At 47.3% G+C, this 62,163-nt stretch overlaps 1 protein-coding gene, 1 long non-coding RNA gene, 2 other non-coding genes and 1 pseudogene across 4 annotated transcripts; 3 read left to right on the top strand and 2 right to left on the bottom strand.

The window, feature by feature from the left end:
- Positions 1-7,893: 7,893 nt before the first annotated feature.
- Positions 7,894-52,392, bottom strand: FA2H (fatty acid 2-hydroxylase). The gene is given in 8 exon segments (XM_039881074.1): positions 7,894-9,216; positions 10,469-10,721; positions 12,249-12,421; positions 18,938-19,044; positions 19,651-19,793; positions 27,935-28,027; positions 51,525-51,695; positions 51,698-52,392. Coding segments are annotated over 8 exon segments (1,503 nt in total). The 5' UTR covers positions 52,181-52,392; the 3' UTR covers positions 7,894-9,136.
- Positions 23,395-29,050, top strand: LOC120617376 (uncharacterized). The gene is made up of 3 exons (XR_005656901.1): positions 23,395-23,746; positions 27,003-27,109; positions 27,282-29,050. It is a non-coding gene; the product is annotated as an uncharacterized LOC120617376 (long non-coding RNA).
- On the bottom strand, positions 41,199-41,317 carry LOC120617441 (5S ribosomal RNA). Its single transcript, XR_005656922.1, has one exon. It is a non-coding gene; the product is annotated as a 5S ribosomal RNA (ribosomal RNA).
- A 2,629-nt stretch (positions 52,393-55,021) lies between the features above and the next one.
- On the top strand, positions 55,022-55,140 carry LOC120617473 (5S ribosomal RNA). Its single transcript, XR_005656925.1, has one exon. It is a non-coding gene; the product is annotated as a 5S ribosomal RNA (ribosomal RNA).
- Positions 55,141-58,547: 3,407 nt separating this feature from the next.
- Positions 58,548-58,666, top strand: LOC120617470 (uncharacterized; annotated as a pseudogene).
- Positions 58,667-62,163: the final 3,497 nt, after the last annotated feature.

The raw sequence follows: 62,163 nt of genomic DNA, 5'->3' as shown, positions 1-62,163 counted from the left end.
AAGGAAGAAGGAAGAAGGAAGGAAGAAGGAAGAAGGAAGAAGGAAGAAGGAAGAAGGAAGAAGGAAGAAAGAAGAAGGAGAAGAAGAAGAAAAATATATATATATTAGAGCAGAAATAAATGAAATAAAAAAGAGAACAATAATAGAAAAAAATCAGTGAAACTAAGAGTTGTTTTTTGTTTTAAGCAAAGATAAATGAAATTGATACTCTTAGACTAAGGGAAAAATAAAGAAAATTCAAATAAATAAAATTATAAATGAAAGACAGTGTAATTGATATCACAGAAATAAGAATGATCATAAGAGACTATGATGAATAATTATATGCCAATGAACTGGATTATCTAGAGGAAATGGATAAATTCCTAGAATCATATCAATCATATCAAGAAATAGAAAGTTGAACAGACCTATAATTAGTATGGAGATTGAATCAGAAATCAAAAACCTCCCAACAAAGCAGAACCCAGGACTAGATGGCTTCACTGGCAAATTCTACCAAACAGTTAAAGAATTAACACCAATCCTTCTCAAAGTCTTGCAAAAATTTGAAGAGAGAACACTTCCAAATTCATTTTATGAGGCCAGAATGACCCTGATACCAAAGCCAAATAAAGATACTGTAAGAAAAGAAATTTATAAGTCAATATCCCTGATGAATATAAATGCAAAAAATCCTCAACAAAATACTAGCAAATCAAATTCAATTGCATGTTAAAGAATCATACACCATGACCAAGTGGGATTCGTTCCTGAGATGTAAGAATGGTTCAACATATGAAAATCAATTAATGTAAAATACCATATTAACAAAATAAAGGATAAATAATAGATGTAGGAGAAGCATTTCACAAAATTCAATACTCTTTTCATGATAAAACTCTCAACGAAGCAGAAATAGGATGAAATTATCTCAACATAATAAAGACCATTCGTCATGCACCCTGAACAAGCCCTATCCCATCTGATCTCAGAAGCTGAGCAGGGTCGGGCCTCGTTAGTACTTTCTAGATGGGAGACCACCTAGGAAGACCAGTGCTGTAGGTATAAAAAAAATAATAATAAAATAAAATAAAATACTTAAAAAAAAAAATAAAGACCATTAATCACAACCATAGCTAACATTATACTCAATGGTGAAAACTGAAAGCTTTTCTTCCAAGATCAAGAATAAGGCAAGGATGTCCATTCTCTTCTATTCAACTTAGGAGTGGAGGTCCCAGCCCAAGCAATTGGGCAAGGAAAAGAAATAAAATGCATGCAAATGGGAAAGGAAGAAGTAAAATTGTCTGTTTGCAGACAACATGATCTTCTATATAGAAAACCCCAAAGACTCTATTTAAAAAACTATTAGAACTAATAAACAAATTTAGTGTAGTTGCAGGATACAAAATAAACATACTAAAATCAGTTATGTTCCTATTCTAACAACAAACTATCTGAAAAGGAAATTAGGAAAACAATCCCATTTATAATAGCACCAAAAAGAATAAAATACTTAAGAATAAATTAATTAAGGAGGTGAAAGAATGGTACACTGAAAACTACAAAACCTTGTGAAGGAAATTAAACAAGACACATGAATGGAAAGGCATCCCATGTGCATAGATTGGAAGACTTAATGTTGTAAAAATGTCCATACTATCCCAAACAATGTACAGATTCAATGTAATCCCTATCAAAATCCCAAAGTCATTTTTTACAGAAACAGAAGAACAATTCTAAAATTAATACGGAACCACAAAAGATCATGAATAGACAAATTACTCTTGAAAAAGAAGGATGAAACTGGAAGAATCACACTTTCTGATTTCAAAATATATTACATAGCTACGATAATCAAAACAGTGTGGTACTGGCAAAAAGGCCAACAAATAGATCAGTGGAACAGAAGAGAGAGCCCAGAAAGAAATCCATACAAACTCTATATCCACATGCAAAAGAATTAAATTGGACTTTTATCTTACACCACATACAAAAAAATCAACCCAAAATGGGTTGAAGAATTGAACACGAGAACTGAAAGTATCAAAATTCTAGAAGAAGACATAAGGGAAAAACTTTGTGACATTGTGCTGGCATTGATTTAATATCAATGAATATGGCGCCAAGACCACAGGTAACAAAAACAAACAAGTAGGATTATATCAGACTAAAACATTTCAGGACAACAAAACAAACAATCAATAGAGTGAAAAGACAACCTATGGAATGGGAGAAAATATTTTCAAACCATATATTTGATAAGGTGTTAATCTCCAAAATATATAAGGAACTCCTACAACTCAACAGTAAAAAAACAAAACTAATAATCTGATGGAAAAAAATGGGCTAAGGATTGAATAGATACTTCTCCAAAGAAGACATATAAATGACCAACAGGTACATGAAAAATGCTCCCCATTATTAGTTATTAGGGAGATGCAAATCAAAACCACAATGAGATATCATCTCATACCTGTCAGGATAGCCATTATTAAAAAAAAAAAAAATCCAAAAGACGAGTATTGGTGAAGATGTGAAAAAATTGGAATCCTTGCATACTATTGGTGGAAATGCAAAATGTGCAGTCACTATGGAAAACAATACCGAGGGTTCTCAAAAAATTAAAAGTAGAACTACTGTATCATGTAGTAATCCCACTTCTGGGTATTTATCCAAAAGAATTGAAATCAGGATCTCAAAGAGGTAACACTTTTATGTTCATTGCCATACTATTCAAAATAGCTAAGATATGAAAACAACCTAAATGTCCATCAACAGATGAATGGATAAAGAAAATGTGGTATACATATAATAGCATACTATCCAGCTTTTAAAAAGAAGGAAACTCTGCAATACGCAACAACATGGATGAAATTTGAGGACGTTATGCTAAATGAAATAAGACAAATACTACGTGACTCTACTTATATGAGATATCTAGTCAAATTCATAGAATCAAAAACTGGAATGGTGATTGCCAGGGGCTGGGAAGAGAGGGAAACAAGAAGTTACTAATCAATGGGCATAAAGTCAAGAACGATGAATAAACTCTAGAGATCTATAACATTGTACTTATAGTCAACAATGATATATTGTACACTTAAAAACTTGTCAAGAGGGTAGATCTCATGTTAACTGTCCTTTTCACAATAAAAAAGAAATAAATAGGACTATAAGAGAATACTATGAACAATCTTATGCAAACCAATTAGATAACACAAACAAGATAGACAAAGTCCTAGACACACAAATTACAAAACTGACTCAAGAAGAAATAGAAAATCTAAAGAGACCTATAACAAGTAAGGAAATTGAGTCAGTAATCAAAACCCTCCCAACAGAGAGAAGTCCAGGCCGGATGGCTTCACTGGTGAATTTTACCAATCATCTCAAAATGATTTAATGCCAATCTTTTTCAAACTCTTCCAAAAGTAGAAAAGGAGAGAAAACTTCCTAACCCATTTTATGAGGCCAGCATTACCCTGATACCAAAGCCAAACAAGGACATCACAAAAAAGAAAAATACAAACCGTTATCAGTGACAAATATAGATGCAAAAATCCTCAACAAAATACTAGAAAACTGAATCCTAAAATATATTAAAGGATTACACACCATGACCGAAGAAGATTTATTCCAGGAATGCAAGGGTGGCTCAACATGTGAAATCAATACAATATACCACATTAATAAAACAAAAGGAAAAACCCACATGATCATCTCGATTGATGCAGAAAAAAAAAACATTTGACAAAATGTAACACCCTTTCATGATGAAAACACTCAGCAAACCAGGGACAGAAGGGAAAGTCTGCACACGATAAAGGACATGTATGAAAAACCCACAGCTAACATCATACCTAATGGTGAAAGACTGAAAGCTTCCTCCCAAGATCAGGAACAAGATAAAGATACTTCTTCATTTTCACCACTATTATTCACTATTTTACTGGAAGGTCTAGTCAGAGCAATCAATTAGTCAAGAAAAAAAAAAAAGCATCCAAACTAGATAAGAAGTTAAAACTATGTTCACAGATGACATAACCTTGTATGTAGAAAACTCAAAGAATCCGTAAAAAATTGTTATAGTTAATAAATGAATTCAGCAGCGTTTCATGATACAAGATTAACGCATAAAAATCAGTTGTTTTATACACCAGCAATGAAAAATACAAAAAGAAATTAAGAAAACAATTCCATTTACAATAGCAGCCAAAAGAATAAAATATTTAGGAATAAATGTAACCAAGTAGGCAAAGAAACCTGCACACAGAAAACCACAGAACATTGCTGAAATGAAGAACTAACAAACGGACCTCACTCTCCTCTATCCCTCCAATCTGTTGTCAGTGCCTGTATTTGCAGAACTGGCAGCCAATGAGCAAAAGAATACACTGTTACAGTTTACACAGAACAGCCTCACGGAGTTCTGGGTGGGATGGGCAGAGATGGAGAGTGAATCTGGAGAGCAAATGGAAGATATTTAGCATATGTAATAATTCTAGTGTCTGATGTCTTTGTGGGTGCATATCCATTGCATGTTTGTTTGTTTTTATCAGCTTGTACTCATGATGCCTTCTTTCCTTGTGTGTTTTGTTTTGATTTGTTTTGTTTTTATCATGAGCTTATAGTCCTTGAAATTTTATCTGTAGGAATTTTTTGAAGCCTGGATTGAAGTTATATTTCTCCATAGAAATTTGTGTTTCTTCTGAGAGCCTTGTGGCTTTACCAGCCAGGGATATTTTATGCCAAATTTTTGACTTGAGCTGTTTCAGACTACCCAGTTTGCATGAATTCAGGCTTTAGACCTCCATGAGGGCCATGGTTTTGGTTCTATATTCTCAAAAGAGCCTTTCTCTGCTCCATGAAGGCAATTTTACTCGCAATGCCCTAGAAGGTGGGTTTATTTCTGGTTCAGTCCTACATTGAAGACAGGACTGTGGGGTCTGGAGCAGACATATCTGATGATCTTTGCTATATCCCTTCTGGTCATATCCATCTCTGGTGTTAACCTCAGTTGTGGTGGAAGCTTCTGCGTCTCAGCTCTGATTTTAGCCGCAGTTCTGGTGGATAGTTCCTAGCGAACTCACACACAACTGTACGGACTGTATCCCATTTCAAATGCACACATCCACCTTCCTGCATCTGCTCCAGGACCTTTGCCGAAGGTAAGGAATCTGGTTGGCTTACATGGCAGGACAGCCCACAAGTGAGGAGGGAGTTGACACCCTGGAAGACAATCCTTAACCAATAGAAGAAACTGGTGGATACATGTTTCAGACTCTTGTCCTTCAGGTGACCCGTGCTGGCAGGTATTCTGTCTGCTTCTCAAGATGCCCCTGCAGAATCTGTACACTTAACCTCACATTCTCTCCTCATATGGCTCCCCGACTTTCCTTTTTAGTCCTTCTCAATCTCTCCTAATTTCTGCAGTCACCTCCCGAATGAACTGCCTGCATCCATGTTCTCATTGTAGGTTTTGTTTTTTTAGGGAACCTAGATGAAGACAGGATCTCCCCACTTTATGCTTTTGCCAAAACAAGATTTTTTTCTTCGTTTTCTTACCGCTTCTTCTTTTTTCCTGCTACAAGCTTGTAAGGTGTCTCAGATGGAGTGAAGATGACAGTTCTGGCATTTTCCAAATTTCACATTCATCCTGTAGCATCCTTAATAGATAACATTTATTCATTGGGCTGTTAACACCTAACTAGTCCAATTTTTGCAGCCATCATATCTTTAAGGAAAGTTAGAACTGAAAAGTTCATGAACATAGTTATAGTTTCTTCTCAGAAATGGTAGATGAGACAAAACAGTAAGTCAAGAGAACAGGTAAGGTGGAAAAGTGCTGGAATTTTACAATCACAGACACCTTGATTCCAAGAGCCACTGTGAGGGCAGTCATAGCGGGCAGAGCCTGATACTGTCACCAGAGGGCAGCAGAGGCAAGGGACCAGGTGGAGAAGGCAAGACCAAATCATGTAACCAGCCAGAGATCTGATAGAGGCAAGACTAACATTTACTGGGGCCTGTTACAAGTTGGGCATTGTACTGGCACAATAAGAAGTAGTACAAAGTTCAAAGGCAGAGATAGGAGGCCAGAGCCAATGGAAAAGTGGAATAAAGTCCAGTTAAGAGGGCAGTTCTTCAGGTCAACCAGGAAATGCCCAAAGACAGCATGTGTGGAAGTACAATGCCAGAAATAAATAGAATGGCTAAGGACCCATCTTCTGCCAGGGCAGCTGGACTGTTGCTACAGAACCAGGTAAGGTAAATTGTTAGGACCATTGAGAGTCACTCAACCTGCATATTTACTTTACACCGATCAGAATTTAAATGGCTTTTACCTGAGCAAACATGAAATACACATAATCGCATGCCATAAGTTCCAGGCTTTCCCCTATGCTAGATGTGTTGGTATTTTGATAATGTCCCATGTTTGCTTTAGACTCTTACTTGTGTCTCTTGCACTGGATAAAATTCTCTGACTCTACCAGATGGTCACCAAGTACGGACTGCACCATGAGCACCAACTGGCTTGAGGTTAAGGGCTATGGCACTTCCTACATTCTTCTCTTCTGTAAGGTGGGGTTCACTCCCTCTTCCAAAGGCCTTGTGGAAATCCCTAACCCCCTGGGAAGTTACAGCAGGCACAGCAGGAAGCTCTGGGGGAACCTGTCCAGGGTTCACTCAGTGGACCTTTTCATTAATAAGTCGGTTTAGTTTTGTGGGTCTTTTCCTCCTAAATCTTCTCATTACCATGCTACAAACTTACTTAGATTTTGGCATTTCATATTAGTTCTTTTTCATTCCTTTTCAATGGTTTTTTTTTTTTCTCCAATTAATTTTTTTCTCAAACTTGCTCAATTTAAGACATTTCTCTGGTGGACCTGCATATTCACACCTGGTTGATCTCTTCCTTTGCTTCTTTTTGTTTCTTCCTTCTCCTTGGGTGCGATGCTCCGTGATCAGATTTCCAGTGCCAGCTAGGAAGTGGAGGTAGTGATCTCTGCCGTGTGAATGGCCCAATTCCAGTGATAGATTCCAGAAGCTTCAGGGATGGGCCGTTCAGACAGGTGGCACTTATCTTCAGGCTAGGAGCTGCAGGGATAAAGCCACCACGTGGCTGCCAGAGCAAGGAGAGGCAGCAGGGGTGGGGACTACCCCACGTGGGCCAGAAGCTCTCCAATGTTAGTTCACTTCTGCTGCTGCTTCTGAGTCTGCCCCTGTGTCTGTATCCTTGGGCGGGCAAATCCAGAGCCCACCTCTGCCAGGCTGACTGAATTAAACCCTGAACGTCGAAGACTTGAATCTGTATTTTGACGGGTTCTTCGGGTGGTTCCTCTGGTGTAGTAGTGGCTGAGGAGACATCCTGAGAAACTGATTCACCAAGACTGAGCTGGCCTGAAGTTCTAGTTCCCACTATGGGTATTTGTTGCTAGAACCTTCCTTCTTTGTTTTAGGAAAGGCAACGGGAATCTCAGGTGGGGTCTGATCGATTTCCCAGTGGTGTACCAAGGCAGTTGATGGAAGTGACACTCTCTACCCTCCACGTGCAGGCAGTGAGGGGAGATGCTATCTGCAGGGAATTTTAAAACAGTGATAAAACCAAGTAAGAAAATGAGAGTTGGTCAGCTTTTTATCATCGCCATGCCCCAGCAAGTCTATGCAACCTGGTCAGTGATAAATCCTTCTCCCTGCCGGACCGACCACCCCCATCTCCTCCCCTACGATGAAATCCGGTGAGTCAAATCAATGAGTAGCAATTAATCTTTGTTGGTTTCTTTTTCAATGTTTTTATTTTTCAAAATATACAATTTATTTACACCTTTATTTCACAACTGTAGTTTGTATATTTATTCCAAAATCTTTAAATAACTCCACAGTAAACAGTACAAATCACAGGATCGGTCAAACTGCTTCTCTTTAGCCTTTATGCTCATCGAGTTTTTTTTTTTTTTCTTTTAAGTTTCAAGTAGTAACGGTTTGTGGGTAAGAAGGGAACAAAAATAGGACAGAATTTTTACATAAGTTCGACATGTAGGATTAGAAAGGGCGATCTGAGCAGCTACTTGGTCTGGGGCCAGACCAAGAGCGTTTATATAGTTTATAAATAAGACCCTCTTACAAGCAGCGAGGGTTTTGGTTATAAGGAAAAAGGGGCTGGAACCTCATCTGCTGAGGGGTGCACAGAAGCAAAGGCGGAGGGAGGTAAGGCACCACATAAAGGCTCCTTCTTGGCTTGAGGAGGCACTGGCTGGAAGGATCCTGAGTGAGGGGGCCCACCTGTGCCAGGTGGAGGTCAAGAATGGCTGGGGATAGGGTAGGGCCTCCACCCTTGGAGAGGCCTCTTTAGCCTTTGTTGGAGAAAAGCTTTGAGATCCTGGAGGCAGGGAAGAGATGGCTAGAGCAGCTGGTGGTTCCTAAAAGGGCCTGGGCTCCCACCAGCCTCGAGGCCGCTGCCAGCTCCCCGTGGCCCACCTGCACAGGCAGGTGAGGGCCAGGCTTGTGGGGGCTGGATGTGTCTCAGCTGGAGGCATCTGGCGGCAGAGCTGGCATTTGTGATTGGCAGTGGACAAAGGCACTGCCCTGGGATCTCGGGTGGCCTGTGGGAGGCATCATGCTGTCTCTTCTTGTGAGAGCCCTTCATTCACCTCAGTGTTCTCCACTCATCAGGAGAAGAGCCAGGGCCATCGAATTGACCCCAGGAAGGGAAGGTGGGGAAGACTAGGGCCAGAGGCCCCACAGACCCTCCTCCTGCTGTGAACAATGGCAGCTCTATAGTAGGGGGCGGCCCCCAGGGAGCCCAAGATGCTAAGACACAGGTGGGACACGGGCCTGTCAGGGAGTCACAGGGGTCCGCTTCCTTCATTCCCCTTGGGGTTGATATCGTTGGCCAGGTCCTAAAGCAGTCCTGTGGGCTAAGGCTCTGGGCAGGGATGCTGCAGGAAAGAGCTAGTCCCTGAGGACCATTTGGCCACCAAGGGGACGTGACCCCCCTGGAGTGAATCAGGAGGCCAGTCTCAGTTTTCAGGGTCCCCCCAGCACCTTCGCCAAGGCCAAGGGCCGGACAAAGCCCATCCTGCCTGGCCAAGCAAACCTTCTTCGCAGGGTCTGGATGGAGTGAGGGGGACAGCGGCAGGGCTGGGAGTTGTCACTGCATCTTCGGGTGGGGTTCTTCCGGCATAAGGGTGTGGAAAAAGTAATCCCAAAATTTAGTGCTGATGCCAAATCCTAGAGAGGGAGACGAATGGGGAGAAGATGAGGCACTGTGGAAGTTGGTGGGAAAATCTTCTAAGGAGGGGGGCCAGGGTAGGGCCGGCGCTCAGGAAGATTTTAACATGTCCCCGTTGGCCTTCCCAATTCTCGGGGCCATCCTGACAGAAGTCAGGAGCAGAGCACCTGTGCTTCTAGTCTCCCAAGGATGCCATTGGAATAAGGCCAAATTCCTTACGTGGCCTGACTTGCTGGGAGAGCCGGGCCCCAGCCTGCCTCTGCCTCCCCGTCTCTCATACTTCAGCTCCTTCTTTCTCCTTCGTGACGCCAAGTTTGTTCCTGCTTCAAAGTTTTGCACCTGTTGCTCCTGAGGTGCTCTTCCCCCAAACATCAGATGCTGGCTTCTCTTAAGTTAGGTCTCAGCTCTATTGACATCTCGCTGGACCACTCTGTCTAGCGCTCTGCTTTCCAACATGATCACCACTAGCCCGCGTGACTGCTGAGCACTGGAAATGTGGCTAGACCTACAGAGGGACTAAATTCTTAATTTCATTTAGTTTTAATGAACCTAAATTTCAATTTAAAAACTTACACTCGATTTGGTTACTGGAAAGCTTTTCAGCACATTCAGATCAACGCAGGTATGTGAATCTACATTTTTTACTATAAATTTTATAAACTCTAAATACAGATCAAATATTTCCTGTGAAAATTTAGCACCTGAATTGATATGTGCTGTAAGTGCAAAATGCACACTGGACATCAAAGAATTAATACAAGAAAAAGAATGTAAAATATCTCACTGACGATATTTTATATTAATTGTATGTTGAAATGATAATATTTTGGTTATACTGTCTTAACAGAATATACTATTCAAATTAATTTCTCCCTTTTATTTTTACTTGCTAATGTGGCTAAAAGAAAATTTAAAAATCACATCTGTGACTTGCATATTTTATTAGACAGAGCTGGACTTCCCCCCTAACTTATATAGTTCCTCTAACATCATCTTGCTTTATTTTCTTTGTGGCGCTTATCACTGTCTCAAATTCTTTGCTATTAATTGATTTCCTTGTTTGTCTTTCTCTGCATAGCCCTCCACCCCCTACACACACCACAGAGTAGGATGGGGGCCCCAGGTTTGCCTTGCTGCCTCTGTATCCCCCGTACCGAGAACAATGCCTGGCCCTTGGTAGGGGCTTAATGGTAGCTGTCCAATAAATAAACGAACGAACGAGAGAGGCTGGACGTGTTGGCCGGTCCTCACCTGACTTCTGATGTGCAAAGTGATGCTTGACGTGATGGGCCTTCATGTTGTACAGGTAGGAGCCTTTGTGAGGTGAGCCGAAGTGCAAGTAGTAATGGGTCATGTCGTAGAGGACGTAGCCCAGGAGGCCCCCAGAAAACACGGTGCCCCCCACTGCCTCGGGCAGGAGGAGCTGTAAGACTGCGTAGAAGAAGGCAATCACCAGAGAAGCTGGCGCCAGGGGGAAGACCAGGCGGGACTCATCGAAGGGTGCCTGTGGACGGAGAGGCTCAGTGTCAGAACGCAGCCTGGGGCCTGCCCGTGGTCACAGCAGAGGCCTCTCCTCGGAGGATGAGGTCAGAGCAGCCCAGACATCCCAGTGGTGGGGGGCAGCGCCTGTCACGGGTAGGCTTGGCACTTCCAGGGGCTGCGGGGAAAGCAGGCTACCACGCCAGAAAGCCCTAGAGAAACTGTCCCACTCCCAAGCCAGGCTGGGACCTGAAACGCTGTCCACCAACACTGAGGTGGATGTGATGTGGGCACGATGCTCACGGGTCACAGTCCTGCTTTATGTTCAAGAGGCCACTTTGGCTCTGGAATTTGTCAGATGCTAGAGAGGAGCCCCACCACCAAACGCTAGGTGGGGCACTTAGACTGAGCCCTGATGTTGTCTGGGAGGGTGACGCATGGGCGAGCTGAAGTTAATGAGGCTTCACGTGGAGGGATGATGCATGGTGTTAACATGTTTTCCCGACCCTAACGGGAGCCCTTCTTTGTTCCCAGGTGTGTGGGGTGAGGGGGGCGGGAGAGTGTGGTGTTATCACATAACCGCGAAAGACAGGCCTTAGGCTCTGGAGCTTCAAAAGCTAAAGGCCTGGCATAGAGGTAAGATTTTAGACTGCTTCGTGAGTATTCTAAGAGACAGACCCTCTCTGGGCTGGAAGAGAAGACAGAGAAAGAAGGCAGGCAATAGTCGTAGAGCGATATGCTGGCGAGGTCCTCCCTCCCGTCAGACCTGGAGCAACAGGAACGCGTGTGCCTGAAAACCAGCTCCTGGAAACAGAAGGAAGGAAGGATGGAGAGAGGGAGGGAAGGAGGGAGGGAGGGAGAGAGGTGAGAGGAATGCCTGGGACAGGCTGGGAACACCACAGGGTAAGGACAGGGAAACGCAGCTTCCTCGGGGCAGAGCCAGCTTCCAGTCCCAGGCACTGGGACCATCATGTTGCCCTCGAAGAGCCCCGGGGTGGAGGGTGGTTGAGAGCACCGACTCTGGAGTCCAAAGAATGGGGCGCAAGGTCCTGACTGTGCCGGGTGTGACCTTGGGCGAGTTCCTGAGTTTCCTAACTTCCCGAGCCTCAGTTTGCTGCTCTGGAATGGGGAGAACTGCAGCACCATCTTCAGAAGGAAGCTCCACAAGGACAGTGGCTTTTGACTCTTCTGTTCAGTGGTATCTAGAACAGTGCCTGACACAGAGTAAGCACCCGGGGAACATTTGTTGAATGAATGAATGAATGAATGAATGAACGAACGAACGAATGAACGAACGAACGAATGAGCGAGGTGTTGTAGGATTAACGATGATACATAAAATGTACCTGCAGAGTGCCTGGGGTTAATAAATGGCATATAGACACACGCGCTCACTCTGCCCACGCCAGGCCAGATCAGGATCCAGGCCTCCCTCTGAGCAACATCAAATGCACCGAGTTCCTCCTGTTGGTCACCTGACTCCCAGAAAGACTGGCAGCTCCTGTGAGCTGGTGACAGACGCAGGGCCCCGGGGGGAGCCTGCCCTGCTCACCTTGTGGTGCTGGCCGTGCAAGATGAAGTGCAGCGTGATGAGGTAATAGCTGTCGCTGGGGGGCTTCATGTGGAACAGGAAGCGGTGGATGAGGTACTCGATTAGGCTCCAGAGGAGCATCCCCAGCACGAAGAGGCCCGGGAACACAGACTCCGGTATGGCTACTGAGTACTCTGCGGGGTGGCAACAGAGAGAGGAGGTCAGGACAGACAGCCCCAGGGGGCGACAATGCCTGGTGGCTCCAGACATCCTATCCTGCCACCCCGTCACCTGGGGAGCTGCTGCCCTCTGTCCAGCAGCTATGGGACAAGGCCACACTACTGGGGCTCCTGGGTCAGAATGGGAAGGAGGCTGTACTGGGCTTGGAGGGGTCCTTTAAGGGAACGATGGGGCCACAGGCCAGAGATCTGAGATCTGAGATCTTCCTTAGAGGGACTAAGAGCAGCAGCTGTGGCCCGCACTGGACCTTTGCCTGGTGTCATGGTCTGAATGTGTCCCTTCGAAATTTATACGTTGAAAGCTAACCCCCAAGGTGATGGTATTAAGAGGTGGGGCCTTTGGGAGGTTAGTAGCGCATAAGGGTGGGGCCCTCATGAATAGGATTAGTACCCTTATGAAAGAGGGCCCACAGAGCTCTCTTCCCCTTTCGGCCATGTGAGGATACAACACAAAGTCTGTGACCTGGAAGAGGGCCCTCACCTGACCAGGCTGTTACCCTGACCTTGGACTTCTGGGTTCCAGAACTGGGAGCAATGCATTTCCGTTGTTTATAAGCCACCCAGTCTGTGAAGTTTTGTTAACAGCCGTCCGAATGTGGCTCAGACCCCTGAGAAGGATGACCTTGCCTCGGTGGCATGACGGGGAGGGAGGGATGATCCCAATAAAGTCAGTAGAGCTAGGGGGTCATCGATGAAAAATGTTAATGACCAGGGACACAGGGGGTTAGAAGGGACAGGAAAACCCAAGAAGAGAAATCTCAATGGTTGAGACCTGAAATCATAGCACATGAGGAAGACTAAAAAAACAAAACAAAACAAAACAAAACAAAACGAAACAAAACCGGATGATTGACCTGGAGACTGGAAGACCGGAGAGATGTAATTGTCATGCAGTGGGGGGTTCCCAACACCCAAGCCTGATGCTGGGCTGCAGGCCTTGAGGCTCTCATTCCTTTTATCTATGTCATTCATTTCTGATTTCATGGGGACTTCGGCTCTTGTCACTCTTTCCTCCATGTCTACCCTCACCCTCTTGGCTTTCCTTCTTTTCTCCACAAGCCAATGCTTTGGACACACTCTCTCTCCCTTTTTAAAAATAACCGCTTTATTGAACTATAACTCATACATCACACAATCCACTCACTTTAAGGACTCAAGTCAATGGTTTTTAATACATTCAGAGTTGCACAACCATCACCACAAGAAGAAACCCTGTATCTATCAGCAGTCACTCTCCATTTTCTCCAACCTCTGCTATGTCCCAGCCCCTGGAAGCCACGAGTCTACTTTCCATCTAAGGATTCGCCAATCTGGACATTTCATATAAATGGAATCCTACAATATGCAGTCTTTTATGACTGGCTCCTTTTACTCATAATATTTTCAAGGTTCATCCATACTATAGCATGTCAGGATTTCATTCCTTTTTACGGCTGAATAATAGTCCATTGTATGGCTATACCGCAGTTGTTCATCCACTTACCATCTGATGAACATCTGTGTTGTTTCTACTTTTTGGCTATTATGAGCAATGCTGCTATGAACATTCATGGATAAATTTTTGTGTGGGCACACGTTTTCAGTTGTCTTGGGTAATGCCTAAGAGTAGAATCACTGAGTCATATCGTACCTATGTTTGACCTTTCAATGAACCACCAAGCTGTTTTCCAGAGACAGCCATTCCCTCTCGACCTTCACTCTCTCACTACCCCATGAACTCCCAGCCCTGGATCAGTACAAGAACTGCCTCTTCAGCCACCCCTAAGCTACTGAGCATGGAGGGAGAGTTGTATGGCCCTGGGTGTGGTGCCTCAACCTCAGCTAGATCCTTTTATGTCTCCAGGCTCAGGTCTCGTCCGGCCTGCCCTCAAACATCCCCCATCTCCTTCCACCCAGCCTCCTACTTCACGGAGAAAAGAGGCTTTGGGGAGTATGAGAGGGAGGGAGAGAACGGCTCCCAACACATGCTCCCTTCCACCTTGAACCACATTCGGGCCCTCACCCTGGAACTTCCTTCTTGCTCCTCAGAAAAGAGGTGTGCCCCAGGCACTTGAGCACTGGATGAGGTGGGTAATAATAATAATGATAATGATAATGGGTGAGCACCTACCTGCTAGGCACTCTTCAAGTGTTTTACAGGGATTCACTCCAGCCTCACAAGGGAAGCCTCGTCATTGGCCACGTGAAAGAGGGTGTGGCCAGCTCACCCTGCTAGGCAGTGCCGAGCCCTCAGCCTCCTCCCTTCCCTCTGGGGATCTTTGACTTCTCCTTCTCCCCTGGCTCTTCTGCTTGTCTTTAAGACTGTCCTATAACAGACTCTGTCCCTTCATAGCCAAGCCCACTGAAAAGGAAAGCTAGACTCAAGTCTCCACTGCTTCTCATGCGCTCGTCAAGCCCCCAAAGCCTGTCTTCTGTGAAGAAGAACTTCAAAGGCCATTCAGGATGTATTTCTTGCCAGATCTAAGTCATTTTTTCAATTCATCTCTAATTTGGCAGTGGCATACGACATCAGTGATCACTTTCTTCTTGAATCAGCAATCACGCAGGTTCATGAACATCCAGAGGTGAGCTGTTGGATTCCACAGTGTGAACCCACTGAAATGATATCCCAAATGATATATCTGTGTGCATTTTCTCTGGGGAGCGAGTCTACAACTTTTCAGATTCTCAAAGGATCTGGCTTGGGGCTTGAGAAATGGGGAGCAACTGCTCAGTGGGTACAGGGTTTCCTTATGGGGCGATGAAAATGCTTTGGAACTAGACAGAGACGGTGGTTCCGGAACACTGTAAATGTACTAAGTGCCACTGAATCGTTCATTTAAAATGGTTAATTTTATGTTATGTGAATTTCACCTCAATCAAAAAAATCTCTGTCAGGTCAGTTTACTGCTCTGAATCCCCCATTACCTTATCTCCACTGGCTCCAATGACTGCCTCGGCCTTCTAGGCCAACCCTGCGCATGCTGTGAAAGCCCTTCTAGGTGCCCCATTGCCTTCAGGCAAAGCCCAAATCCCCGACAGGGCACTCGAGGTTCCCCAAGACCTGACCCCACTGGCCACATCCCTGCCTTGTCTTCCTGTCACCATTGACTGGGGCCAAACCAAATTCCTTCCAGCTCCTTAGACGTACCATGTTCGCCCTCCTCCCCCGTAGCCTTGATTGTGCTCACGTTTCCTTCCCTGGAATTCCCTCCCTGCCTGCCTTCCCTGCGGAGATTCAGCCCATGCGTCTCCTCCTGAGAGGAGCCTCGCAGGTGCGCAGATGTGCGTTCGAGGCTCGGGCGCTGCCTCCACATCACCCTTTACCGACCGCACTGAACTGTGGCTGCGCTTTGACTCATTCATTCTTCCCCACTAGGTGATGAGCATTTTACGGGCAGAATGGGCCTTTCGTTTTAGGTCCCCAGGGCCTGGCACAGCAGGCGCTCAGACACTCGCTGGCAATTCATGGGCGAACATTAGCCTCTGAAGGGCTGTGTGGGATCAGGTTTCATCCGTGCTGGACCAAGGGTGGAACCAGGCCCAGAGAGAGGCAGCTTCTGGTTCTGAGTAAGGAAGCACTTCTGCAGGGGCGTGCCCAGTGTGTATGACCGCAGGTGGCTGCTGAGGAAAGAACGTCCAGGAAGGCAGGACAGGGAAGTGACTTTCCAGCTCTTTGGACCAGATCTGAGGCCCAGCCCCATTCTGATAAAATGGTTCCAAGTGACTCTGTGCAATGGGGAGATTTTTCATGCCTCAACTGGGAACTAACACGTGATGCAGCTAAGATTCAGTCCCCAACAGATCCATCTGTCTAAATAAGGTGTTAAGCCAGTCTGACATCTCTCATCGGTGGAGCCTGCTGTGTCCACATCTGGTATAACGTTCTTGCTTAACAATACTGCCTGCGAGTGGCCATTTGGACTCGGCTGGGCTGCTCAGGTTGGCCAGAGGCTCAGCTTCCAGGGAAGCCTTGATCCTCCAGGGTCCCACCAAACACATTCTGGTGAAGTGCGGAGAGCATGGGCTTTAGATTTGCAGACTTGGGTTCGAATCCTGGCTCTGCACCACCTACATGTTATCTCAACAGTGAAATATCCTACCCATCGTGAAGGACAGAGAGAATATAATACCTGATTGTGTGATAAGTATATATATAAGAAAAACAACGTATTACATATTAATACTTATACTAATATAATATCATATATAACAAGTAGCTACTATAATTTTTAAATATAATGAATCAAATTGCATCTAAGTTCTAACTCGCGATCCTACTCGTGCCCACCTTCTCTCGATTCTCCTTGGAGAGATCTGGAGGGTCCCTGGATGGGGGAGAGCTTCCCAGCTCCCTGGCCCCCACCCCAGAGTGCAGGAGCCCTTCCTTACTGCTTAGCTCTCTGTCAGCAGGGAAAGGAGCATTCCTGGCCCCAGACTTTAATCTTGACCTTCGCTGGGGCTCCCATGTGCAATGCCGTTGGAGACCTGCATCCCCACCTAGGATCACTAGGTTTCGGCCTGGCACTCACTCTAACTGGCTCCCAGGCACTGCTCTGGGGGCCATTCTGAATGAGCAGAACCTCTCTTGCTTTCCAAAACACTTTCACGCACACGTCTAGGAATTGCAGCCTTAAAGTGGTATCTACATTCAGCTTCCACTGCTTCTCGGCACCAGGCTCTTCTGCATTGATTCCGGTTCACTCTTCGTTCGGCAGCTGTGCTGTGACTCTGCTCAGCCTCCCTATGCCTTGTCCTGTGGCAATTATTTTCTCTGCCGGGGGCCTGTGCCTTGCACGATGAGCTGGAGGATGAGGGAGGTATGTGGAGACATAACTCTCATACCACCACTGCTGGCCTCATGGTCACAGGCTCTACACTGGACCTTTATTAAACAGCACATCTCAGCTCTCTGCAGAGGCCTGCGGTTCTGACTGAGCCCTCCCTGCTGTGCAGAAGAGTCCCTCCTATAGGTCAAGTCTCCGCCCGCCCCCTCACCCCAGCATCACCCCTGTCGGACCATCCGCAGGACCTGGTACCGAGTGGCATCTCTAGAGGAATCCTGCAGAGGGACCTGGGCCAAAGCTCTGGCATCCCCCTTCCCCCTCCAGCCACCAGCCCTGGCTGCACTGCTACTGTTGGTGATTGTTAGGGAAGAGCCGGGCGGACAGTGGGCGATTCAGTTCACAGGCCTTCAGAGCAACAAGCCCTGTGCTGTGCCTGAACTATTTAGCGTGGGCTGAAAAGGGTAACCTTGGCTCGCAGGGCGTGCATGTTAACCCTTGGTGACCGGGAGCAGTTCTAGGCTCCCTGCAGCCTGTTCATCCCTCGCCATATCCTGACCAGGTGGGAGAACTGAGGCTCCCATTGCCATGGCTGTGGCCTAGCTATTCCAAACCATTCAGGCCCTCGACCTGCCACTCCCAGAAGAGGTGAGCAGGAGAGAAGCCTTGGAGGTGGGGAGGAGGAGCCCGCATCTGGCAGAGGAGTGGGGGGCTCCGAAAGTTCACGGTCAGGCACATTACACATGACCAGGAAAGGAAAGCCCGCCTGAGCTATAGCGGCATATCTTTCCTGCGTGTCCCCCAGCCTGGCCTCCACCTGAGCCATCCACCATGGCACAGCACCTCCCTGAGGCAGGCTATGCCAGGACAAACAGTCTACCTGGGCAGGTAGGCCCAAGATAGGCGGTAAGCTTGGGAGGCAGGCTGGAGGAAGTGACCACACCCAAACCCAAACCCAGGGCTGCCCTGAGACGCTCAGTCCCATAGGCTCTTTGAAAGTCACTCCGTGTCAGCCCTTCTCTCTATCCCAGTCCCTTTAACTGGTGGCAGGGGCGGGCAGGGGGAGGGAAGAACCTGGCAGCCAGATCCTAGTCACGTGACCCTGAATCACTTGCTTGACTTCTCTGAGGCTCCATTTCCTCATCTCTAAAAGGACGTGATGATGGCACCTTTCTCACGGGCTGCTGGGAGGGCTTGCCACGTGGCAAGCGCTTAGTAGAGGTTAGTGGGGCTGTTACTCCGAGTCAGTGGTTCTGCTGCCTGAACCTTTGCCCAGGAGTTACCAGAGGACACTCCCAGATCTCTCTGTCCCAGGCTCCAATTTGTGCCGTGTTCATGGACCATTCTGAGTTCAGCTCTCAGCTGGGCCACCTGGTGAATGATTTCATTTAGTTTCTTGAGAATCCCAGGTCATATGTTTTCCAGTATTAGACTCAACGATAAGTCTCCTTTAGTGCTATGTCTCCTAACGAATAATTTCACTTAGTTTCTGCTAATGTGTTGCTGTTTGTTTGTTTTTTTTTTGTAATCCATTTGGGTTTTGGGGGAGTCTGACAATGCTTTTCTTTGGAAGACTATTTCTACAGATAGGTCTCATTTAAAAATGTTTGTGATGTGGCTTGGGGCTCTCTGTTTTAAAAACTCAGGGCCACTGAGGTCTCCCAGCTCCGGGAGCCACGGGAGCAAATCAGAAAGGAACCCACGTTACCTGTCGTGAAGGTTGCGAAGAGTCGGACGTTGCCCTGGGCCAGGGTTCGGTAGTGGGACCAACCGAGGTACAGCATCAGAGGCATCCAAATGACAGGGACGCTGTACCTGCAGGAGGGCCAGCAGAGTGAGAGAGAGACATGCCTGGAGGCTCAGCAGGGCCTAGCTTCCCGAGACATACCTCTCGACTAGAGGGGAGATGAGATGATACCAAACCGTGTATAAAAAGCATATGGAAACGTGGGGTCAAAGGGATACTGCTGGGGGTAGGGAGGAAGAAGCAAGAGAAAGGCTGTGAATCTATCTATCCCATCTCTGAGATGAATTACTGGCAGAAAAAAAAACTGTGTTTCTGCGACTACGGACTCTAGCAGCTAGATGGATGCTGACCTCTTGTGGCAAAGGAGCTAATTGCAGGCAAAATTGTTTTTATGGACAGGACATTACAGGCTGAAAACCTTTCATAGGAATATGGAATAGAACAGGAAGAACATTTACAGTGGTTTCTGGCTACCTGTCGCTTTGTCACTCAGTCAACAGACAAACCGGGCATATAAGAATGAATTATGTCTACGGCACGTTCCACTGTCCCCGAGAGCTTACAGTATAGCTCTGGGCTGGCGTGGTGGGGTGGGGGCGAACCCAACTGCCCCTTCCGTTATTGTATCTGATGGGCACCATTAGGAGAGCGGGACAGCTTAGTGCAGCGCTCACCAGGCAGTCTTGGAGAGGGACTCGACGAAGTCTGAGTAGAAGAGGCGGATGGGCCTGGTCACCGGCTGATGGACCCACTCATCGTACTTCTCTCCCAAGTGGCCTACTTGCCACAGTAGAGGCTTCTGCCAGTCTACCAGGTCCTGCAAGAGACAAAGTTCATGGACACTTGAGAGTCACGCCTGCATACATTCATTCTCTCATCTCCTAGTTACAGCATCTCGGTCCCCATCCTCCGCCTCAGGTGGTCTGTATGGGGCCACCCACCTTCCCACCTGAGTGATCCGGGACTGACCAAACCACTGTTCTCAGCTCCTGGCCATAGAATTGGGATCCAGGACAGGCCCATGACCTAAGCTGGTGCAATAAGCCATCAGACAACCTCTCTTCCTGCTGGAGTTGCTAAGTTGGCAGGGTGTGACCTTGGCGTTGCCAGCAGAGCCTGCTTGAAGACTCACTCAACACAGAGGATGGCCAAGGCAGGATCTAGGGACACCGAATCCAGGTAATGACACCTGAGCACCCAGATTCAGCCATGCCTGAAGCTTGCCTAGAACTCCTTAGGTGTAGGAGCCAATACATTCTGCACCAGGAATGAAATAGGCCTTTTCCCCTCCACCATGAGCTTTCTTTCAGTGTTGGCCTGGGCAGTGCATTCATTCATCCATTCAATCAGGCATTCAAAAATTCATTGGTTATTTCAGGTCTACATTTCCAGGTGCCAGGAAGAATAAACAGAAACATGAGAGGCCATCTTTGCTTTGCATGGCTTAGTGTTTAATGAGAGTTTCAGCTCTGGAATCAGGCCTGGGTACAGATCGTGGCTCCGTCACTTACTGTGCGACCTTGTGCAAATTACTTGATGTCTCTGAGCCTCAGTTTCCCCAGCTATGAAACGGAAGTCATAATAATGGTGACTGCATAAAGCGCTCAGCAGGATGCGACATGCCAGGCAAGGTGGTTTAGTGGTGTTTCAGGAGAGAAGGGAGGTAGTGTCAGGAAAGGAAAGGAGAGAAGGAGAGGTACAGGGAAGAAGAGCAGCGAAGCCTGGGAGAGTCAACGGAGATTCTCGAACCTGCCTTCCCCCATCCCTGGTTGGAAATTCATCCTTGTACAAGCCTCCCTGCCAGAGCTGGCTCAGTCCCAGCAGGTGTCCCAGCCCTGCCAGAGGTGAAACTAGCTCCACCATCACAGGCTTGGAACAGGCAGCAGGGGTGTAGGGGTCTCAGGCAAACAGGGAAGGGTGCTGGGCATTCTCTCTGTGCCTATGACCAAGAGGAAAGACCCCAAAATGGTTGTGGCTCCTGTTATGTGAACTCGGCAGTTCCCAGGGTTCCCAGGTGCTGGCTACCTTCCTGCTTCCTGGACTGGAAAATGACTCAGGTTAGCACGGAGCTACCCCATCCAGCACCAGTTAAACCAGGCAGTCATCCAAACCCCACCTAGTTGCTCCCTTCCCGGCTCCATTCATCCATGCCTCCTTGACTTTCTCCTTTGGGTATAGCAGGAAACAGATTCAATGGATACACCCACCGACACACCCACCACCACCACCACCACCACCACCACCACCACCACCACCAGGAAAAAGAACTGGAGGAACCAGCTAGTGGCTTGTGTTTACACCTAATCTTGTGCAGCCTTCAGCACCCCACCTCAGAAGAAGCCAGGACAGGGTCATAGTGAGAGCTCGAGGCTTCGTCCCAGTTGCAACAGCATTGAGAACTAACACTCGCCGAGCATTTACTATGTGCCAAGCATGGTTATAAACACTTTACATGAGTTAAACCATTTGATCCTCGCCATACCCCTAACTAGACAAGGACTATTATTATTATTGTCTTACAGATGGGACATCGAAGCAGAGTAACTTGCCCAAGTTTGCCCAGTTACGTCTTTTTGATTAATTGGCTTCTTTATCCTTGGGAAATAGCCAGCTTGGTCCGTGGTAACATTCCTTGTCATGAAGCCCACTTTGTCTGATTTGCCAGGGCCACGCCAGACTTTCTTACGCTTGGCATTTGTACGGTCTATTTTTTCCCATCCTTTTACTTTCAACCTGTATATACATTAACATTTAAAGTACATCTCTTGCAGACGGCATATAGTTGGGTTTTGCTTTTTTTTTTTTAATCTAGTCGGGCAATGTGTCTTTTAAATTGGAATGTTTTGTCCATTCACGTTTAATGATATGGTTGATCCACCACCTTGCCATTTGTTTTCTGTTTGTCTCCTCCGATCTTCCTTTCTTGTCTTGTTCGCATTAATCAAGTATTTCAAAATATTCTATATAATCTCCTCTATTGGTTCTTTAGCTATGCCCTTTTGTATTTCCCCCTGGTTGTTACTGTAAGGATGATAACTCATCACCATCTCTCAGATGAAACCCCTGCTTTTTATACGTTCCACTTTTGCATGTTACACATGACACTCTGTGCCTGGTTTTCATTTGTACACTTAATTTGAATTATCTACTTTATATGATGAATGTTTCCAGTTACGGCACAGGGGTACGGCCAAGTGGGCCTCTCTCTGAACCTTGAAGTAGTTTAGGCAAATTTCTACCTACTGATCTTTGTTGCCCTTATTTCGTAAAGCGAATAGAAAACAGCGTAGGACTCATCAGCTTGATTCAGTTGAGACCCAGGAACAAATGTCTAGGTAAGTAGCAAGCATAAATTTAGGCCTGAATCTTATGCTCTATCGTGAAGGGGACCGAACAAAGGACAGAGCAGGTGTAGACTGTGAGAGCTAGACTGCTGAGGAGGTTTGTTTATAGGTGTGGTGGAACCAGACCCAGTGTCCCCCACCCGCCGAACACAGTGGTCTCGTTTGATGACCTGCTGCCCGTCTGATCTTCGCACATGACTTTGGTTCCTCCCTGGGTAGACTAGCAGGCACTAGACACCATAAAAATGGTGGACTTGCTGTCTAAGGCTGCCTGTGACCAGCTCAGTGGCCTTGGACGGCCTTGAGTCTGGGCTAGCCTCTAGTGCATTTCTGCAAGGTAGCCCTCCTTGGTGCTTATGGAGGGCCACTTCACCCTTGGGACTGAAGCGCCACCCTGGGGGAATCCCAAGAAAGCTCACTGTCTTGCTGCAAACATCTCCCTCAGTCCTCGAAGCCCAAAACCTACACTTCCGCGCCGGAGCCTCCGCCGACGCTTCTAGGGGGAAGTAAAGCTAGCTTTGCATGTTAATATAGAAATCCAGGCCTGCTGACCTGCTCCCCATTTTACAGATGAGGACACTGAGGCCCAGAGGGATTGAGCGATTCTCGTAATGGGGTTGGCTGGTCTTGGAGAGGGAGCCTCCATTCCCCCAGCTGTAGCATCCTCTACACGATCTCTCAGGAGCTGGGACATTCACTGTGGGTTCAACCTTGATTTAGATGGTACGTGTACTTACAGGGTGTCCTTTCTCAATTCTCTCCCAGGCCTGATTACTGAAGGAGAAATTCTCAGCTGGGTACTCATATGTTCAACACCTCCCACTTGCTCGTCATTTCCAATATGGCAGCTAGCTTGAGAAGGGAGGATGGCAAGAGATGACAGATGACAAGAGATGACAGCTTCGGATTCAGGGAGGGACCCATGATAAATTTCACTTCCTACTGTACCTGGCGGAGGCCACTTTGGCTAACCCTCCCACGCAAATGGCTCTCCTCCTCCTGAGCTGGTGCCTGGTCCTATCCCCCTGCCACCTCTACTTCCTTGGGGGACACAGAGAAGGTATCATCAAAGGTCTGCCAGCCTCTGTAGGAGGGAAAGGAGGGAAGAACATGCCACTGATCATACTTCTAGTTCCCAGGCATCTGGGGTCTTCCATAGCAATCCTCACAACAGCAAAACTTCTTTTTAGAGCTGTGGAACCTCAGATGCTCAGAGAGAGCAAGTGATTCATTCAGGGTTGCCCAGCTAAAGCCAGGCTGCATGGATGAGGGTGAGAAATGCCTGGGGTAAAGGGGCTGAGGCCTAGAGACAGGAAGGATGCCTAGAAACTGCTCCGGAGTAGGCTAATTAGGGTGGGAGATTCTTTGGTGAATGAAAAGACCCCAAGCAACAGGCTGGGTCCCAGGAAGCTCACGTAAGTCTGGGGTAAGTTTGGCCAAAGCGCCTCGTGCCAACTGTGTGTGTGTCCCATCCCCCCCCGCCCCACGCTCCACAGCTCTGCCCCAACAGGAGGGGGAGGGCCTCTCAGGGCTATGCCAGGAATGCAGTTGCCGCAGGGCTGGGCAGGGGGAAAGGGCAGCCGGCTCCCAGAGGGTGGGTGGAAGGGCAAGTGTGCCGCCAGCTGGGGAGGGGGCCTCCTCTCTTCTCTCCCACCCACTGGCCAGGTCCACCTCCTCCCGGGCTGCACGGGGGCCAGGCGGCACAGAACTCCTTCCAGATGCAGGACCAGCAAGCGGGGAGGGCATCTGCTTCTCCCCAGAAGAAGCAAATGTAGAGAGAGGGGGCAGCTGCTCTGTGCCAGCAGCTCCTCCCACGACCACAGCCATGAGCGAAGGCAATTGTTTAAAGAAATGTCCACTCATATAGCTCCAGGGCAGAGTTCTGAGCCAGGAAGGCAGAGATGGGCTTCCAACCAGTGGGGTCTAGTAAGGAGGGGAGTGAGGACACGAAGCTTGATAAGAATCCTCAGACACTGTTTCTGCATCCTTGTCATGGGCTTAGACTGCATCTGTTTTCCTTTACAAGCCATGATTTTGAGAACTGCGGCCTGCAGCGACCTCACTTTACAGACAGGGAGACAGATCAGATGCTCAGCCGCACACGCGTGGGGTGAGACCTGCACATGAGTCTGTCCTGCTCCAGAACCCAAGGTCCCTAACCCAGGGCCAGGAGGCCTCCTATCAGCTGGTCCCGGACCTCCATGGCTATGAACTCCCAGCACAGAGGCTGTGAGGGGCCCAGCAGGGTGTCTAGTGTGGGGGTCTGTGGGGGCTCTTGGTCACCTTGCAGGGGCAGCTGCAGGCCACCTTGTGCAGTCCAACTGGGGGCCCCTATACCATAGTCCACCCGCCCCTTCCTGCACCCAGGGGAGGTGGCCTCAGGCCCCCCACCCCGTGAGGTTCAGAGAGATAAGAGTGGACAGGGAGCAGCGGGCGAAGGGGCTGAGGCCTAGAGGCAGAGGAAGGATGGCCATGCACCATGTAAGAAGCCAGTGTGACCTAAGTGCTTGGGACGAAAGCACAGCCCCAGTGTGCTCATCCTAACACGAGAGGCTGGCCTTGCACAGGCAGCTCACTTCTGGATACCCGCTTTGTACACTTCGCCGGATGGCGCTGACAACCCCACAGGATCCTCCATCCCGCTGAGGGAGAAACAGACCAGAGCTGTCTGCGGTCACCCAGCGGCATCCCCAGCGCCCAGCCTGCTCATCCACCGACTTCGCATGGATGGATACAGACGGCGGTTTCTCTCCGGGGAATTGGGGGTGGGTATTTTTTGAGCACTCCTGAGCTTTTTGGAAGAGTGGCTAGGAGCTCTGGGCAAGGGGGCGATCAGGAAGAAAACCCTAGACCCTGGCCTGGCAAAGATAGTCTTCGGGAGGTCCCTGTTGACCCCTTTGGGCAGCCAGACCCTCCAGACACTTACTCTGGGGAGGATCAAGGGGACCAAGGGAACGGGGGCGGGGGCAGAATGCTGGGAGGTGAGCCAGGGCCGCACCCACAGGGACGAGGTTGGCCCTCCCCAGAGGCGGGCCGGCCAAGAGGGCCCTGGTTCTGATCCAGGAGCTCTTTTTGTGAGTTCTCAGTGACTTAACTGAAGGTTCCAAAAAGTTAAACCCACATGGCCAACATCAACATCTGTCAGGCCCTGAGGATGCTCGGAGCAGCCCCAATGCTAATGTGTGTGTGTGGTGTGTGTATGTACATGTGTGGTGTGTGTGTGTGTGTGTGTGTGTGTGTGTGTGTGTGTGTGTGTGTGTGTGTAGTGTGCACATGTGCCAAGGTGGCTTTGAGAGCCCACCCTTGCATTTGTTTTGTGACACACCTGGCTGGATAATTCTACCTGTCTCTTAGGGGACAGAGTGGTTCGCATCCTCTGGGGCTTCTGCTGGTGTCTGGCTTAGCCTGAGACACGAGAAGGGGAAGGGGAGGTGGCAGAACTTTGGGGATGCCTCCCTCTCCCCTGCTCAGCCTTTTCCCTCCCTTATGCCACCCTTTCTCCCAGTCACAGTCTCTGGGACACATGGAGGGGTGCTGGGCAGGGAAGCGGGGGCCGTCAGTAAGCACTGGCCATGCTAAGCTCACCAGCAGACTGGCTCTGGGCAAGAGGCTTATGCTCTTCTTCATTAGTTAAAGCAGGATCTGATCATTGCATCTCTTCTACTTTCTAGAGGACTAAATCAGATAATATATTTAAAGCGTTTGGCCTACAGTGTCTGGCGCATGGTAGAGCTCAAGTGTTAATTTGGCCCTAACTCCCATGCCCGGGGTGATTTGGGCAGGAATTTCTGCAAACCCTTCTAATCACACCAGTTTCATCTGGTTCCAGCCAGCTGGTCCCCAAAGTGGTCAGGGTGGAGGAGGCTGCCAGGGCAGCGCTCTGACATGGACACAGTGAAGCAGTGGAAAGAGACAGTGGGACAAATAGGACAGGTGTGCCCAGAAGCCAGGAGCGGGGGTGGCTTCCACCGCAAGCACTGGGGCAAGCCCCTGGCTGGCTGGGTCCCAGGACGCAGGGGGACATGTAGGGCGCAGTGTGGGGTGCAGGGCTGCCACCTGGTTTCTCGTCCCACGAGGAGGCCTCAGGAGGACGCGCCCCACAGCAGGACATCTCTCCAGCCCTGGTCAGCTCTCTCAATCAGCTCTCTCGTTAGAAGATTATCCTTCCAACCTTCAACCCCTAAGCCAAGCCCACCAAGGTCGGCCCCAAACCCCTCTTCACGGCTCCTTTCGGCTCCATCCACTGGCCCTGAGCCTGGAGCTGGACCCGCTGCAGCTCACTCCCGGGTCATGCCCTCGTCCCCACACTGTCCTCGCCTCCCACTGCAGCTCCTTCTCCAGGATCCTAACTCCACAGCATCTAGGGGCCTTGTCTCATTCAAGCTGGCTGTCTTCCCTCACAGAAAAAGCCCAAGTCCCCAAAGCTTCCAGAAAAGTCAGCCATTTGTACCAAGACCCCCCAGCCTCGGCCCTTGGCCTCAAGCAATTGTAGCCAAGCTCAGGTATCGAGGTCAGGACGCCAGGTTCTGGCGAGCCCTCTGGGGGGTACGCTGTGTGGCCCGGTCTGGCCTTGGCCCTCACTGGCCTTTGATTTCCCTTTTGGTTATGTGCCTCTTGAAGGGGAAGGGCACAGAACAGACTTGGCCTCTCTGGGAGAGCACTAACTCGTGTCTTTGCGACAGGCGGACAGGGTCCATCGGAGGCGGTGGCAATTCTCAAAGGACAGATGTCGTCCCCGAGTTCCTGGGGTCAGGGCCTCAGGAGTCCTGGCCAAAGGTCCCAGCAAACAGTGAGCTTCCTGGAGTCTCCGGTCACCCCTCTGGTCACTTGTGTTTTTTGGGAGTGCTTCTTGCTCACCAGGCTGCAAGCCTGGGGGCGGGGCCTGTCCTGTTTGTCTCTTGTCCCAGTATCTAGCACAGGCAGGCGACATTTATGGATATACACACTTGTGTCTCTTCCAGGAGGAAATGGCAAAGAGGCGTGGGGACAGTCTTACGACCCAGGTTGGACGGAAATGGCTCCCACATCTGTTCCCTCCAGAGCCCCGGCCCCACCTCCACTGAGCGGCTCCGCTTCCGCCTCGGAGCGCTCAGCACTCCCCCAACCAACAAGTGGGGCCTGCCCAACCCTGGCAAGACGCTGGCCTCTGAACGCCAAGAGACGTGTGTCACCGGGCTCTGCAGACAGAGCTTGCAGATAGCTCCAGCTTTGTCCCCACCTGCCTCAGCAGGCTCCCAAGCTGGTGACCCTTGCCGGTGACTGTGCCGATGCCTGGGTAGCTGTGCCTTGCGCGCAACTTAAACTGGGCAGGCCCGGGCCTGCCGACCCCGCACTGTGCTCTTCTTGGCTTCAGAGGTCCTTGTGGGGACGCTCCCTCTGGGGTGTTTGAGGCCTGGCTCTGCGCAGACCTCCTCGTGCATAGCTTTCCTGCACCCACCGCAGCCTTGGTTGTGCTTGTCCCGCCCAGGTCATGCGTGTGCGCTGTGGGCACCTGCTTCCCGTCTTCATCTTCCGTGGACAAACGTCATGCATGACCACAGCCTTTGACTCCACGCACCCTCTCCTTGGCCCCGGGAGCCCTGATCATCACCCCACCCCATCCCGTGCCAGTTACCTTGTCCCAATCCACCACTTTGAGCTTGGGTTCCATCGCCAGATCTGTCTTCTGAGTGTTCGCAAAGGCTGCAGCCCCATTCTCCACAGAACCCTGGAGAGAGACAGCAATGAGGTGATTATTTACAGTGGGTGGGGGCAGAGAGCCGCAAGCCACCCCATGATGAGGCAGCCAGGAGTGGTGAGAGTCTCATGGTGGGGGAGGATGGGCGAAGGTCAAGGACCCTGAGTGCATTTGAAAACAGGTAGATACTGTTGTGGGAGGCGTTATTTTCTACATTTTTCTTCTCCCTTAAAAAATAATTTCGGCAAAGACGAGAGGCAGAAAGATCTGGGAGAGAAAAGAAGCTGGCAATGAGACTGTAGGAGAATTAGCTATTAGTGGGAATGCTCTGGGCAAGGAGGTCCCTGCCAGTCCCTCCAGGGCCCTGGCAGGTGTTAGGCAGAGGGAGTCACGGGGAGTCGCCTGGCGAGCTCACTGTGCCACACCCGATGACGATCACATCCTCTCCGTCCCTGGTGATTCCACAGAGTCCATGGGTCACAGGCTGGGGCCATTTAGGTCCACATGTGCACAAGAAAGGAAGGCAGCAGGGAGCATGGGGGACGGCCCCCCTGGGAACTCCCGTGCAGCCACACATAGGGTGGAACTGGCAGAGCCCACATGGGCTCAAGGTTAAATCACGCCAGCAAAGAGGCAAAGTCAGAAGGAAATGGAATGTGCTGGGAGGATCACGTGGCCCCAGCTGGCCCTGACAGCACATGAGGCTGGAGAGGGTGGGCTGGCACGTAGGTGACATTCGTGCTTCCTTGCAGGAAGGCTGGTAGAGCACTTGCCACTGGCGGCGAGGGGCGGGGGAGCGGGCGTTGGGGCTGCCCTCTGAGTCCCCGTGACTAAAGGACACTGGTGCTTGTGGCCATAGAGGAGGCCTTGGAAGCTGGGTATCAACAAGAACCCAAGAAGACTGTTTGGGCGGCCGGTTGGGGTTGCGACTGCCACGATTCTTACATTTTTTTGCTTCCAAATGAGAAGCCGATGGTGACGGTGATGCTGACATTTTCTGGGAAAACCCATGTGTTACCCAAATAAAAGCTGGCTTTCATGGGCCTGTCTTAGTCTAAGTATCTCAGTATTTTTAGTCTTTGTCACCTTGCTAATACCTGCATTCTTTAGAAAAGCATCTCTGATGATTTCTTAAGGACAAAGAAGAGGAAACTTTATCGCATATCATACAGTGAAACTCCCTAAGTAGCCAATATAAATCTTATATAATAATCTTGCCCCTTCTAATTCTGTTCCACCCTCAAAATATCCCGGAGTGTCTCTAGTCATCCAGCTATTGTCTCTCCCTCCCTTCTGGATAGTTATTTTCTCCTGGTTTCCTAGGTAGTGTGGTCCATTCCTTCTCCTGGCTCCTTAAACCCACTCGTTGCGGCTCCATTGTCTCTCTCAACAAAATAAAAGCTTCATCTCGGGGTCTGCCATCTAAACAGGGATGGGGTTATCACGCGTATTGTCACCGAGTGGTTTTGTCTGTGTCGCACTTTTCAGACATCCCTGAGTGGCAGACACAGGTCTGTTCTGGGCACATCCGCAGAAACCACCTCTGGAAGCAGGAGGAAGGATCACTGCCTCCGGCACTGGGCACGAAGCGCCCGTCCGTCTGGCCTGTGCCTCCGCCGCCTCCAGTCTGGACCTTCTTCTGAGAGCTCCAGTCCTTGGGGAAGTCTCCCTTCCACTCAGCTGGCTGCCTTAGGTCTCCAGGGATCACTCCTGTTTTTTTTCCCCTCTAGGACTGTACAGGCTCTTTCTCTTTCACCTGGCAGACTTATATATATTTGAGGACATCCACTACCCCACCCTCTGCCATGTACTTTCCCCCAAGTCCCTCTTAGGACACAACAGGGTCTCTAAGTATTACGGTTTGATCCATGTTCCACTCCTGAAGCCGCTCTGATGGGACCAGTGCAGAAGCCAGAAGGGCCCGCACTGCCCTCATGTGCAACATCATATTTCAGGTCACGGGAACTCGGCTCCCATCCGCTCTTTTGGCTACCATACTACGAGGCTCCTTCATTTAGCATATGGCCACCCTGAAGATTATTTCATGGACTACTGCTGTTGCTGTGGTGTGGAGAGCTGGTGTGATCCAGGAGGTGATATAGACCAGCAGTTCTATTCACTGGAGGACCACAAAAGATGTATGGAGACCTCGACACCCAGAGTAGTGATGAATGGGAAAGCAGTAGGCAGTAGAAAGCAGAGAAAGCCTGAAAAATGGATCATCAAGGGGAGTCTGCAGAGACAGGAAGCCCTGGCTCCATATCAGCCTCCTCTTCAGGGGCTGGTGGTCTCGGTGAAGCACCACCATGGCCACCCCCTCTTCTCTCAGTTATCCCCTCCTATAAGGACCTCATCCAGAGCCACTGCCTTCATCCACTCATCCAGGCACACACATTTGAGCATCTGTAATGTGCCAGAGCCTCAGCTCAGAAGACTCTCCCACATCTCTCTCTCTCTGACACTAGCCCCGCTCCTCGCCCCTGGAGAATGTTTCCAACTGCCCACATCATAGCCTGACCCAAAAGCCCTGCTGTCACCTCTGACACCACATTCCTAAAAGTGAACATAGTATTGTCCTCTGCAAGCTGCCTTATCGCTGACTTCCCTATATTTAAAGTCTTTCCCATGTATTTCTAAACACCTCCCTTGCGATGCCCTTGGATTAACCCTGATGTTTCCCTCTAGCTAGCAGGGATCATTTGCCATTTTCTAAACACGCCTTGCATTTTCCTTCTCAAATGTCACCCTGTCCAGGATGATGACAGAGGTTAATATTCATAGATGTTTACTATGTGCCCAGCCCTTTAATCTTCATAACAACTATGAGAAGTAGGCACGATTATTATTCCCACTTGACAGGTGAGGGGACCTAGGCACGGGCAGTCTCGCCGCTAGTGAGAGGTGGAGCCAGCAGCTGGACTCCAGAATATTCTCTCGATCCCCATGCACGTCCCTAACCATTCTAGCTAGCAACGATCTCTTCATTTTCCAACTTTTAGAAAATCGTAACTTTCCATGCGTTCCACCGCCTCAGTTGGTATTTATAATCTCCTGCCTCTTGTCACATTTGGAAAATTATCCTATTTGTCCAATGGTGTGACAGATGCCAATAGGGCAGGAAACTACTGCTTCCTCTTCTTGGGCTGCCGAGGAGAGGCCCTTGATACCATGAGATGCTCCATTCGTATTTCCTGAGTGGGTCATATTTCAATGCTGGTTCTCTGCAGAATAGCCAAGGCCTCCTCAGACTCCTGCAGGGCTGTGGGCCTGGCTCTGGGGACAAAGCTCTGAAGCTCTGCAGGGCGCATGCTCCTTGGAAATGTAAAACGAATGGAGTGAGCACATCTGCTTAGATGAGAGAGGTGGCCCAGGAGACTGAACACACCATCTGGGAGTGTCAGTCTTGGTTGGATAGGACAGCGCTCAGATACAAGGGTCAAAATTCCAATAATTTGGGCCATATATTCTCAGTGCCCTTTGGCTGGGTACACAGGGTAGACACGAACAGAACTAAGAGTACATTAGACTGATATGAGATGGCCAGCATTTTATTTTGCCAGATAAAACTACTTTTAAAATCACCATCAGCAGCGTTTCGTAAATAAAAGGACATTTTCGATACCAAACAGGCAGGAAATGCCTACTTTCAGAGTAAAAGCCGGTTCTTCCCGAAGAAGGGCCGTTGGTAATTTTACACTGACATTTAAAAATATATATATATATATATAGGTTCTAATTGAAAATATGTATGAATGTAGAAAAATTACAACCTAAAATTTTGGGAGCGTGAACTGTACGGAACTGTTCTCTTTGATTAGGGTGGTTGGTCCAGGGCTCTCTAACCCATGGGTAACAGGAAGTAGATCGAACGTGCACTTTGTTCCAGTCCTAAGGTTTCACTTTAAAACCCACGAAAAATCCCGTTTGGTAGAGAGATGTTGGCTAAAAATGGAAACAGTACTTTTATTCAACTGGAAACATCCCAGGCAAAGTGAGGGAGCGGAGACGCCTTCCTGAGAGCCGGGCGGGCGGGAGGGAGGCCCACAGGCCGTCGTCCCCAGCCTGGGGCAGGAAGAGATGCTCTCAAGACAGTTCCCCTGAATCGTGGACCCGCCTCGCTGGGGGCGCGCTGCCCCTGAAGGACGAGGAAAAGAAGGGAGGAAGGGAGGGAAGTGGGAGCTGTTTCCTCCTGTCCGTCTCCTCCTTCCCTCTTAACCGCAATTTGAGAGTCCTGGAGCCACCAGGTGGTAATGTCATCGGTGATAGGCGTTTGGCAAAGAAACCCGAGAATGATGATGTAAGCAAGGTGCTTTCTGGGTGGCCTCCCTGGGACCACAGTCTCCCTGGCAGCAGCCCAGGTTATCAATCACAAGACTGCACACACCTCCAATACAGGAGGAGACTTCAAGGAGAGCCAGAACAAGCAGCACGTCCGCACGGCCAGGAGCAGAACTACCCGCAGGGGCAAGGAAGTGTCCTCTGCTGCGTCATTCATTGAGCATGTTTCTCGAGTCTGGGTGTGAGATTTCAAAAGATCTGAAAAACCATCTCCCCATGCAGACAGGACAAAGAGCCTCCCAAAGAAGGTCTCCTATTCCCACTTGGGGGGCTGCTTACATCCGAAGCTGGAGGGCAGGGGGTTCCAGAACTGAGTCTCGCTCGGAGCCGCTGCGCCACACACACTGATCTGGGCCGCGTTTTCCAGACTGCCATGCCCAGTGTTTATTTTTATAGTTGAGCCGGGCTCACCCTTGAATTCCACAGGCAAACAGCATGCATGAATCAGATGTGTGTAAAGGTCATTCCTGGGAACGAGGGTACAACTCAAGCTTTAAAAGACTTTGAAAACAAAAGTTTCTTGGAAACTTCCATCACACGTTATTTAAAAGGCTCTCCTGATCCTGGCAGCAAGCCAAAGGAAGCTTTAAAACCCAAAAAGCATCAAAAGTGAAGAACATGTGGGCTCTTTTCCAGCATTTTAAAATTGTTCTGGGTGATGCCTTCAGATTAAATAAGTTTCAGTATTTTGGTAAGGGAAGCGAGTAATTCTATAGTCAGACATACTGGTCGATCTATTTTAATGGGTGTGGCTGGACCTGGGGTGTCCAACCTACCTGTGTCAGATGACAGTTTTCTTAGAGGGTCCACCTGAGGGACACAGGACTATCCAGCAAGAATGGAGCTGAAGACCCACCCCTCATCCTGGCCACTCTCGTCCTCCTCACCCTGGGGAGGAAGGCCAGGGACATGGCTAGAATTTCTGTGATCAGGCCGAAGGCTGTTTGGGAGGGCCCTGGTGGGTCCGGCAGGACAGTGCTCAGGATGAAAGCCTCTCACTCTCCTTACACAATTCCTTGTGATCATCTCCTAAGCTAGAATGCAAGATCCATGAGGGTAGAAACTCTGCTGTCTTGCTCACGGCTGGGTCCCCAGTAGCTGGCACAAAATCAGCACTCGAACACTTGCTGAACAATATATTAATGAGTAGATGGTGGCCTTTTAACCTCTGGAGGCCCAGGCCTGGGGAGGCCACCAAACGTGAGCAGGGCAAGGAAGTAAACAACTGCCCGACACCTCCTTAAACCTTTGTGTACTTGCACAGAGGACCATACGCTCTGCCAAGGAGGCTGGGTAGGCAGGCACTGTCCATCCTGAGCTGAGAACCACTGGATATGTTGGGCAATGTGGTGGAGGCAGCTAGCAAGGCATGTTGAGCCCCTTAGATGTCCCAGCTATAGCTCAAGGCCGCGGGGAGAGAAGCCAGCGAAACAGGAATACCAACCCTAGTTTCTCCCAGCACAGTGCCAATTCCTGGCTGGTCATAAAACATTATTTCCTCTCAGGTCAGCCCAAGCCGCAGCTCTCCTCTCACGGAGAGGATGCTACTCACACCACCGCCCCTTCTCCCGGGGTCCGTCCTCCGCTCTCCTCTCTCACACTGAGTTCGGCATGCTCAAACCCAAACTCACAGAGCACCCAGGAGTTGTTCCCTGCCAGCTCCCTGAGGTTCCAGCCAGTCCACCGAGCACACCGGTCCCTCAGGGAGTCTCACTCAGGAGCAGCCTGAGGCAGAGGGAAGGATACAGGGCCAGGGTCTAGTTTTAGACGCTGCAATTCAGCTCTAAACTAAGGGGTATAGTTCTCAACCAGCCACCACTATGAACTTGCTGTGTGCCCTGAGGATCTTCCTCTTGCAACGAGATGTTTCTCTCTGGCAGGGGCACCCCAAGTTCCTGCTCTGCCCTCGAAGGTTGACACCAATGAGTGAGGCAGGCAGGGAGTGGTTCCTCTTACAGACCCATTTTGTTTCCATAATAAACATGTAGGAGTATTCTTCATCTCCATGAGGCACCAACAACCGAAATCATGAGGTACCCTTTTGCTACAGATGTTGGTACAGAGGGAAAAAGAAATGGAGCAGGTGTAGTAATCAGTGGTCATCGTCACTTGGCCTTAAGATCAGTGAGACTGTAGACATTGAGTGGACTGCAGTCAACGGGAAGGGTCAGGCCCCATTAAGAGGGGGCGGCCCTGCCTGAGGCCCGGGTCAAGTGAGGGTGGGGCCCAGTCTTGTCAGACCTTCTGATTTCTAAGAAAAACTGGAACACTACTGGATTTTTGTATGAAATCTCAAATTTTAAAATTTGACTTGCATTTAAAACAAACAAATGAGATGGACCAAACCCACCTGTCTGGACACAAACACAGCCCGAGGTCTGCTAGACCGAAACATGTGGGCGAGCAGCAGCCCTCCTGCCCCTGGTGCAGCCATAGAGAAGGACAGACGGGGACAGGTAAGAACAAGGGTTTCTTCCCTTGCACAGTTCCCAGAGCCAGGAATCCAGACGGACGCCCAGGCTGCACCCACGTGGGCCGGGCCTGCAGCGTCAGCTCCACCAAGACCCTGAGGGGGCGGCGTGACCGGCTGGCTCCAGGGGGACCTGAGCCCCAGCGACTCCTAACGCGGGGCGACCCTAGGCCTCCTCCTCCCTGTAATCTAGCTGAGACGAGCAGCAGGCCGGGGAACGGAAGTGGATGGCGGCTGCTGGTTTTACTGGTTCTCTTCTCCTCGTTGTGTCTGGAGTGAAGACAGAACCCACGAGGACAAAGGACTCCCAGTGGAGACGCAGGCCATGCACAGCAGAGGTGACCTCCAAGGCCTCATTTCCCAGTGCAGAGGCCTGTTTCACCCCAAATCTATATGCTGAAGTCCTAACCCCCAGCACCTCAGAATGTGACCTTAGCCAAGAAACGCCAAAGACGGCCGGCGAACCAGCAGAAGCTAGGGAGAGGCCTGGGACAGCCCTCAGAGGAACCGATCCTGCCCACACCCCTCGGACTTCCAGCCTCCAGGCTGTGACACATACAATTCTGTTGCCTAAGCCACCCGGTTTTGTGGGACTCTGTTACAGCAGCGCTAGCAAACGAACACGAGGCCCGAACGGGTTTCCCCTGGGACCGAGGCAGAGTCACGGAAGAAGGACTTCGACCAGGAAGAGAGCAGCTGAGGGAAGCATCCAGGGAGATGGGGAGGCCAGACTCCGCCTCTCGTCCCACGCTGAGGGTGTGGCAGGATCCAGGCTCTGGCAGTTAACACAGCCACCCTACCCGGCCTGTGGCGGCCCACATGGACAGCTCCTGAAGGGAGAGGCATTCGTTTCCTGTACAGAAGCGAGGGCTGGCGTGTTCCCCTTCTTCGGGGCCCGAGAAGTCGCCTCAGTTTTCCCCATGTGGAAGAGGTGCACATGGGGGGGTGGGCTGAATTGGGGGGTGAGGCACACGGCAGCCCTTTTTAGCCTCTTGGCTTATTTTGCTTTCCCCCTCCAAACCATGTGCCTCCTAGGACAGCCGTGCCACCTCCCCGGTGAGTAACATCGCCACCTCACATGTGCAGCTGGCATCTCACTGGTATCAACACAATTCTCTCTGAGAGACTGGCAGGAAGTGTTCCACAGATGGGGGAAACTGAGGCCCAGGGGGACCAAGCCACTGATTCGAGAACTCTCAAATAATTGCTGGGCGAACCACACAGCAGCCCACTTACAGTTCTGCCCCCACTAAGTCTCTTCCCGTGCCCTCCTCTGCCCTAGACAGGGAAGACGCCACGGGGTGCCCCCGAGCCCCTGGCATGGACTCCGCCTCAGCCCCCAGCCCTCCTCGGCGCCCCAGACGCAGTGCCCCCAGAGAGGGTTTGCTTGGAGGCCGCACGAGGGGGAGAGAAAAGAAGAAGACAACAAAAAGCTTGCACTCTGCACAGCAAACAAACAAGCTGACCACAGAGGCGGTGAAAGGAGGCAGTGTGCTGAGGGGCGGGGGCCGCGGGAGGCGGGCAGGCGGGCATAAAGGAATGTTGTTCGGGAAAGCTGGGGCTGGGCACCGAGGGATGGACAGATGGCCTTTTATCCCTGCGTTTGGCCTGAAAACCCTTTTCTGAAATGAGATGATGCCCCAGGCCCTGTGTACAGCTGCCCCCACCCCATGGAGGCTAAGAAGGCGGAGGGGGCTCCAGGTGTCCCAGCATGCCTGAGTGACCCGGGCCCTGGGCAGGTAGGAAGGGGCAGGCCCAGGAGGAAGAGGAAGGTGCTGGGGACACAGGTACACCAAGAGTCTTCCTTGGGGAGAAGCCTCTGTGTTGCACCCTCAGAGAGCAGCCTCCTCGGAGCTGGTTGCTTCCAGTAGCCAGAAATTTTGGGTTCAAATGCAGACAGTGGGAGCTGCTTGCTTCAATTTCTAATAAGCCACCCTCTCCCTGACGAGGTCCGAGTCAGAAGCCAGGCCCGACCAGGTCCTGTGGCCTCTCCTATCCTTAAACCATTTAAAATAAACCCTTTTATGTATAAAAATAAGAACCGAACAAACAAACAAAAATCATACCTGACAAGCAACAAGCCACGGAACCCCAAAAGCATACCCACTCCTCGCCCACCCAGAGTCTCTGCGAGGCAATTAGCCCTGCGGGTCACTAGCCCAGTATTCACGGTAGGAAGAAGAAAAGAAAAGAGAAAACGAGTAGAAAACGTGTGCCCAAGATATGACCAACTTCTCTTACTCAGGAGATGCTGGGATCCAGACAAGACAGTCCCCTCGGTCCTGCCTTACAAAGTGCCTCCTGGCACCACAGCAGCTGGAGGGGCCGGAGTTTCAACTCTGATGAGCCGCATCTGTAGCTTGCAGGACATGAGTCCCTCAAGCTTTGCCCTTCTGTAGGTGTGATGGGACATTTCTCGGCTGCAGTCTGTCGGGACTCGGACCTCAAGGTGCCACAGGTAGGCTCATGGAATGTGCCATCCACAGAAAAATACACTTAGGCCACCTAAAATACAGTATCTCCTCAATGACCTAACATTCGGAATAAAACAAATTTCATCTCTGTCTCCAGTTTGTAAGGATTATCTCCCAAACACTGTATTTTGCTGTTGTTTTTTTTAAAGGGAAAGACAAGAGCATTGATGTACACGTGAGTTCATATGTCACAATTCCAGAACCGATATTCTTAAATTTTCCTTTTATATTCCAATAATTTAAGAAAGAGAAATAACCGTTGTCCTCATCATTACCTACAAAATAGCAATGATTATATTGCCCAAAACAGTGTAAGTCACTGAATTGTTTTGTTAACAAAATAATAACAACAAAAAAACCACCTGCCTTATACCTTCCACTTCTTTTCACTGATTCAATCAATTCCCTCTCCCTCTGCCCAGACGTGGACTCTCCTTCCGTTTATAATTTAGGACGTTTCTGTTCAGAGAGGTTGACTGGCTGGTCTCCAGTAGTATGGGTGGTTCTAGCACACAAGACTGAGCCTGTGCCTTCTTTTCCACTCTCATTTAACCTGGCAACCTCCAATCTCCCTGCACATCTTAACCGAGCCAAGTCTATGCGGTTGGCCCTAGAACTGTTGTCACCTTGTGAGCTAACCGTCTATACTCCACGTTTTAGACTCATTAAACATCGTGTTCACACTCATCACTCTAACGGTGCTTCAACCCCAGAGGGTGATGTCCTTGAACCACCCTAGGGCAAGTGCTCCTTCTGGGTGGTCAGTGCCTCTCTGACGTGGTCACAGGTCATCACCGGATATACAGTCTGGTGTGGTCAAGCGGAGAGGAAAAAAAGGAGCCATTGTGAATGACGTAAATGACTCAGAGACACCAGCCTCCTTGGCCAGAGCAATCCAGTTAGGATGCTGTCATCCCAGAGAGAAATGCCTCGTGACTCCTCTGAGCCACAGCTCTCGACCGTCACTGTCCAACAGAGCTTTCTGCAACGATAGACATTTTCTCAACTGTGCGTCCAATATAGTAGCCACTAGCCACGTGTGACTACTGAGCACTTGAAATGTGGCTAGTGCGACTAAGACACTGAATTTTTATTTCATTTAATCTTAATTAATTTAAATTTAAATAGCCACATGTGGTTAGTGGCTACCCTATTGGAGAACACATCCTGGACTCATCCATTCAATCACCATTTGAAATCTCTGAGTGTTTTCTTGGCATCTCAAACCTAATGTGGACCCAGTGAACTCTGCCCCATCCCAAACCTGGGCCCCCGACCCAGGAGTCATCATTTCAATAAATCAAACGACCCTGGTGCTCAGGTCAAAACCTTGGCACCATAGTCAACATCTCTTTCCCTTAGTCCCGACGTCTGATCCATCAGCACGTTCTAGTGGTCCTACCTCCAAGACATTTCCAACTTCCATCCATTTCCTTTCATCCCCACGGCCACCCAGTTCAGGCTACCTCCCACCTGGACAACAGCAGTGGCCTCTGAGGTCTCTTCTTGCTTGACCCCCTCCAATGTGCCCTCCACACAGCAGCCAGGATGCCCTAATAAGATACAGACCAACTTTGCTAGCCTTCTACTTAAAATTCCCCAGCTCACTGTCCTCAGAACATAATCTAAGCTCCCTACAATGACCCATGAGCTCAACTGAGGCAGGGCTCCAGCTCACCCCGCCGGCTTTACCCCACACTATGCTCTCCCTCACCCGCAACGCTTCAGCAACACCAGAGCCTCCTTTTGGATTCTTGATGTCACCAAGTCCTGTCATACCCCAGGGCCTTTGCACTTGTGTCCACCCCACCCCGAATTTATATATGGCCTTCTCTCTACCTGAAATATTTTTTAACCCAGTTTTTCTTACGACAACTCCTTTTCATCCATCAGATGTCAGATCCTCAGAGACGCCTTCTCTGACTCCGCTAATCAGAAGCAGCAGCTGCCACTGTCACAGCCCTTTGCTCTAAAATATATTATCTACTGTTATATGTGATATATATGTACACAGAGATATATACACACACGCACGCGCACACACACACTGTCGTAGCTCTTGCCACCACCTGTAGTTATCCTGTCTCCCTCCCTCCACTGGTAGGTACGCCTCAGAGGACAACGACCAGTTATATTTGTATCCCCAGCACCAAGAGCGGTCTGGGCATGAGGGGATGTCCACTGCATTTGTGACTGAATAGAAGGAGGAATGATAAGGAAAAGGTGGCAGCCCCACATACCCTTAGGGCCTCTGCCAGTCTCATTTTTGGAGACTGTCCCTGACCAGGGTGAGTGTCCCCAGCACTGCAGTTGTCCAGGGGAAGACAGAATGAGGGCAGCGGGTTAGTGCAGACCTCACCTGCCCAGGCTGGTGGAAGGGGCAATTCTTGAGAGATGAAAATGTCACCACTCTGCAGCTCCTCCAGCGGGGTGAGTGGCCTTGCCCAAGAGGGTCTGAGCACTTAGCAACCCAGGTTCTGAACACATTTATCCCTCGCCATCTACCTGGAATCGACATGTTCTCGGCCGGAGCTAGGGCTGAGAGGACTGGTAATCATCTTGTTTCAGTGTAAGCTACGCGTTCTGTTTCACGGATCTCACGTGATCTCATTGTAGCCACACAAAATCCTGCAGGAAATCAGGAAACGAAAGCTGGGAGGGATTAAATGACTCGTACAACGTCACACAGCTAATGAGGCACGGAGCTGGACCCAGACTGAGGGCTCAGGCTGCAGATCCCAGGCCCCTACTCTCTCTCACGAGGCCACAGGGTAGACTCCCTGTTAACACCCAGTGCACACGTACTGTGCCAAGCCCCACACTGCGAGTTTGGGGTGCTGATCTTTAGTAATCCCAAGAGACCTGCTCACCAAACCACTTTTGGTGCCTCCACTTTTCCCATCTCGATTCTCCCTCTGCCCTTAGCCCTCTAGGACAGTGGGTTATAAACTTTATGGTGCTGCTGAGTCACACAGAGTGCTTGTTTAAAATACAGATTTCTGGAGTCTTGCCTTCACAGATTCTGATTTTACAGGTTTGGAGAGTGGCCCAAGAATCTATTTATTTACGTATATAAAATTCTATCCTTATTCTAATTAATTCTTTAGCTTAGTTACATGTGTTTCTTTTCCACTCAAATGAAGCATCACACTGTTCACTCGTCTTCAATATTGGAATCTTTGTCACTACGAGTCATTTTTCTGAATGTAACACAGTTCTCCGGTGCTCCTTTGTGAAGATGGAGGCAGATATTGAAGTGCTCTATCTACAAGCCAAGGGTTCCCAGCCCCGCCAGGAGCTAGGCAAGAAGCATGGAACAGATCCTCTCTCACAGCCTCCAAGGAACCAACCCCACTGATCCCTCGACTTCAGATTTCTAGCTTCCAGAACTGTGAGAGAATCGATTTCTGTTGTTTTAATTCACATGCTCTTACGTTGTTTTATTTATTTTCCCACTCGGCCCTTTAAGAGCACATCTGTGAGTGATGTCCACAATGGAACTACTTAGTATATTTTCCAACATTTAATTATGAAGAAGTTTAAACAAACAGCCAAGCTGAAGGATTCTCGCCGTGAATACCTATATCCCCACTACCTGGATCCTAACATTCACATTCTATTTTTTTTAAAAGCAATCTTTAAAGACTTGTATATATTGGTGTCTAACTCAATCATAGGGTCATATCCTTAGGAGTGATTACTAAATGTGTGTTAAATTTGTGTGCTTCCTTTTAAAAACTGGGTATAATTTTCATATAGTAAAAAAATTACCAGTCATAAGTGTATATAGTTTGATAAGTTTTGACAATTATATGTCTCCTTATAGGCAATGCCCAAATCAAGGTGTAAGAACATTTTCATCATCTCAGGAAGTCCCAGGACTGTATTTATTTTTTATTTTTATTTATTTATTTTTTTAACGCTACAGCACCTGGTCTTCCCAGGTGGTCTCCCATCCAAGTACTAACCAGGCCCGACTCTGCTTAGCTTCCGAGATCAGATGGGATCAGGCTTGTTCAGGGTAGCATGGCCGTAGACCCAGGAATCTATTTTTAATATAAGCTCCTCATTTGATTTTGTTGAAAGGAAGGTGGGAGATAAGTATGCAGTTCCCTTGGCCAGAGAGACAAGAAGTTTGAGATTTACAGGGCTCTGACAAAGAGGCAGCAGGTTTCCTGTTAGCAAGCACGGCTACTTCCCTATTCTGCTAGCCGGCTGTTCACACACACACAGAACTTGACCCGCGGGCCTCTCTTCCAACCACAGGCTGTGGACACAGTGCAGGAAATGTACACAGGACCCACCCACGTGCTGAGTTCCAGCAGCAAGGCTGCTTCCAGATGCTCCCCCTTCATCTCTCCTCACCCCTCCCCACCCCTACATTCCCTGCTGAAATCGCTACCATTCCATGACCGCTTGGACACCCACTTCGGACCTTCCCATGGGCCTGTCGCCTGCGTGGGCTTCCTTGAGCCGCTCCTCCTGCTCCGGCCACACAACCTCAGGGTCAGGTCAGGCTGGGCAGCCCCAGCCTCTGAAAGTCAGTCAGACTCACTGTATGTCCGTAAGGCCAGCAACAGGGCCCAGAAACGCTGCTTGCTCCTGGCCTGCTCTTTGCTTTCTCTAGGGGGGCAGGTGGGAGCAGAATCCTGGCTGGAATGGAACAGGAGAAGAAAAATCTAATGGCTAAAACCTAATTTAAAAAATGAGTGATTTCATTGATACAGAATAGAATCCAAAACAGACCAAAATATCTGTGACTATGAGGTGATTTAATACTGAAACCCAGGCAATTGATGTGTGATTGATGAATGACTGTTTTTTAAATCAGTAGGAAAAATAGATTATTCCATAATTCTACTGGGATAACCAGTTGGTCATTTGGAAAAATATAAGCTTAAAATAATCTCTATTTTGTTCCTCATTCCAAAAAAAAAAAAATCCAGGTACGTAAAACATTTAAACAAAAACAAACAAATAATATTAAAATATTAAGCATAAAATTATTAGCAGGATACTAAAATATTTTTGGTTTTATGTATGAAATCTTAACGTAGAGGTGGTCTTTTTAAGAATAACAAACCTTGATATCTTTATGTGGAAAATTTAAAGATTCAGATGAAGAAGAAACATTAAAGTCAAAAGACGTGGGAAAACTGGAGGACAAATAGTAATACATACGATGGGAAAAAAGGATATAAAAATACACTTTATATATAAAGAGTCATTATAAATCAATAAGAAAAAGATCCACCACGGTATAACCTCATGCCTTCGATTCATCTCTAATGGATGTGCCATGGAAACACTGGGCACCTGGGGACCCGGATTCCAGGATCTCTCAGGGCTACAGGTTTCTCATGTGAAATGGGAGAGCCGACATCTGCCTCACCTATGTTAAGGGTTCAAGCAGAAATCAGTGGGAAAATACTTTGAAAAGTGTGAATCGCTATATAAACATAGGTGTTACTATTAGTTCTTCCAGGCTCATTGTTATCCGGGGTTCTTGGATCTGAGTCCCCAAAGATTCAAGTTGCAAAAGACAGCAAAAACCACCCTAACATGCAACTATTCGTGAGTTGACTGATCACTTATAAATTTTGTCCCTGCTCAAACACCGACCCCAAATTTCCCCAGTTCCCCAAGGCAAAGTGATGGTCGAGGCTGCTATCATCTGACAATATCCAATAGAACAAAATATGAACTGATTGCAAAGTAAAATGGAAAATCGATGCAAAAGTACAAAAAATTTCAGGTCAATGAAAGAGACAAAAAACCTGTTTTATTCACAACTCCATTGCCAAATAAGGATCTGGCAGAGTTAGGCGATTTAACATTGAAACACAGACAACTGAAAAAGGATGAGGCCCTTCAAAAGAGAATGACCTGTTTATCAAAGGATCAAGAGAGATTCTTAGTCCTTAAATAAATACTCTTGATAAAATGACCTTTTTTCTGAACAAACTGATGGTTGTCAAAGGAAAGGGGGATCTGGATGGAAAAGGTGAAGGGATTAAAAAGTACAAATTGGCAGTTACAAAATAGTCATGAGGATGTAAATTACAGCATAAGGAATATAATCAATAATATTGTCATCACTATGTACGGTGTCAGGTGGGTACAAGACTTACCGGGGGGATCATTTTGTAAGTTATACATGTCCAATCACTATGCTGTACAATATAATATTGAAATTAATATAATATTGAATGTCAACTGTAATTGAAAAAAAGTTTTTAAATGACTCTCTTTAGGATCATGCTATGAACAGCCAATGCAAAGTTTGGAATGTCACATTGTGCTTTCACACAGTTTTATCAGAAAAACCACCCACGTGCACAAAAACAACACTATTTGATTTGTTATTTGCTCAATTTACAAATCAGTGTGCAACTGCAATCTGAATTTTTCTGTTAGATTAAAATAAACTAAAAAAATACATTTTCATTTCATTTTTAAGGGTAATCAATTTCCCTCTCCTGACCCCCACTGCATTTTCTATGAAATTTTGATCTTCATTTAAAGTAGGTTCACTTTAAGTGACCTCTTATGCTAGGAGTCAAGGACTTTCTTACTTAGGTCCAAGAAACAACTGAATTTTTTATGGCCCTCTGTCTCTAACCTGCATAAGTCATTACACTTGGCACCCCAAAGGGTTGTGACTGGAACAAGAAAAAGTGACCACTAAATCAGGTTAGCCTGGCGTTTTCCCGGGTTTGGGGGAAATACAAGATCATGGAAGCTATAGTTAATCAGCCCGATGTAGGTGCTCCTTATTCCTCCACGGCAGCCAGTCTCAAAGTGTGGGCCTTGAATTGACTTAAAAATTTGAGGTCTCTTTTCTTTGATCTTTGTGGATAAATGATGCCTGTTTCATAGACTTTTATCATTACATGAGACTGGAGACTATTAGCAACTAAATGGGTTATTATAGACTATTAACATTTGGAATTTATGAACTAAAACTAGCCATTACTAGAGATCCCTAAACACGGCGATTCCATTTTCCAGTGGGAAATCTGAGCATCATGCAATGTTTAGCAATGTTGAAAACATTCCACTGGGCACAGAAGAATGTAGAGAACTAGAACGCTACTCCTTTTCAATTCTATTCCTTTTAAAAACGAAATGATCACTAATTAGGGAATTATCTACCAAGTTCGCTGTAGATCGCATGGCTCACTCTAAGAGTGTAGTCACATGGACTTGCATCAATGGAATTTCTGGCTACTAGTTTTCCTATAACATGGTTTTAAGATATTCTGTATGCATCATAGTTCAAATATATTAAAACGAATCCCCCCAAAATTGCTTATCTAGTACTGCTATTTAAATATCTTTCAATATACGATCAAGGTAAGAAAACAAAGTATTTGGATAATTATGTTTGGGGGCAATGTGTCACAACAAAAAATCCTGAGTATGAGGTTTATATTTTTCAATAATAAAATTGAGTGTTGTTAGCATCAAGTTCATTGCTTCCCAATTTTATTTTCATGACTAAGCTCTTTTTCCATGGGAGAGCAAGAGCAGGTGGAGTGGTCATTAGGGTCTTCCTAGGTGAGCAGCAGTTAGAGAAGATTGAGAACCACAGTTCTGAGACTCTATGCTTTAGAAAATCTGTATGAAAAGACACAGGAAAGAGTAAACAGAGCTGGAAATCTAGGCAACCTGGGTCCTACCTATGTATGTCATCCAGACACATACAGCCACATGGGGACTGGTTACATCCCTGAGAGCTGTGAGGGCTCTCGATTGGCATTTTCTATAGTTAATTTCACTTCTTCCCTTGTTGGGGGCTCACAGGCAAGGGTATGGAACCTGGTATGGAAAATGTTTTGCCAACTCTCTCTGGCTGCAAATAACTTAGGGCAAAGGCAGAAATGAGTGACTCAATTGATAGCCTTCCATCCTTTCCCTCAACTCCCAAACCTTGTGGCCAGCAAAGAAGAAACCAGAAAGGGCTTTTTTTTTTTTTTACATTTTAATTCTTGAAGTATCTTGTGTGTACTACTACCACCACTTTTCCTTGCAATTTTGTACACATTTCAGCTTTCCAAGCAGCTCATTAACTCATGTATTCAAACATTTATTAATTCCTGTTGGCATGCACCAGTGTGCTAGTGTGTCCTAGAGAAACCCAGATGAATCAGACAATTCCAGTCCTCGGAGAGTTTCCATTGTAGTAGAGAAGATAAAACACATAGTGAAAATACAATAAATGAGGAAGAACATTATGAATGCTAAAATGCAGATACGAGAAAAGTTCTATGAGCGTTTGGGAGAAGGAATATACCAGTTCTAAATGGGGAAGTAAGGAGTCGCTAGTTAAAGAAATAGCATTTGAGCTGGACTTAAAGGATGTGGCAGTGGGGAGCCACTGAAGACTTAGGAATACTGCTGTAACATAACCAAGTTCTCTGTAGGTTTCATAGGCGATGGGGTGCAGGAAGCATGGGCAGGGAGAGACCTGCTCAGAAGACTGCTGCAGTAACGAGCGTCTGGGGCTCTGACCAACGTAAGGCAGGAGTGGGGAGGCATCCTGGAAGGAAGACGAAGGAGGCTCACAGGGATTAGCACGTGGTCTCCTTTTTCCAGTTATTCCCCATTTCCCCCATTTTGCAGCCTATGAATTCTCTAGGACAGAGCAGGCAACGGAGACAGCTGCTGTTAAGAGTAAGGAAAACACAGATAATCGCCCAGACATAGTACCTGTACCACAGAGCACAGACTGCATGATTCCGTTTAAGCATTGTGCACTTTTCTGGGAAAAGGAGAGCAAGAGAAACTAGCGATGGAATCTGAGAAGTAATGATGGGGGTATAGGTGGTGAGGTAGATGGAATGATGTACCCCGCTCCAAAGTCTATGTCCCGGTACCTGAAACCTGTGACTATGTCGCCTTATATGGCAAAAGGGACTTGGCAGATATGATTAAGACAAGGACCTTGAGATTATCCTGGATTATGCAGGTGGGCTCAGTGTACTCACAAGGGTCCTTACAAGTGAAAGATGAAGGTAGGACAGTCAGAGTCAAAGAAGTGACATGAGGGCAGAGGTCCGAGCAATGCAATTGCTGGCTGGGGCCATGAGCCAAGGAATACAGGCAGCCTCTCAGAGCTGGAAAAGGCCAGAACACAGATGCTCCCCTAGAGCCTCCCGAAGGCAGGCTGCCCTGCCCATTTGTTTTTGACTTCTGACCTCCAGAAATGTAAGAAAATACATTTGTGTTGCTTTAAGTCACTGCGTTTGCGGTAATTTGTTACAGCAGCGATAGCACGAGTGGAAAACAAAAGCCTGTAGTATATCTTTCATTTGGGCAGGCAAGTGAAGAAAGTATATCAAAGAGGGGGAGTGATCACCATGCCAGGTGAGATAAGGTGAGACCTGACCTCCGGGTTTAGTGAGGTGAAGGTCCTGATGACCCCGGCTAGGGCAGTTTCAGCACTGTGGTGGGTTTCAGAGAGAACAGGGTGCTTATTACCTGTCTGTCTAAATGAATGAAAACAAGAAATGGATCAGCAATGAGTGTGTGTCATAAGAAAAATAAATAAATGAATAAGGGAAGGGAAGATGATGGATGTTGCTCAGGTATCAGTTTGGGTTCTTTACCGGGAATATTACCAAAGGTGAGGACTCTCAGGTGTTTCTGGGAATCCTGTTTCTTTTGATTTCCTCCAGTGAGTCATAACGTCTAATATTTTCCCAAATTTGTTTCTCAAAGCCCTTTTACTCCCTGAATTCTAGGGTGACACCAAGGAGCACCCCTGGAGTCTGCGTTTGCCCTGGTCTCACATGGAACCACAGTGACCTGAGTCCCTGCACACTCTACTAACTAGCCCTAGGTAAGTCTCACTCGGCACCACAGCAGGACACAGCTTGGAAGTCCCTGACAGGTAGTAAAGGATGGTGGCTGCTGATTGGCCAGGCAGGCTCAGTGGGAAGCCCTTTTATAGACCAAACTGATCTCAATCCCCCTCAGCAGACTTCTCACATCTACCATACTCTGCAGGTGTGGGCAGTTTGACAAGTTCGTCAAGCATGATTTTTTAAAAAATCTGAATTCCCAGCTCAGACCAGCTTTCCAAGTTGGGCTGTGCTCAAGATGTTCTGGAGCCTCGGGTGGGGTGGGAACCCCATCTTATTGCACCTAGATCTCCTCCTTATTGTCCAATCCCATTTATTTACCCAAGTCTTAAAGCTCTGAATGGCTAGATGGACCTGAAAGCCTGGCAGAACCACATGTGGCAGAATCTGTGGACTTCTTAGTCACTCAGAGGTGGATGTAACCTGTGGGATTAGGACATGGCACCCAGAGACATTAAGAAATCAGGTGACCCCAACAGCAGTGGCTGGGGAGTTGAGGCTTGCCTTCCTCCAGGGTCTTCTCCAACAGGGGGCTTTTATCCAGGCATGTGGATAAAAGGTCGTGTGTGAGATGGGTAAGCTTGGGCTGCCCTTTCACAGGTATTATCCTCTTGGCAGCAGGTTTGGGGTGAGGGAAGGATTTTGGCTGGGCTGTGATGAAAGCTGTAGCTCTCGCACTAGAAAAATGTACAATACTGCCTCTTTTTACACACAATTTCGTCTTTCATCAATTCCAGAAAATGATCCGAAGAATGCCAGAGTTAAGAAGTTCTGCTTCATATGTTTTCCAAAGGGTGACACAGACTCCACTGATGGTGCCCAAGATGATTTTAGGGGGTATGAGGATGAGCATTTCTTATTTTCATAGCTCAATTATTTATTTTATAATCTATATGTGTTTTATCTCCATAGATTTTAAAGCGCATGTAAAACTTGTGATTTCACTGGCATTATTGCCTAGCATTACTAAATACTAAAAGAAAAGGTGAATCTAGTTAAAAATAAATTTTAAATATAATCATTCAAGTGGTATGCCAATTCGAAAAAAAACCGGGACAGCGGTTCCTGGATGACCCAAGTCTGGGAAACGTGGTACCTGTGGAAGGAAGGTTTGGACCTAAAGTTCTTTTCTGTTTCTTTTTTTTTTCCCCCCTTAAATGCTGGTCGCAGTTCAGTAAATGAACTTCATGTCCCACTAACAATGTGAGCTGCAGCTAGAACACTGCCCTTTCCTGAGCTGGGAGTGAGGAGCTTGACCATGCTGGCCCCTGAGAGCCACGGCGAGAAGAAGGCCTGGCTTCTCTGCTCAGCCATTGCTCTCTCACTTGCTCCAGAGAGGCAACTTGGCTTCCTCATGTCCGAGACCATGGCCACAGCAGACCTCGTCTCATCCCCACAGGATGTTGGCTCAAACAAGTTTGACTTGTTTTGTGTGTGTGCCTTCGTGTGAGTGTGAATGTGTGTGTAAGTGTGTACACAGATGGGTGTGGCAAAGTGGGGAACAGGGGAAACCAATGAGGCCGAGCTTTCTCCCTGGGAATTTCACAGGAGAGCTCCAGAATGCTCCCCTCCAAAGACCTCCTAGGAGGGGCACCTTTCAGAAATGAGATCCAAATGACAGAGCAGGTTCATGACACTCTCCTTCCCCATCAACACCTCTCCTGGCCCTCACATTACAGGAGTCAGGCTCTAATCTCCACAGGTTCCTGTATCCCTGCTCCAGCAGGAGAGGAGGGAGGCGGAGAAGGCGGCCTGGAGGTGGCTGGAAGGGCTTAGCTAGAGAGAACAGCAATGCCTTGTCTCCACTCAGGCCTTAAGAAGAGGGTTTTCTCTTTGAAAGGATACCCCACTCCAGATTTCTCCTCTAGTTGCCTCTCTCCCCCAATTTAAAGACAACCTTATACCTGTTTCTAGAATAGATATCTATAGACAGAAGCTAACAGGCAACTGGAGTATTGAGCAAGTATGGCCAGTCATTGGTCAAATTTGGGTCATGGGTTTGTAAGTCTGTTACTAATTGTCAGTTTGTTTCCCCACATCCTCAGGTTGGGGCCCAGAGTTAAGGATGACTACAACATGACCAAACTGGGACTCTTGGGGTAACAGGTGAGTACAGGGATAGGGAGCAAATTTGGACTTAGTATCCTCTGAATCCAACCCCTGAGGGTTGCGAAGCAAAGCAAAATCAAACCATACTGCTGTCCTGGTCAACAGAGCCAAGAGGTGGAGCCATCAAGGCACCTGGCCAGGAGTGATGCTCACGGTGGGACCGGGAGAAGCCACACCCTAAGGCTCCTGTTTATAGAACACAGCTAAAACATATGATGGCTCCCATGAGCCATCGCAAGCCTGGAAGTCTCTGATATTCTGGTCCCAATCTCTAATTTTCTGCAGTCAGCTTTAGCTGTATCTACGACTAAACCTTTGGCCCCTTCAGTATAACCTGACACCAACATCAACTTCCGAGATTAAACTGGGCCCCCATAGCAGAATGTGGAGTCCTGGCATTTTATGGATGAAATCTCCCAAATTCAACCCCTCTCTCCCCTCAGTCACAGCCACCATAGTGCCAGCCACCATTACTTCTTGCTGGGCTGTGCAAGAGCCTCCTGCCTGGCCTCCTTACACTCACTTGGGCTCCCTTCATTCTTTCTCAGCATTGCAGCCAGGGTGCTCTTCCAAATATGCAAATCTGACCACACCACACCCATGCTCGAGTCCCTTCCCTGGCTTCCCACTGTTTTTAGAATCAAGTCCCAAATCCTGACCACTGCCTAGGAGGCCCTGCATGACGTGCCCGCAGCTGATCTCTGGCCACCTCCCACATCCCTCTCCTTGCTCACCAGCCTCTGTCACCTTGGTTTTATTTCTTTGCCTTGACTGTGCCGAGCCTTTACCCTCCAGAGCCATCATACATGCTGTTCCCTCTGGCTGGAATGCTTTTCACACCACACTTTACCCAGTTAAGTCTTATCCATCAAATAGCTCTCAGTGTAAGTGACACTTTCTCAAGAAAGCTCTCCCTGAACTCTTCCCCTCCAGATCCACACTCTGAGAACACAAGTAATTAAATGATTATTGTGCAATTAGTACATCTTTCCCCCTCCTCAATAGCCTGTTAGCTCCATGAAGACCAGTATTGGTTTTAGCCGTTAGTGCCTCCCCAGTGCCTACCTCAGTGCCAACCATTGAAGAATTAGGCAACATGGCCCAGGCAAGGAGACTAGCCACCTGGAATAGTGAGAGGCAAGTCCTTTTTGCAAAGATTAAAAAGCATTTGCTAGGGCCATCATGAAAGCAAGAGCTAGAAGGATGGAACGACTGTTGGTTCTATCAAAGTATGATGCACCCACTGTCACCAGTCCTACAGCCAGACCTGGGGGAGGCCGGAGGATTCCTTTTGACCTCTGGCCTGAACTGCCTGGAGCCCTGTAGATAGGGGCTATCTCCCGTGCCCAAGGATCTTTGGGATGGAGACAGCATTGATTTTGGAGTCAGATCTACATACCTTTCCACTAACTAGCTGTTTGACCTTGGACGATTACAGATCCACCCGAAACCTCAGTTTTCACATCCTAAAATGGGGATAACAAAACCTACCCCAGGCTCAATTAAAGGCTTAAATATTATAATGAGCCTGTACTGCACAGCAGCCTGCACCTCAAAGCGCTAATCCCTTCTTCCCAGCAAAACAGGCTTAGCCCTGTCATTTCGCCCTTTGGACACACAAGCCGGCAGGTAAGACAAGGAATAAAGGGAAGTCCGAGGGGGTGGGAGGACATGGTCCACCCAAGACACTGCCCTGACTTCTCTGCCTACCCAGGAGAGCCCTAGAGCAAGACTGGTGATGGAGGGGACCAGGAAATCCAGGTTAGAGGAGAAGGTGACTGATCTGTGCCTTTTGGGAGCAGGAGTAGGATGAGATGGGGAGGGAAGAACAGGTGAGCTTGGAAGCTATTATTCAAATAAAAATGAAGAGCAGTTGCAAAGAGGGAGAGGCTACTAAGAAAATAGGAAAGACTAGGCGTGCGAGGGGCTGGGAAAAGGCGATCAGAGTTGTCAGATGGTGCAGACTGCAGAAGGAACAAGTAGAAAGGAGGGTGGAACTTGGGAAGTGGGAGAAGTAGCAGATAGAAGGGGGTCGGGGTTAAGGCTGGAGAGGAAGGGCAACCCCCTGGTGAGGAGCGCTCGGCGAGGGGTTGGGGCAGAGGGCAGTGTGACCTGTTTGCTGGAACGAAGAGAGGGGAAGCAGAGGTGAGGGAGGAGGATGTCACCTTGGGTCCTCCTAGAGGGCAGGTGAACGCGGCTTGCCTGGGCGTGGAGAGTTGAGGGAGGGCGGAGGAGAGTGCAGGTGATTGTGACTGCGGGCCCGGCTGTACCTGAGAGTCTCCTTGCAGCTCGCCCACGTAGTACTGCTCAAGCCAGCGGCGCGCGTTGGCCGAGTGCCGGTGCGGCGGCCCGTCTAGGTCGGCGCTAACATCCTGGCCAGCTCGTGCCCGCAGCAGCTGCTCGCCCCCCGGGTGCTGCCGTAAGAAGCCGGTAAGGTCGTAGAGGCGGGCCCCACAGCGGACCCAGCAGGCGCCGGCCTCCAGGCGCTGCTGGACCTCGGCGGGTGAGAAGGAGGCAGCGCGGAGCGGAGTGGAGGCCATGGCGGGAGGCCGGAGCTCGCAGCTCGAAGCCCAGGCGTCCGCTCGGCAGTTGCCCAGCGCGCCTCTAACATCCCCTGAGCCTCGGCAGCCTTAACCCGCGGGCCGCCACCGCACCTGCTCATTTGCATGCGGCGCTCCCATTGGCCGCTCCGCGGGACGCGGCCCAAGCTCGGAGGGGCCGCCTTCCCCATTGGCCGGCAGGACGCCCCGCAGACCTCCGCGTGGCTGGCGGAGCGCTGAGGGCCGCCAGCCAGGTGGCCCCGGGCAGGTAGAGGGCGGGCACGCCCGCCAGGTGTGTCCCATCGCAGGCGGAGAGCCAAGGAGGCGGGCGGATCCAGAAGGACCAATTCTTCCTGTCTCCAGTGGCTGTCTGGAGGGACAGACATCCTCGGTGGCCTGATGGCCAGTGGAATAACTCTTCTGCTGCTGTTTTATGAGAGAAATTTGCAGTTTTCATCCTTAGGCTCCAGGAGGGGTCAGGAAGTGGAAGGCAGGGTAAGGGCTGGAGTAAGGCAAGTGAGGCACTGGCCTCCAGCGCAAAATTTAAGGGACTACTACAAACTCAGTAATCACAATACATAACATTTTAATGTAATATTTAAAAAAGCATATCGGTGCACAACGATGTGAATATACTTCATGTCATAGAACTGTAAAATTTTAATGGTTAAAATGGTAAATTTTATATTATGTATATTTTTACTACAATAAAAATATATAATAATTTCTTTTTAAAAAAGTCATATCGGCAAACCACAGCCTGCAGGCTGGCCACCTGCTTCTGTAAATAAAGTTTTACTGAAACCAGGGCTAGTGAGATGAGTGAAACAATATGATGAAAATGAAGGATGGGATCTTGTCTTTAATTTTTAAAGTTTTGATAGTTTGTTCATAATTTGATTTTTTTTGCATTAATTTTAAATTTCTAAAATACTGCATTCAAATATTCTTTATTTTAGAGCCAGCCATTTGTGAAGCTCCTCCTCTGTGTTTCAGAGAGCGGTAATTCATTGTTCAGGATGTTGCAAGTTTTGCTTCCTATTTGTTAGGCTCATAGATCCTACAACTGTCTGTAAATATTCTTTAAAGCTTAAAAAAAATTTTATCTTGATTACTGAGTTTTTTGGCGTGCCCTTAAGTTTTTCACCCAGAGTGACTGCCTCACTTGCGTTACCCTGGTTTCGCCCTGCAGGGAGGACCCTGAGGGAAGAATGGAGAATCCTGTTTCCATTATTGAAAGGGAACTAGGGACCTAAGAGAGTAAAGCCAGATGGTCATGCTAGAGGGAAAGGAAGACTGAGTGTACTCATCCAGTTTGGTTTATAAGAGGGAAGAGCTGCACACAATTTTACTTGCCCAGCGATTGGAGAACCTCACTTGAATTCATGATTTGTACTTTAAGGATCCTGGGACTGAGGCTACGCCATCTAGCTGGGCTCAGTCTCACTCAGGAAAAGGTATTTTCAGGGTCATCTTGGTTTATGCTCTTCTGAGGTTGGCATCTATGCCGAGCCAGCACTGTGGGGGAAGCCTGGCCCAGATGCGTCAGGAGCCACCCAACAATGGACGTGCCCAAGGTCAGGAATTGTCTCTTCCTTCTCTCCCTTCTAGGCCTCTCACCTGGCTCACCTTCAGAGAGTTGGCAAGAGGTGGGTTGAGTCTATGGATCTGTTATGGAACTGCTGCCCAACAGGCCCAGAGGCCTTAGGACACTAATGTTGCATTTCTCAAGTGGCAAATACATAGTCACCTTCACTCCACTTCCATACCTACTGTTCCAAATATCTTGTATGTGCAAAAGCTGTCAAACACAGACTCATAGGTGTTCTCGGTTTCTTTCTACTGACGATATCTGTGCGACACCCTCATTTTGATTTCTTGCCATCACCTTAAACTCCTATTGTCTGACGTTGAAACAAGTGATTTAGCCACCCGTTCAGAATTGTAACACGTTTCTTGCCACAGTAATTCCACTTCTAGAAATTTGATCCTAAAGATACTATATAAAGATGTATGCATAATAACCTTGTCACATTTTTCATAGACTAGAAACAACCCAAATATTTATCATTAGGGAGGACTGATTAAATAAACTATGTAGCCATTAGAAAGAATGAGATAGGTCTATGTGTATTGATAGAGAACAATATATCTCCAGTACATTGTAAGTGGAAAGCAACAAGAACAATGTGTATGGTATGCTAACAATTATTTTGTTATTTTTAATTCTTTAGTCTTTAAAAATATTTTTAGTGCAACCAAAAGAGTATATGTAAATTTTAAAGCAAAAATAGTATAATTAACTCAATGAATTTGCCTCCCAGCCCAAAAGCTAGGACATTACCAAACACTTGCACCTACTCCTGTACCGCAAACCTCCCACCTCTCGACTTCCTCCCAAGAGGTAATCACTGTCCTGACTTTTGGGCTTTTTCTTCCTTTGCTTTTATTTTTAATATATTTATCACATCTACATGTATGTCTATATAATACACTGTTTTGATTAGCTTGTTTTTTAGTTTTTTGAAAATCATATAATATTGTATTTTACTTTATGTGGCATTGCACGTTTTATTCAATAGTGTCCTAAGATTTATCCATGTCGCTGAGGGTCAGTGTAGTTCATCGGTTTTCACTGCAGTGTCATATTCCACTATATGAATTTATTTACCCATTTTCCTTTACTTATAGGTAGGAATTTGAGTTGTTTCTTTTTTTTCTATTATAAGCATTCTTGTACATATAAGTGAGAGTTTATATAGTCCATATACCTAGGAATAGAGTTGCAGTCATGGAGTATGCAAATGTCCACGTTTATAAGATAAAATGTAAATTAACTTCTAAGTGGTTGTACTATTTTACATCCCCATGAAAGATGTATGAAAATCCTTAACCCTAAGTCTTGGAACAAGGCAAGGCTCCCCACTTTCATTACTTATACTTAACATTGAATTCGAAGTCCTAGCCAATAATATAAGGCCAACAAAAGAAATGAAAGGCATAAAGAGCAGAAACAATGGCTTAAAAAATTCTCTACTTGCCGATAACATGATTGTTTACATAGAAAACCCCAAATTATTTGCAGAGCAACTAGAATAAATGAATGTAGCAAGTTCACAGGATCCAAAGTCAAAATACAAAATCAATTGTGTTTTAATTACGAGCAGCAAACAATTGGGGAATTAAATTTTAAGACTCCCATTTATGTCAAAAAGCATAAAATATGGGTCTACAGCCATGCCACCCTGAACATGCCTGATCCTGTCTGATTTCAGAAGCTAAGCAGGGTTGGGCCTGGTTAGTACTTGGCTGGGAGACCACCTAGGAAGACCAGGTGCTGTAGGCTTAAAAAAACAAAAACAACAACAAAAAAAACCCCATAAAATACGTGAAAATAAATTTGACAAAAAAAAAACCTCCAAGACATCTAACTGAAAACTACAGAATGCTGCTGAGAGAGATTAAATATCTAAATAAATGGAGTTCATGGATATAACAAGTTTAAGACCTGAAATCCTCCGATTGATCTAAAGATTCAACAATCCCCATCATAAGTCCACTAGGTTTGTTGTTGTTTTTTTTTAATTTATAAACTAGTATATAATTGAAATTTGCTAAGAGAGTAGAACTTAAATGTTCTTACCAAAAAGAAAAAAAGAAAAAAATTGATGAACAGCTTCTTAAATTTATATGGAAATGTAAAGGACCTAGAATATAAAAGCAACATTGAGAACAAAGTTGTAGGACTTATATACTTCCTCATTTCATGACTTAATAATATACAATTACATATTTAAGACAGTGTAGCCTTCACATAAGAACCAGTTAAGAGATAAATGGAACAAAACGGAGTCCAGAAATAGACCCCCCAAAATAAGGTTATTTTATTCTTTTATGGAGATATAATTTACATACAGTAAAATTTGGCCATTTTAATGTAGTTATATGAGTTTGGGGCATCTTCTATACTGTTGTGAATAATGGATTTGGCTTTCCCTTTGCCAATACCACATTGTTTTTTATCATCATGGCTTTATAATAAATCTTGACATCTGGTAAGGCTAACAGAGCTTTTGACACACAGTAGGTGCTCAATAAATATTTGTTGAAATTAGACTCCACTCTCTAATTCAGATGTTCTGCTCATGCCTAGACTAGTGCAGTGGCCTAACAGTCTCTTCCTTCAAGCTCCACTTCTTTAAATCCATCTTCAACACCACTGAAGAACTGAAATTCAACTTCGTACATGTCACACCCTGTTCAGGAACAGTCGGAGGTTCTCTCTTGTAAAAACTTGAGATCCAAATTGAACCTGGGATGCAGACCTTAACTACCTCTTCAAACTCACCTCTCTCTCCTTCAAATGGAAATGTCCTTATAGCTCTCTGCCTGGCAGGCCTGCTCCCTAGATTCAAGGGTTACCTCTCCATAGAATTTTCTGATTCCTTGACCACCTATAATACTCACACTGCCCTCAACATACAGTACCCTATCCTGTTACCCTTGTTTCCTAACTGGACTGGAAGTGAGTGAGGGCAGAAAATGTTTCTCATGTTAGTTTGAATCTCTAGCACTTAATACACAGTAGAAAATCGACAAATATTTACTAATAATTATGCCAGTAAATATAAACACAAACTTGCCTCAAGCATACATGCACACACAAAATACACACATATACAAACACATTTTAAGCACTCTTGTGAACACTAAACATTTTGCCTATTTAGGAAATCTGAAGGTAATGCATATCTTTTTCTTCCACATGTTATTGAATATGTACCTCATTCACTACGTGAGAAACCCTAGGTTTATTGTTTTTTTGTGGAGGGGTTGTTTGTTGACTGGTTGGTTTGCTTAAAGGCAGAGTTGTGTGTGATGAAGCTTTGGGGTTTTTTTTTTATTGAAATATAATTGACATACAGCTCTGCATGAGTTTAAGGTGTTTGTATAATCTCGCTTATATATGTGGACTCTAAAACAAAACAAAACAACAACAACAACAACCACTCAAACTCATGGAAAAAGAGATCAGATTTGTGGTTACCAGAGGTGGAAGCACTGGTTTTTGAGTCAGAAGCCCTGAATCTACTGTGGGTTCTAATATTGACCCTGGTGACCTTAGCAAGTTTCTTAAGCTAATGAACACTGGTTTATTATTTTTTTATAGATTTTTCTTCAGTTTAATTAAGTAACATGAATAGGTAATGCATTCACATGGTTCAATATTTAAAAAGAATAAATATCCCCGGCATCTAGTTTTGGGCTTTTTTTGTTTTTGATTTTGTTTGAGGTTTTTATCGTGGTTACTAACATTGGTTAGTAACATCTAACTTTCAGGTGTACAACATTATAATTCGATATCTGCATACTCTATTACTCACCACCGAATTTGGCCCCTTTTACCCAGTTCACCCTCCCCTCAAGCCCCTTCCATTCTGGTAACCACCATTCTGTTGTCTGTATCTATGAGTTTGTTTTTGTTATGTTCACATAATGTAAAATTCATCATTTTAACCATTTTGACATGTACAACTTAGTGGCATTTAGTACATTCACGACGTTGTGTAACCATCATCTCTACCAAAATATTTTCATCACCCCAAAAGGAAACCCCATACCCATTAGTGGTCACACCCCATTTCCTTCTGCCCCACCCCCACCCTAGCCCCTGGCAACCGGTAATCTGCTCTGTCTCTATAGATTGGCTTATACTGAATATTTACTATAAACAGAATCTTTGTGTTTTTCTTTTAGTTAGCAGAACTTTTTTGGGTTCCCCCGTGTTGTAGCATTTATCAGTATCTTATTCCTTTTTGAGGCTGAATAACATTCTGTTGTGTGGATACGCCACGCTTTCTCTGTTCCTTCATCAGCTGTTTCCATCTTTTGACTATTTTGAATAGTGCTGCTATGAATATTCAGCTTCAATCCTGGCCTGGCCGCCTAAAGGGCTATTGCATAACCCAAATGAGAGCACATAAAAAAGCACCTTGTGAGCTACTTTGCCCCATGCATGTGTGTAGTGGGAGTTGCTGGTGGTGAAATGTTATGTTTATGATCAGGATGATGGTTATGGTTATGGGCAGGTTCACCTGTTCTGGCCTCAGAGAGGGAGAGACAGGTGTCTCCAGCCCCAGTCCTTTCTCAATGTCAGCTTATCACCCAATGCCAGGTCTGGTGGAGACAACCTGTTCACAATTGAATCTATTAGTCTAAGCTTGGCCATCTCAGATAAAACGATCAGAATAAAAGGGCCAATAACTAATAACTTGCTTTGGGGTTCTGAGTCATAATTTGGCCTTGCTACCATTGGGCTTGAGTTATTCATAGGTGAGTGGAATAATATCTAAATAAATCTGCTGGGCAAAGTGTATCTAGATAGGTAGGATGAGCATGAGGAATTGGGGTTATTGAGATACTCCTTAATGCTCAATGCTAGACCAAGCTGCAGTGTGCAGAGGGTGACTTTCATTGCCTCCATCTTGGCCAAGTGTCCACTCTTTCCTGAGCGAGGACACCAAGGAAAGGGAAGATATCATCTATATGTCCCCCTCCAAGGGGGTAAAAGAACATGTAAAGCTAGAGAGTATTTGTGAAGCGACTCATTTTTAAAAACTGTCAAAACTGCTATGGTGCTGCATGCAGAAGAGCAGAGGGAATACAAACATTAAGAAATAATAGTTAAGTGGAATTAAAAAGAAGGGCTCTCAGGCAGTGGGTGCTAAGGTGACTTAGACAAGGGATTGCTGGGTTTACAGCCATGCTACCCTGATCAAGCCCGATCCTGTCTGATCTTGGAAGCTAAGCAGGGTCGGGCCTGGTTAGTACTTGGATAGGAGACCGCCTAGGAAGACCAGGTGCTGTAGGCATAAAAAAGTTTTAAAAAATAAGGTATTGTAAGCTGACAAGGTCCTTGCCATCTGTGAGGTCAACCAAGGGTTGCCTCGCCCAAGAAAAAGAAAAGAAAAGGAATTGCTGGGATTGGTATATGTTCCTCTAACAATCCCAGGGTATCTGCTTGGGGGTCAGGGTCCCCATCCAATCTTTTGTGACATCTACACACTTACTGGGACACACCTGATGTGTGAGGCTGGAGTTTTCCTCCTTGTCCACCAGATGATAGTACCATCCATCCCATCTACCTCCATGTTCCTATGCTCACCCCTCCCCCCAGATCAAAGATGGAAAGGGAGCAAGGGAACCCAGAGCCATGGAGTCTTGGGGCCTTTTAGAGAGGTGAGGCCTCTCTAGTCTCTCACTTCCTACAGACCAGCGTGGGCCCCAGGGTGTTGATGCAAGTGTGTCCACTGGCATCTTAATCATGGCAGCCCTTGTTCTGCTCTCGCTCTTGGCTTTTGAACACAATCTCCTTGCGGATTCTGGCCCCTCCCCTGACACTCACACTCTTGATTCTTTGTCAGCCTCTTTGCCAGCACCTTCTTTTTTTCCCATCTTTGGCATATTTTCTTTTTCTGACTACTTCTGAGGAGGAGTATTTCACAAGCTGGCTCCTGTCTCAATTCTTCCCCCGTATTCTTTCCCTTGGTGACTGTATCCACTTCCTCGACCTCAATAACCATCTCTAGTTGTTGAATCCCAAGTTCATAGCTCCATCTTCAACCCTCTCTCCAGTCCAGAGAGGTAATTCTGACCACCATCACCTTGGAGAGCCTCCAAGATGCCCAACATGCCAAACGCAAACCTATTATCTTGCCCATAAAACCAGCTGCTCCTGTACCTGCACTGACATCATAAAACTTTAAATACACAGCAAGAAACCTCAGGATCCCTTTTTATTTCTCCTCTCCTACACTCCCCAATTGTGCTGAATTGTGTCTATTCTACCTCTAAGATGTCTCTCATCTTAACTCCACCTTCACCATCCGGGTATAGATTCTTACATCACTAATCTGGACCATGGGACCTCACATTATTTCATTCAATAGTGAGTGTTGGGGTAACTAGTTAATGACTAGAGAAAATTAAAATTATGTGCATCGATTTGGAGAGTAGGAAGCAAACATATTAGTGAAGTGTGGAAGAGCTGCCTGGTTTGGCTGAGCATCTATTTGAGAAAGTTGGAAGAATACGCATCAAGATGTTATTGGTGACTTCCAGTCAAGACAGCAGAGTAGGCAAACACTGTGCTTGCCTCTTCTCGCAACCACATCAAAGCTACAACTAAACTACAGAATAGCCATCATTGGGAGTCACCTGGAGTTGGCCTGAACAGAAGTCCTACAATTGGGTACACAGAAGAAACCACGTTGATCCTGGCAGAAGGGGCAGAGATGTGAAATGAGCTGGTGCCACACTCATGTGTGGTGGTTGAGAATTGGGAGAAATATCTTGGCTGCGGAGGAACTGAGTTGTCTAGCTTCAAGACGAGAGCTGAAGGGGCGGCTTTCTCTGGGAAAGAAGTGCTGGCAGAGGCCATTGTTCCTTTGTTGAGCCTTCCCCTCACCGAGCACACAGACCCAGGCAGCCGCCATATCTGAGTCGCTGGCAATGTAGCTCACACCAGTCGCCCTGCCCCAGAGATTCCCTGAGACCCCGCCCCTCCCAACATGAGAGCCCACACAAGCCACTTCCAGTGGATTTTCCACACAAATGGCCTGACTTGGCTCATGCTGCAGACTTTCTTAAAATCCCTTGAAGGTTCACAAAACCTAAACAAGAAGCATCCAGCCTCCACATGCCCCATACTTCTTGCTGAGCACCCCCAAGCCCAGCATTAGTAGCAGCTGGCCTCAGCTTACAGCTTGGCCTCTTAGGCACTTCTAAGTCCAGTATGGGAGGTGGCCATCCGCAGATTGCTTGGTAGCTCATGCCAGGTAACTCGGAGCAGGGTGCAAGCTGTAGCTGAACTTAGCCTGCAGCAAGGCCCCCTCCCAGGAGGCCCCAGCCTGCACTCCCAGTGGCCGGCTTCGGTCTGAACTGGACCACCACCGCCCGCGGTCATATCTGAGGACAATATACCCAAGGGGCAGGCAAGGAAGTCACCACAGCCCTGCTAAAGCGAATCCTGCTCTGTAGGGTCAGCCACCGGCTACAGCCAGTCAGCACAACCAATCAGCCCAAGGGTCAATCCCTCTCATTGATGAGCAAACAGCAACCAAGGCTCAATTGCAACAGGAGTGCACACAAAACCCAAACAAGGTACATACCTGGAACACCTGGCTCAGGTGACCAAGAAAGACATGACACTGGGACTCACAGCGCATTTACTACATAAGACCACTCTATCAAGACCAGGAGACATAACAGCCCTACATAGTACATAGAAATAAACACAAGTAGGCAGCAAAAATGGGGAGATGAAGAAACATGTCCCAAATGAAAGAACAGAACAAAGCTCCAGAAAAAAAATTAAACAAAATGGAGACGAGCAACCTACCAGTTGCAGAATTCAAAGCATTTGTTATGAGGATGCTCAATGAACTTAGGGAAAGGGTAGATGAACTCAGTGAGAACTTAAACAAAGAGATAGAAAACATAAGTGGTGATAGAAAACATAAAAAAGAACTAGTCAGATGCAAATTGGTACAGCCACTATGGAAAACAGTATAGAAGTTCCTCAAAAAACTAAGAATATGATCCAGCAATCCCACTACTGGGTATTTACCCTAAAGACTTGAAAACCCATATCTGAAAAGATATTTGCACACCAATGTTCATAGCAGCATCATTCACAGGGGCCAGGACATGGAAGCAATTGAAGTGTCCTACCATAGATGATTGGCTAAAGAAGCTGTGGCACATATATACAATGGAATATTACTCAGCCATAAGAAGAGATGAAATACTGCCATTTGCGATGACATGTATGGACCTCAAGATAATCGTGCTAAGTGAAATAAGCCATACTGAAAAAGCAGAAAATCACATGATATCACTTATACATGGGATATAAACCTAAAAGCAACAAATGAACAGGACAAACAGAGACTCAGAGACATGGACAATGGACTAGTGGTTGCCAGAGGGTAGGGGATGGGGAGGAGGGGAAAGGTAGGGCAAAGGGGGTCAGATACAGAGGGGTAGGGAGAGAGTGAAGTGGGTAAAGGGGATCAAATATACAGTAGCTGAAGGAAACTGGACTTTGAGTGGTAATCACACAATAGAATATATAGATGTCAAATTATAATGTACACCTGAAAATTATATAATTGTTTTAACCAATGTTACCCCAATAAACTTAATTAAAAAAAAAACAGTCAGAAATGAAGACTACAATAACTGAAAGAAAGCATACCTTAGAAGGAATCAACAGTAGATTAGATGAAGCAGAGGACTGAATCAGCAACGTAGAAGATAAGGTAGCAGAAAACACCCAATCAGAACAGCAACAAGAAAAAAGGATCCA

This window comes from Pteropus medius, unplaced genomic scaffold, assembly GCF_902729225.1.
Source record: "Pteropus medius unplaced genomic scaffold, Ma_sr-lr_union100, whole genome shotgun sequence".
Taxonomy (NCBI): Eukaryota; Metazoa; Chordata; class Mammalia; order Chiroptera; family Pteropodidae; genus Pteropus; species Pteropus medius.
This window is presented reverse-complemented; position numbering and strand designations above follow the sequence as displayed.